Source organism: Tetrao urogallus (assembly GCF_951394365.1).
Source record: "Tetrao urogallus genome assembly, chromosome: 2".
Taxonomy (NCBI): domain Eukaryota; kingdom Metazoa; phylum Chordata; class Aves; order Galliformes; family Phasianidae; genus Tetrao; species Tetrao urogallus.
The window spans coordinates 93,837,809-93,909,897 of record NC_136814.1 but is presented as its reverse complement, the minus strand read 5'-3'; the positions used below and the strand labels follow the sequence as shown (position 1 = coordinate 93,909,897).

General features: G+C 39.4%; 1 protein-coding gene across 1 annotated transcript; it reads right to left on the bottom strand.

Moving 5' to 3' along the window:
• Positions 1 to 22,351: 22,351 nt before the first annotated feature.
• Positions 22,352 to 44,732, bottom strand: RNF144A (ring finger protein 144A; the record flags this gene model as incomplete). Its single annotated transcript, XM_079550043.1, has 7 exons — positions 44,592 to 44,732; positions 29,688 to 29,792; positions 29,433 to 29,493; positions 28,207 to 28,414; positions 26,972 to 27,119; positions 25,589 to 25,678; positions 22,352 to 22,483 (listed from the first exon to the last, which is right to left on the bottom strand). Exons 1-7 carry the CDS (start codon positions 44,724 to 44,726, stop codon positions 22,352 to 22,354), a joined length of 879 nt encoding a protein of 292 aa, XP_079406169.1. The 5' UTR covers positions 44,727 to 44,732.
• Positions 44,733 to 72,089: the final 27,357 nt, after the last annotated feature.

The window sequence follows — 72,089 nt, the reverse complement described above, 5'->3', positions numbered from 1 at the left end:
GTATTTCCTCTCAGAGATTCAGATGGAAGCCATTTGTTAGTAGCAGTTTAATTCCTAATAATTCATCATACATTTCCTTATATTTAAACACACATTTTAAGTTTCTTGAAGTAACCAAAACTTCAAACAAAGATGTAGAGAAAAAGTACAGGCTGTAAAAAGTTCATGCATGAGAGTGCATGTTGGTACAGAGTGGGTCAAAATCAGCTGATTAGCTAGCAAATCAAAGGAGGTGATTGTTCCCTTCTACTCTGCCCTTGTGAGGCCCCATCTGAAGTATTGTATCGAGACCTGAAGACTCCAGCACAATAAAGACATAGAGTTGTTGGACGGAGTCCAGAGGAGGCCACAAAGATCATCAGAGGTCTGGAACACTGCTCCTATGAGGAAAGCTTGAGGGAGCTGTGCTTGTACAGCTTGGAGAGGAGAAGGCTGTGGAAGACCTTATAGAAACCTTCCAGTACCTGAAGACTGTCTACAGAAAAGTTGGAAGACTCTTTACTGGGTGGATAAAAATATAAGAGTCTGACAGTGACAGAACAAGGGAGAATGATTAACAAAAAGAAGGAAGATTTAAATTAGATATTAGAAGAAAATTTTTTTCTCAGTGGTAAGGCTCTGGACAGGCTGCCAAGAGAAGCTGTGGATACCCATTCCTGGAGGTTTTCAAAGCCAGGTTGGATAGAATACTGGGTAGCCTAACCTGCTGGGTGGCAATCCTGCCCATAACAGAGAGTTGGGACTGGATGATTATTAATGTCCCTTCCAGTCCAAGCTACCTCATGACTCTGTTTTTATGAAGTATAGTGATAGAACAAGGGGCAGTGGTTTTAAAGTAAAAAAGGTTAGATTTAAAGTAGGTATAAGAAAGAAATTATTCACAATGAGATTAGTGAGGCACAAGCACAGGTTGCCCAGAGAAGCTGTGGATGCCCCAGTCCTGGAGGTGTTCAAGGCCTGATTAGATGGGGTCTGGGCAATGTTGTCCCTTCTGATGGCAAGGGTTTGAAGGCAGATGATCTTTAAGATTTGTTAAAATTCCTTCATATCCAAAGCATTCTAATTTTCTACTTCTTTTTCTTTTCAACTGAAGCCTCATTCATGCACTTCGCCTGACCCAAAACCTGATCACAGCCTTTCACACATCAGGGCTGCCCTACTAGGAGAGTCACCAGAGAGCACCTTGCACTCTGCACTGTGTCATGTGAGCTCAGTGGTACTTCTGCCCAATATAATGACAAATCCTGTCCTCCAGAAAAGCATTCCCATAAGAGCAATCTTGAAGTACATACAGCCTACAACATGGTTGTGGGAGCAAATTGAAGGTAACAGCTTACCAGCACAGGGTTACCCTATCAATGAGTTTCCCTTGCACAGCCAGCATGTGACAGCAGGATGCCAGCAATACTTGATGTACTACTGTTCCTGTCCAGCTGGAACAAAGGGCTGGAAGGCAGGAGAGCGAAATAAAAGAAGGCTTCTACAAATGCAAGATATGAAAAAAAAAATAGCATTCAATAGAGTTATGATGTTTACTTATTTATTGTAAATTGAAAGAAATTTTAAAAATCTACAAAGCCATTGCAGAGGGTTGAATGCTAAACTACTGATGTAAGCCCTTAGGACAATTTTTGCAATCACAGCTATGGTGACATGCAGTTACTGAATCCATCCAGGCCATCTGTGGTGGCAGCTGAAGAAGGGAGTTGAGATACTCTGTTGTAATTTATGGAGAAAGCTTCAGAGCTCCCTGAGAGACTGCACTGTTCTAAAGGCACCCTTAACCACTGCAACCACAAGCTTTTCTAACTTGAGCACTCGGTAGCATCCTCTCAGTGAAAGGATAGTGGATTCAGTCCATAATGCTAACTGTCCATTGAAGCCTCCTGCAACTAAGCAAGGAGCTCATAAGGATTGGAACATTTTGGGCTTTGTCCTTTAGGAACAAAGTTGTTAAACTATGACCTCATGGTGCCTCTGTCATTACCATGGCTTAGATCCAAAAGCAATTGAAGTCGACTCCTATTGACTTCAGTGAGTTTTGGAACAAGCCTTTTTCCACTTCAGCACAAGGCTATTTTTAATGAATGAAGACAGCCTCATCAGAATCCGTTTTGGCCTTTAAAAATGGAGTGTACTGTTGCACTGGAACTAAAGCCTCATCATGATGCTTGGCTATGATATCAGGATGGAAGGAGAGATAAAATCCCTTTTCTTGCATCAAGCTGCTCCTGCTGGAGCTGCCTTTTTCTCATTTCTTTTTTGTTGAAATAGCAGTACTATTGTTTGCTTTTACTGGTCTCTTGGGATTTGAAAATCTCTTCCAAGGGAGGGGAACACAACCTGCACACACACACACACCCCACACCTGTCTTGTGTTCTCATTGCCATCTATATTTCTGCAGAAATATTTTATCTTCATCGTCTACAAGTCAGTGGTTTCCTATTCAAAATAAAATTTCTATTCATTTATAACCCAAGACAGATCTCCCAGAAGAATCCACTATCATACTGCTCTGCACAGTTTTTCCATTCTTAAAATATGCAGCAGAACAACTTCCAAACTACTTCTTGTGCTCAAGGGAGATTTAAAAAATTTTTTTCCTTCTGTTTTTCATAGTGTGCAGTCCTGTCTTAAAGGATCAAACACTTTCATTGTTACATAAACAAGATATACTAATTAAAAAAAAAAAAAAAAAGAGAGAGAGAGAGAGGGAAAGAGATTTCAGGAATTAGAATTAGATAACTGTATTTTTCGAGCATTATTTTGTGATATTATGTGTCTGAGGCAGTAATAGAAATAGCATTTCAGACCATAATTACTGATAGAAGATGACTGTGATAAATATAGCAAAAAGAAAATTCATAAGCAAAATATAAAATTGAAGAATGATCTCTCTAACTTCATATTTCAAAACCTGAATAACTTCTTAGGTTGTTTGATTTTATAATATTCATTTCATAAGAAGTATGTTGCTCTGAGGCAGGAAGAGTGCATATTTAAACATATTAAAATTTCTTATTCAAAATTAATGACTAATTTCAGCTAACTCTGAACTGTGAGAGAAGAAGGTAAGAAGATCTGTATGTCAAGGAGAAGTGTTCTTTAACTTGCTTGGTGTTAATAGAACTCATCAAAGAAAGTATTCTGAATTTCAGGATGTTCTTTGGATGGAAGTCACTCTAGAAGTGGAAAGTGTTGTTATTGAAAAGAACAGTTTCAAGGGCCTGAGCCAAAAGGAGCTAGGATATGGAAAGAGCCCAATCCAAAGCCCAGTGGAGTAAATCGAAGACTTTCTATTCCTCACTGTGGAACTTTATTGAGATTGTGAATTTAGCAATTTAGCATAGTGACATCTGTGCGTTCTTCACTGATGGATGTGGTGAAACAGTGCTGGAGATGGTCACAGATAGTTACCATTGCTGCAAAATAGCAATTTCCTGGCTTTGTGTAGCATTTCTTCAGTTTTTCATGCCATTTTCTGAATGTCATCTTTCATCTGTTTCCCATGGCTCCTTTCTGGTTTTCTGTTTCCTATTCTCTTTCTCTCTCTCCTTTTTTTTTTTTTTCTTTTCTTTTCTTTTCTTTTCTTTTCTTTTCTTTTCTTTTCTTTTCTTTTCTTTTCTTTTCTTTTCTTTTCTTTTCTTTTCTTTTCTTTTCTTTTCTTTTCTTTTCTTTTCTTTTCTTTTCTTTTCTTTTCTTTTCTTTTCTTTTCTTTTCTTTTCTTTTCTTTTCTTTCACAAGATTAAGCAATAATGTATACAATCAGATGTGAAACATTATTTTGGAATGTGCCCAGTCAGACTTTCTATCCTGTTTTACTCATTAGTGTTTTGTCTCTTTGCAACAATTGAGATTTCTTTTTTTTTTTTTTTTTTTCATTCTGCTCAATAAAATGTATGTAAGAAGGTTGGAAACTGGATTACTGCATTTGTGGCAACCTGAAGAATAACACCTTACCTCCTCTTCCAGGAGAGATTAAATTATGAGTCACCTCTTTCTCTGCCATTCCTCCACGAGTAAATTCTGCTGCTATCTTACATTAGAAACAGGCAGGAAAAAATGAAAGTGCAGCTGCCTCCTTGCTTTTCACCTCATAGGAAAATACATTAATGTTCCACTTCTTTGGGATTAGGCAAGAGTCCAGCTGGGGCCCACCACACAAGTGCAATAGATTGTGAGGTCAGTCTGTGTAAAGTTTTCATGAGTACTATTGAGCCTGACTACTGGTCCTCAGTGCAAATATTGTACACCTGATGTAGGGAACCTGCTTTGGCAGGTGGGTTGGACTCGATGATCTCTGGAGGTCCCTTCCAATCCCTACAATTCTGTGATTCTGTGATTCTGTGATTCTGCACTATAATTGCCCAGCTCATGTCTAGCCCAAAGGGACTAAGGAATAATACAGTACACTTGCCAATATGTCTTGAAGAATGTTATCTGCCCTTTGATCTACATAAAGTGAGAGCAGGAAGAATTTATTTTGGGGCAGTGTAAATACGTAGGCTTAGGGAGGGTCCAGTGAATCTGGAAATATCATGGTATGGTAGGCTTTTGAGAGACTATTTTGTTCCACTAAAATGATAAGAAAACAAAGAGAATAGAGACGTAGGCTATTGACTTCCCAAATAAGTCAGTCTTGGCAAATAGCATTGCCTGCTTTTCTTTCCCTTCATAAAAATCATTCCTTCAGCAACCAGTAAGTGCAAAGACAGCAAGTCTTGTCTCCAGCCAGAAACATATTTCATTCTGCCTCAAGTCTAGTCAACATGGTACAGCTGGAATGCTTTGGTTATCAGAAAGGCAAAAAGGTTATTGAATGTGTCAGAATCAGATCTTACTTTTTGAACAAATAAACTTTCCTTTACTGCAGATTTGACATGAGCTTTTGAAATAAAGTCTTCCCTTGTCACCTTCTTACCTCAACACCCTTTTCTCAGTATATTTTTTGTTTCCTGAGCACTCTTCCCTCCCAAGATTTTGCTGAGACTACTTGAAGCCAGATGCCTTGTTCTCTCACTATCTTTTCTCAGAGCCTCCATAAAGCAGAGCCCCTGGCAAAGGTTATAAAACAGGCACTGACAGCCTTTCTGAGAGAGTCTCTGCCATCCACCTTACTCTGCTTTTCCTTAGGGCATCCATCTAGCCCAGGTAGATGCAGAGGAGAGGGGTGCAGAAGGGCTTTGTATCCTTTAATTCTCACTGCTTTTCCACTGGGACTTTAGAGGTGCAAAAAAGCCTATTCCATTTGTTAAGCAAGGCTATTTCTGTTCACAAATAGCAACTTCATGATGTGAATAGATACATCTCCAATAGTAAATGACTGCAGAGTCCTGCTGAACAAATTTTGAGAGAATCTTTAGTTTATCCATAAAATGTAGATGAGTTAGAAGTGATGAAAGAATAGAGTCATAGAATGGCCTGGGTTGAAAAGGACCACAGTGATCATCTCGTTTCAACTCCTCTGCTATGTGCAGGGTTGCTAGCCACCAGACCAGGCTGCCCAGAGCCACATCCAGCCTGGCTTTGAATGCCTCCAGGGATGGGGCATCCACAACCTCCTTGGGCAACCTGTTCCAACGTATCAGCACCCTCTGAGAGAAAAACTTCCTCCTAATATCCAACCCAAACCTTCCCTGTCTAAGTTTAAGACATTCCCTCTTGTCCTATCACTATCCACCCTCGTGAACAGCCGTTCCCCCTCCTATTTATACGCTCCCTTCAAGTATTGGAAGGCCTGAGGTTTCCCCAGAGCCTTCTCTTCTCCAACCTAAACAATCCCAATTCCCTCAACCTTTCTCCATAGGAGAGGTGCTCCAGTCCTCTGATCATCTTAGCGGTCCTCCTCTGGACTCATTCCAAGAGCTCCTTCTTGTACTGGGAGCTCCAGGCCTGAATACAGTACTGCAGATACACTACTTGTGAATAGTCAAAGTGAAGGAATACGGCTTCTGACATGTATGTTCTGTGGTTAAGCTGGAAGAGACGCAGGAACTAGGAGAGAATGGAAAGGACTATTACCTAAAGTGATCAGGATTTAAGCTGTAAATATCCTGAAATTGACATTTATGTGTGACCTCCCTCTGAACAAAGGAAATGGTGGACTGGAAAGAAGCATGCCTGTATATCTGATGTTATAGGCAACAATAAATAGAATAGTTGGAAAAATGGCTCCTTGTGTTTTAGGTGAGTTAACACAAGAAAGCTCAGCCAACTGTTTCTAATCAGTGTTCAGAATATAAGACACAAAACACTTGCCATTTTTACTCTTAATCAAATTCACTTTGTAATTTCATGCATGTCTGTATCAACTTTGTTTCTATTTTCTCCAGTATTGGGTGCTCTTCTCAGGAATTCAATTGCTGAAATAGTGTATGCAAGTTCTTTTCATTTCCCTAGAAGCATTCTAGACTTTTTATAATTATAATCATTATCCCAAAGAAGTAATACTTGCAAACAGCAAGTACATCCTGCCAGTTCAGAAGCCAGAATGGGAGCCAATCTACATAGTAAATAGCTCTATCAATTCATGTTTGCAATCAGTCTGGTTTAGTCTACTAGAAAACCAGCCCCAGGTTTCTTCAGCAACAGTGGACTGAGTGAGCAAAGAGCATTTCAACCCATCTCATCTTTTTCAGACACCTAACTTAGAGACAAGTCTAAACCTCACTGCACTCTGAAATAATATAATATGGAATACCTATGGAAAAACCATGACAATCCACTGCAGAGGTACTATTTCTTTCCACTTACTGTAATGTAACTTAGTTGTCTATTCATCTGATCTGTAGCCATCCAGTTTAGGTGAGATTAAAAAAAAGTGAGCAAATCAGGGAGAGAAGCTCAGCTTTGAACTCTGCCACCCAGTACTGTGAAATGAATAAATGAATGACTCTATAGTAGAGGGCAGAAAAAATCCGGATGAGGTTTAACAGAAGCAAGTGTAGAGTCTTGCATTTGGGGAGGAATAATTGCATGCACCAGTACAGGCTGGGGGGATGACCTGCTGGAGAGGAGCTCTGCGGAAAGGGACCTGGGTGTCCTGGTGGACAACAGGCTGGCCATGAGCTAGCAGTGTGCCCTTGTGGCCAAGAGGGCCAATGGCATCCTGAGGTGCATTAAAAAGAGCGTGGCCAGCAGGTCGAGGGAGGTGATCCTCCCCCTCTACTCTGCTCTGGTGAGGCCTCATCTGGAGTACTGCGTCCAGTTCTGGGCTCCGCAGTACAAAAAAGACAAGGATCTCTTGGAAAGAGTCCAGCAGAGGGCCACGAAGATGGTGAAGGGCCTGGAGCATCTCTCCTATGAGGAAAGGCTGAGTGAACTGGGTCTGTTCAGCCTTGAGAAAAGAAGGCTGAGAGGGGACCTGATCCAGGTCTATAAATATCTAAGGTGTGGGGGGCAGAATGGTGAGGCCGGACTCTTTTCAGTGGTGAGTGGAGACAGGACAAGGGGAAACGGCTGGAAACTGCAGCATAGGAAGTTCCGCACAAATGTGTGCAAGAACTTCTTTTCAGTGAGGTGACGGAGCACTGGAACAGGCTGCCCAGGGAGGTGGTGGAGTCTCCTTCTCTGGAGATGTTCAAGACCTGCCTGGATGCCTACCTGTGCGACCTGGTGTAGGGAACCTGCTTTGGCAGGGGGGTTGGACTCGATGATCCCTGGAGGTCCCTTCCAACCCCTACAATTCTGTGATTCTGTGAAATGAAACACACCAAACATAAATACTGCAAATCTATCATTGAATGAGCATAAGAGGGAGATAAAAATATATTTTTAAGAAATAAGGCTCCCTTGCAAATCTCTGTTAGTTTTAGACACCTTTTTAATGTCGCAGTGTGTATCCCAGACTGATGTGGGTTGGGAAATTGCTGTGTTACTGCAAGGTAACTAAGGTAACCAAGATGTTGGTCTTAGTATTTGCTCCTAACGCTTGATATAATAAAATGCCCATAGAAAGAAAGTATTAGAAAATCAGTCAGAGATTTCAGAAAAGCAGTATGCAGACTTTATTAGGAAGACATATTAAGACAATACTTTATTAGGAAGACATCAAGTCCCTACCAGCAGGGCCAGCATCAGCTGGAGCAATGCATCCTCCTACAGAGTCTGCAGTACCCAGACCTGTCTGTCTCCTCAGGGCTTGAAACCTTTCACCAGCTGTGTGTGGTCTGGCTGAGAAGTGCCTCTGGCTCCCATTAGCTTCCTATCAGCATGCTTAACCTCTGATTTTGGGAAACAAAAATACTGACTGGCACAACACCTCTGAAAGGGTGCCAGTCCCTGATTTCAGTCCATCTTCTGCCAAGGTTAAATTCTTTTCTAGTTTCAGTTTCATTTTTTTTACTTCCAGTAGTCAAGAGGAGTTTCCCATGGACACTTCATCTGCTTCATCAACCTTTACAACCACATGACTCTTAATAAATGTTAAGTGATGAGATACTGTGGCTACAAGCTCACAGGTTTTGGTTTGTGAACTTGTCCTGTATTCAGAAGAAACATGCCCTCCTTTCCGTGACACTGGCACTGAGGGAAAACAAATCCATTTGGGTTCAGCCAATGGGAACTCGGCTGTCACTAAGGAAAGTGTCCTGTTGGCTGCCTAGGCTTGAACAGATCTGCATTGTGGGTGCAAATAACCTTGATATGCACTTTTCTACACAGATGGCTTATCAAAAACAGTAAAAATAGTATTTTATATAGGTGTTCTACTAAACACTGTATGCATGGCTTTTCACACCACCGTTTTACACTTGCTTAATTTGCACTTCGTGCTTTTTCTCCTTTCACTTGTATTTGCATGTGTGTTTATATTTTAATTCACAGATGTTTGCTTCCTTTTTTTTTTAAATAAATGCAGTGTCCTCATCTACTTTATCCAATGCCTCTCCCCTATGTATTTGTCTCATTTTTTTGTCCCTTGTCATGCTATAAATTCACCCTGCCAGATTTTCAGCTGACACTGCTCATATCGAAAATGTTTCTAGGTTCTTAGTTCTCTTTCACTTTTAGTTGACTACTGGTTAAAACATATTCTCTTTGGCTACCTGTGTAGTCTTGCTGTTTCACTAACTGAGTGTGCAGAAGTGGCAATTTAGGAGTGTGGTCATGGGACAGAAGGCTTATTGGTGCAAGTCAATGCTCTTGATTACTGCACTGACTACGGCATTACTATTTGGGTCTCATTAACTTCATTCATTGAAAATAATGTTATTAGAAACAATATCTAAACTAAATTACAATAGCAACCATCTGAAAGCATTCTAGAGCAATTCAGGTGCTATGAACCTTCCAGTATAATCTGTGGTCAAAAATAAATGACAAAGATACAGAACACAATTTCTCGCTTGTCTCTTGCTCGCTCTCCTTTTGCCTTCCAGGTTTCTTCAGAAAGCAGATCCTAACAATACATGTATCCAGTCCGTGAAAGTAATGACAAACAAAAAATTATTTATTTATTTATTTATTTGTTTGTTTGTTTGTTTGTTTGTTTAAACTTCATTCTTCCCATCCAGCATCCTTAGAATGTCCACAGAAAATACTCCAGCTATTCCCCATTCTCCATCTGGGGGAAATGCTCGTACCCACTGAATATTTCTGTTGAAGAACTGAGCAATTATATTTCCTTCTCCAAAACTTCATTTAACAGAATCTCTGTGTCTTTTGGTGCTCCATGTGTGGAGGAATCAGGAAATGTGCTTGGACCTCTCTCATCCATCTGGTAAATGGATAGATTCTCCAGCACTCTGCCTGAAGGGTATCTGCCAATGCGTTGTTCAGTGCTTATTGCTACTTTTCTCATATGTTCTTAGTCAATTGTTGCAATCTGTAGCTATTGTTCTGAGTTAGGAATTAGTAACAATATCCAGAAAATAGTTGTGCAATACCACTAATTCTTGATGCCAACTTTGTATATCATATCTTGCATGTAATCATCTCCTGGAACTTCCACTGTCATCAACACATCTTACGCAATATCTCCTAGAACTTCTGTTGAGACATGATAGGCAAATAAGGATGGAAGACTTCCAGTTAAAGTGCCCTCCAAGTAACACTGACTGCTTGCTGAGGCTTGAATGATGGTGATATTCGCAAGTCTTCAGAACTGCCTAGTGCCTGTCTTCTGAGGGATTACCACCTTAGATCAAAGACTTCTCTCACAGCCTTCATTTAATCAAAATTTAAATGTGAAGTAATACCAGAATACAGCATTTTTTTTCTCAGATGAATATTCATCCTGCCATTAAATAATGGTAGGCTGCTAATTTTACTTATTTAATAACCCTTAGCTCACAAATTATTAGAATACTGCATTTTTACCATGCTGATATACTGGTATCTTAGTGTAGCCAAATCTATAGAAGGCCTGAATCCATCATACAAGTCAGGTCCTAAATAGCAAATAATAAAGTAGGACTAGGAGATCAGAGCAGATACAGATATCTGAATTTAGACAATGTGAACAATGTGAATCCCATCCAAATCTGTCTGTATGACATTTGTCTGTATGTCTTTACTTTATCAGAATGAGAACACACTCATGGCATTCCAGGCCCAGTTCAAAACCAAAGCTAAAAGTGATATTTGAGATATAACATAAACCTAAATTCAAAAAATCAAAGTATGTGTAGAATTTAGAATGTGTGCTAATTTAATTGAAAAACAGACAAACAAAATCAACACAGAAAGTCATACAGATACTGTTCTGCCCTTTCAAAAGCAAACTTGTGTAAACTTTCAATAGTAAGACCATTTACTTTCCACAGAGGGTTAAACATGTTTGGAAATCATTTAGAACATTCATTCCTCTGCAAATGAAATGAAATTAAATGAAACAAAATGAGACAAAAGAAAATAAAGCAAAACAAATAAATATAAAATAAAATAAAATAAAATAAAATAAAATAAAATAAAATAAAATAAAATAAAATAAAATGACTTCTAACAGGGAGCAGCATGCAATTTATAAATTGCAGTGTGCATATTGAAATAATTTTCATTTTCTACTTTACAAATCAAACAACAGATTGTCTGGCTACAAAATAATACTGACACTTTTCAGAAGAAGTTGCTGGTAAGCCTTATCGTATATTTAACAAAATCTTCTTGCTTGTCTGCAAGAGAAGTTGGTTGCCACTTTGCTCTCAAACTTTGTTACTCCGTTTTAGGTAGAGGTGAGAGCAACCCTGCCTGTATCTGCTTTGCGATTCTTTGGTGAGCCTTTTGTGTATTTTAAAGTTGACAGCTTAAGAGACAGTCTGAGAGGAACTGCAGAGCAAGGAACTGAATCAAAACAATCTGAAGTTTTGGAACTTAAACCTAGTCCTCCATATCAGAAAATGAATGCAGTATATGACTTTAGCAATGCAGAGCATAAGACAAAAATGAAGAAGTTGGAACTTTGTATATGAACGAGCAAGTGAGAAGCCTGCTAGGCCTCATCAGTTTTTCATTGAGTTCCTTCTGTGTACCATCAAAATACCTTTCAGGCTAAAGCATCACCATATCAAGGCAGGCACTGAACATTTCTCAAATGAAATACATTCCCATATCTAAGCCTGTAAATCAAATAATTTTAGATAAATTGTTAACAGCAACACTCATTGAACTGTTCTTATTAAAAAAGATCAGGTTTTGTTTTACCCACAGGTAAAACTTACTAAAGACTGATAAGATCTATTTCTCTTGATCGTTTACTGTTTTGTGTTTTTTTTTGTTTGTTTCTCTGAATCTTGTTTCGTATCACATCTTAATATTAATTCAATCATAATGACCATTGGCAGCTTGCTACATGTTTAATTCAAATTAGTGGCCACAGAATTTATTCACCAGAGAAAGAGAAGTCTTCCATAGCAATGAGTGTCACTGATCTTATTTGGGAAAAAATAAATCACAAGGCCAGGCTAAAATCAACATCATATAAACATAGAGGCCATCTTGCCTGGATTATACTTAATTTTGAATTCTTTCTGTTGCCATGATACCAGGCATGAAAAAGAACAAGCCAGGCATTGAAAAGAACTCAAGAGCTGGTTGGAGATTTGTTTTTTCTTATGTTAAACATTATAAGAAAATCCCATATTAGCGAAATAAAAGTAAGCAGTAACAGCAGAAGGGATTTTCCTCTTTGTGAAGTGGAAGGTTGTAGGACAGATATCTTTTGAAATCTTGCTTATTTAAGAGAGCAATCATAATGATTCAGAAATGTTTTGTTAGTGCACCTGATTCTCCTCCTGGCAAATCAAGTGATTAGCACCTTCTCTAATTCATGCAAGCTACCTTCACTTACTACTCCTTTGCACCCACCCACTCCCTGCCACCAGGAGCAGCGCTCAGCCAGAGTGCAGCATGCAGCCCATACAAACAGCATACAAACCTCACACGGCCTGCATGTTAGCTCCTCAGAGATGATAGGAGAGGTTGAGTTCCTCAGGGTGCAAATGTGTATTTTCAATGAAGGACATAAAAGACACTCCAGAGAGCCGTGGAAATTTTTTGGAATTTCATGTTCTGACCATTTTAATGGACTTTTAAGAGACTATGAGATTTTCTTTTAAATAGAAAAGGTTTTCTTTCCCCTACCAAGAAGCTGAACACCCCTTGTATCCAGAAGCTTTTATAGTTCCCATATATCATGCATGTGGTTGATGAACTCTCAACACAATAAAGCTCTGTAAAATCCTTCTGTTGAAGCATCATTAGTGTTTTTTTATTGTAACACTCCACGTAACACAAACTCCCAACTGAGACCGATAACTGCTGCTTAAAGTAAGACATCAAGAACACCAAAGTCATCTCTAGGGGCCTGTCACATACCTGGAGACTATCACCTCTAGAAGAGATGACCACATTTCTACTGACTGCTCTCAGATGATAAGGGAATGGACGTATACTGTGCACTAAGCAGAATGGCACTAAGCACCATATTTCATTTCTCTGTCACCTTATTATATATTCAATCTCATGTTATAGAAGTAACAGATAGAGAGGTGCCCTTTTCCAATGCATCTCTGCTTTTCTGCTCGGGATCTCCTTGTTTTCTGTTCCTTACCTTGGGAAGCAGTGAAGTGGGTCCTGCAGACACGTCTCCCAGTGGTTGTCCTTGACATACAAGTACAATGCTGCTCTGCACCTAGAAACCATTTACCACTGCCAAGAAGCAGTGACAGTCACAAGCAGCACCAAAAGGCCAGAAGTGACCTGCATTTGAGAAGTTTCTCATTCTGTACCCAACTGATCATTGCTGAAAGCTGTGGAAAACTGTTGAACACGTGGTGATACCAAGAACAGTGTGTCTGGTAAGACACACTAAACTACACCAATTGTACTTTTACGAGGGTGGACAGTGATAGGACAAGGGGGAATGGTTTTAAACTAAGACAGGGAACGTTTAGGTTAGATGTTAGGAGGAAGTTTTTCAGACAGAGGGTGTTGATGCGCTGGAACAGGTTGCCCAAGGAGGTTGTGGATGCCCCATCCCTGGAGGCATTCAAGGCCAGGCTGGTTGTGGCTCTGAGCAGCCTGGTCTGCTGGTTGGTGACCCTGCACATAGAAGGGGGTTGAAACTGGATGAGCATTGTGGTCCTTTTCAACTCAGGCCATTCTATGATTCTGTGATTAGATATTTGTGGGGTCTTGCAAAGGACAGCTGGAGCCAGCTGAAAACCATGCTCCAAACACATCCCAAACAGGCTGGAACTGGCATGACCCAGAAGGTTCATAGGAGTCCCTGGAAATTTGGCAGGAAGATGGCAGCAGCCAGGACACCACATTTATATAATCATCAGCAGTCATGGTTTGTGTTAGTGCCAGCAGGATCCTGAAACACATCTCCATGCTACAACAAATACTATAAACTAACTTTTCACTGTGAATTACACAGATGTGGGGTGGGGGGAGGAGACACAAACATTTGGCTGCATATAAATAGAGCAATAGAGAACCAGAAGGGCTTACAGCAAACACTCATTGTAGAGTGCCTCCTCAGCCAAACATGTTGACTGCTAAACGGATGGTTGGAGTTATTGTTTGGACAGTTGCATTGTTTCTGCTGAACATCTGTATTGACGAACATAGATACGACAGCAGGCGTGGGTAGGAAGGGAGAAGAGAATAATTTGGCTCAGCAACAACATCCGTCAATTATAAAATATAGGGAAGGTGCAATATTATTAGCCAATGCATTATCTGTTTGGAACTAACTGATTTTTAGTGTTCCCCCTCCTTTTCTTAGTGTGACTAATCAGTGCTCTCTGACTAACTGGCATTTTGAAACAGACCTTTATCTCATTTTAGATTTATGGACTGAAACATCTCTGTGCTTAAATCAGTTTCCTGAAAGTTCAAACACAGAGGCTTTTTGACTTTCAGAAAAGGTTTATATACTGAGAGAAGAGGAGCAATAACATATGTTAATATCCAGAGCATCAGCATAGTGTGCAGGCTCATCACAGTATTGTTATTTTTAGACAAGACATCATTACAATTAATTCTGTGCAAGTTTTGAAACATATACTATAAAAACTTGAGATAGAGATGTCGTTCATATGGATTTCTGTTCAGTACTCTCAAAGACAGCTATTTCTTTTTGCTTGTAATGGTGTTCAGAGACTGCACCCTGGTGGCTCATGGCAGCAAAAGGGCTTAAAATACGCTTTTGAGTGCTTTTTAAAATACACTAAAGAAACACCTATCCATATTCCAGCTCAAGTGTCATTCATTTGAGCTGTACACATCGTAGAAGCCTCACATACACGATCAAAATGAGTGCGTCTAAAAATAAAGAAATAAATGCTGCATCATTCTCTTTTGACAAGGCAATTTTTAGATTAAATTTTGCACAATCTGTATGCGTTTCTTCTGCAGGTAATCCCACAAAATGTCAGTGTTGTCGTCAAAACATGAGACCTCAGGCTTTTGAGGCAGCATTTCTGCCACCCATTAAAACACCATTTCAAGTGACAAAAGAGGAAAAACAATGTGTGTGCTTGTTTTTAATCATTCTCAAAGAACACAACAGTGCAGATCTCAGGAACGCCCAAAACTGCAAACAAATTGTGACAATTGAAACAAGTCATTGGCAGAGAAAATCTGTTTCACAAGCACAGCTCCCTTCTGTACATGCTCACTCTCACAGCAAAGTGAGCAGGACTACTAAGAGGAGCCTGTTGCAGACCTTGAAATTGAAACACAAACTCACTAAAAGTAACATGAATATTAACCTGTTTTAATGGGCTCTGAGCACCCAATTTGTAGCATACATGAAGTACTACTTACACCTACAGGCTTCTATTTTTAGTTTTCCAGGTGCTTGGGGGGGAGGAAGGCAGTGTTCTGAAAGAAGAAATAATTAAATTTTATTCCCAACACACTTTTTTCAAGCTGCCAAAAATATCCCAGAGTCTTTACCAGTCTATTCAGTATGGACAACTTACTTTGCTCCAGGATCAGATTTCTTGTTCTACAAATTTATGCAGTAGAATTTCTACTTCCTGAAGACATAGATATGCTACACTAACTAGAAGACATATTTGACATTTAGGAACATGCTGTGCATAAAAATAAAATACCACACATAGGCTAGACACACACATTTACAACTGGCTTTTAGAAAACAATATTGAGTTAGGATACCTACAACTTACTCTCAGGGCCTCTCTTCTTTGGGACTGAGGTTTAAATTTAGCATTTTGTACTATTATTTATTACAGCATTCAATTCATTTTCAGGTAGGAAAAATTAAAAAAAAAAAAAAGCTGAATTTCTGTTGTTTGTATGTGTGAGTTGGTTTGCATCATCTACATCACTGAAACATTTGTCTATGTGAATCACAGTCATTATCACAGACATTCATCTGGAAATTCCATATGGGAGCAGAGTGACCTGGTTCTAATTTGCACCTGGTATCTGAAAGTAGCATTTGTGCTAAGGACTATAAGAGTAAAAAGATGCTTTGCTCAGTTTTAGCTATAGAATTATAATATGCCTGGACAAAGCCTGTGGCCTAGACTTCTGTGGTCAAAGTGGGTGGGAAAAAAATAAGTATCTTTTAAGTGGCTGAAAAAAAGCTGATTAGGCTGTCCAGACAGCTACCTTAACAAGCAGCATAGGAGGGCAAGAGAATATCACCTTCCAGGAAATGGCTGAGCTTTTGCACTGACTGACAGCAGTTCAGGGAAAGCTGAAAGTTAAGACAAACCTCATACTTAGGTGGTGTCAGATTCAAGGCTCAGTCTTCATTCCCAAAAAGGTGAGCGTGGGTAGAAAAGGCTTCCTATACTGCACAAAATCAGACTTTAAGTCTAGATGTGCTGCAGTCGGGTAAGCACAAAATCTCCTGTAAGAAACATCCTCCATGGTCTCAGAATAAAACTAAAACTGAAAGCCAAAATAACGTATTGTGGAAACACTTTCTTCTGTGTTGGCAGTGGCAACATTTAGCATTACCTCATAGTGTAAGTAATTCAACCCCAGCAGTTATATGTCTATTTAACAATGCTACATTTTTGTGCTGTATTTGACTGTCTAAATCATTCAGATCCTGGAGGACAGTTACAGGACTAATTCTGAGTCATTCTCCCACCCAATGCCCAGGTACAAATTGGAGTTACTGTGGCATTAGGACTATTCCTAGTTTGCTTAAATGCTCTAATTTTAGACAGGTGAGACCCTGAAATCTGTGACTTCACATCCTCTTTCTACAGTTCCTTGGTTCTCTTATTATAGACCTTTTGTACAGAAACCCAGTCACATAGTTGAAGGCATTAGTAAGAAAGCCCTTGTGTGGCAAGGTAAGCTGAACCTCGAATAAAGACTAAGGAAATGCCCAAGAGGTTGAATGTTACCAAACTGCAGGAAAATTAATTGCAAGTGACTGAAAACTAACTCTCCTCTCTGAAAGAAAACTGCAAGGCAAAACAAAGCCTAATTGGAAGCTAAAGACCTTGGTAGCAGAGGAAAAAAGTAGAAAGATTGCTTTGTTAATGATACCTGCTCCTAGAATTGTTCGAATCCCCCTGACATTCATGCACTGCTTTCTGACAAAGTAATTGAAGAAAATACCTCAACTGCTCTTCTCCTTGAGGAGAAAAATCATTATGTTCAATTAAAGGTGTGAATGAGTAGCAATGAATAACTGCCTTTTCTTAAATTATAAAGGGTGGAGCACACACTTTTATATGAGCTATGCACACCTTATTCTTTTTGAATAGATTGGGCCTTTTTTTTTTTTTTTTCTTTTTAAATAGGACAAAATATTTCATAACAAATAAGAAAGAAACTGTGGGGACCAAAGAAAAGATTGCATCCAAAACTGCAGTTCAGGCAGAATGTAAACTGCTTGTTAATGGAATCAAGAACATGAGAGCAAATTCCCACTGTTACACAGCTAAGGATGTTCTGTTGTTCGAGAGGTTGGGCTTTGCCTTAAAAATCTCAACCTCAGCACCAGCAGCTGAGGTGAATACAAACTACTCACTCCGGAGAGATCTGCTTCAATCCTCTCCATCAGAACCAAACTGTGGTGCATGTACATACTCATGGCTCAGAGTGATGCACAGCGGAGCAAAATTCACCCAGGAATCGCCTACAAGAAGTGCCTGCAAAAGAGGCTGTACCAGAGACTTGGTTGTGTGTTGGGTCCATCTCCAGAGATGCCCAGATTCACTCTATTGGCTCAGGTGGGAGACCAGGAGGCAGAAACCTCAGCTATGCCCATAAATGAGGTAGGAAGCCGTCAAAGTTGTGTGTGCTCTGAAGTAAGGAGAGGCAGGTAAGCAGAAGCAGTCCTACCATAACAGAAGTACTTTTCTTTAGTGGACACATAGCCTTGAAAAATGATTTGGAAGAATCACAAGAGACATATTCGTTTAAAATATCTATTGAAATTACAAATTAAACTCTTCAATATGATTCAAAGTACAAAACACAACATTAAAAGGCATTCAACAGCTCTTTTATACATCACAGTGTTAGTGGCACAAAATGTACTTACATTTCAAATACATCAACAGAACTGTTTTTACACTTGGTCAAATACATTATTTATACATATGCATGACTTCTTCATGCTTATCCCTATGCAAGTTTAAAATACATCCATGGTAAAATGATCAAGAAAGGTTCTGTTATGTACCACGTACCTGTACCTAATGTTTCTGGAATTCTGATGAGAGATACACAAATCAAAGCAACAAAGACCGTAGGGCTCTAAACACAAACAGCATGCCTTACTTAGTATAAGTGCACTAGCAATTAAGCACTGATGCAGGCTTTTTTGACGTCCTTAATATCACTGTCATCAACAACCACCATTCTGCCTGTTTTCCTCTGGATTGTAGATAATATGTGTGAAACGTGTAAGCTTTGGTTTTAAAGAGCTAACCTGCACAAAGCTTTATGCATGCTGCACCATATTGGGATGAAAACTGTCTATATTAAGCATATTTATTCCTATGCAGTAAAAGAACTACAGATGAAATGCATGAAACTTCATTTTTATTTTCCTGCCCATTCCAATTTTAAATGAAAAGCACTTCATCTTTTTCTGATTTATGAATCTTTCATTGGCAGCTCTATAAGCAAGAGAGCTTTTCTCTAATTTTGATTGTGTTTCCTGCATGCCAGGGTATCAACTGTAAGCTCAGAGTTTCACCATTCAGCTCTTATTTGGGATTTTGCCTGGATATTTGAGGGAAGATCATGCTGCTTGGTACATGGGAGAAAGTATCCCAAATTGACATGCTAAAGTCAATAGTAGGAGGTTTTAGGTTGAAAGACAATATGAATTAAATTGAAGTATTAATGTAAATCTACTGCAAGCATTTATATATAACCTTTCATCATAGAATCTTGAAAGACCTTAAAGCCAAAGAACTTGTCCTCACAACTCTCCTGTGAGGTAGGTGAACATTGGTCCATCCGTGTAAAAGATGGTTAAATTGAGAGAAAAGGAGATAAGTGACTTGTCCAATGTCACGTAGGGAAGACCCAGTGCTACTGCCACTGTGCTGCTGATCTCTCTCAGGGCTGACTTGAGCCCAATGGTAAGTCTAGGGAGATTCAAAGTCTCTGGAGCCTGGACTCCACGCTCAGTCCGATGCTCACAGGACAAGACACTATTTCACCCCAACAGAACATGCAAATAATGTGCTGTTACAAACAACATTAAAAACAGCATATAAGATAATGCTAACAAACTAAATAATAGCATAGCTATAAAAATGCAACAGAAATCATGCAGCAAATCTTATTTTTCTGATGAAAATCTAAAAAGCTGTTGTAACAGACTTTCAGCAGAAAAGCAGCAGACATTCACCTCTCCATGTCACGGGGCTTAAATGTCAGAGTTTATAATAATTTATTTACAATTCCATGTAAGGGTATCAAAACTCACACTATCAACAGAAACTACAACATAAGACTGTCCCATATTCAATGTACCATTGAATATGGATGAATATAGACAGACATACGCTACGTTGGGAAAAGACCCAACATTTAAAAAAATTCAAAGAAACAACAACAACAACAAGAAACAGAACAAAACCAAATCCCCGAGAACATACATGGAATGATACTTAGCATACCTGAAAGGATTAGGTATTTGGGAAATATGTGCAGGCATATAGTCGACCCTAACATGATATGAATCAAGAGATATGTAATGAAAATCTCCCGTAGCAATTCAAGTACGTTGAGATCAGATATGCTGGCAGAAGTACAAAGTCTTCTGATTACACGTAATGTTATCTGCAAGTATCATTTATATACATTTTTTAATGTCCATATTTTTGAAGGAATTCTTTATCTTTCCCTTTTAAAATTTGGAAATGCATTAATTTTGACATTGATTATTAACTGGCCACAATACTGTGGGAATCTTCAGCCTTACTATATTGCCACAGAAAGGCTGTCTCTAAGTAAGGCACAGTAGAAATCAAATCTCAGACAAGGACACTCCAGGTGCTGTTAGGAGGTGATCACACCTCTGCTATTTCCTATCATCAGTCACTGCCACATACAGGGAAAACCCTTAGCGCTTCTAATTAGAGGAAATTAATGACCCAGGAAATCTTTATGTCCTTTCATCCATTTCTTTTTCTGCAGTTAAACAGAACTACAGGGCCAAGGATGAAAGACCGTAGTTGAGCTTTACCACCCTGCCTTATGAGCTTACCTGCAGGAAGCTGTCCTTTGCAGAAGGGTTGCCATTGCTTCTGCACCTGGAAGCTGTGACTTGGGGCACACGGGCTTAGACAGTGCTCTTCCACCAGGGATGGGATATACACTATTCAGGCTTCCCTACAGATATTTTGGAACAGCTAAATAATTTTTAATAAAAAAGACATATGAAAGAACTATGATAACAAAAATCAGATATTGCAGTTAAAGATCTGAGCTGTACCTTGCCATAAGCAAGCTGAACACATCAAAAAGAGTTCAGACTGTTGGAAACCTGCTGTCCTTTTCCTTCATATAATCATGGCTGTAGTCCTTAAAACCAAGTAGAATAAGTGAATTGCAGATGACTTCCATTTCCCAGAACTAACACCTGTGTTTAGACACATTTTGAATTTGGATACCATTAAACTGGGAAAGAGAGGGAGGGGAAGAAATCCAAGAGATGTTTTACCAAAAAACAGCACCCTGTATCAAAACTGTACCCTGCAGTCTTTATGTCTAGCAGGTGAATATAACAAAATAAAAGGTAATGAAAAGTAGGAGCTCAAGCTATGCTTGAGCTATGAAATCAAATTCCCAGCCTGTGAGAACAGCCAGAAGCTGCTGCATTTAAGAGGCTTAATACATTTTCAGTGCAAAGTTATCCTGGCTTCAATGTATTCATCAATCTCAGCACACTGACAAAGCACAGAAATAAATGATGAAAAAAATGTAGTCAAACTTCAGTCTACACATCATTCAGAAGATTTTCCTCTGGTATTACACGCAGACACGCACATCAATTCAGGTGCTTCATATTTCATGGAGACAAGTTATTAATCAAATTTCTGCTGGCTTTCAAATCAAAGCAAAATGGTTTCCAAATAAAATATTACTAAAGAGAAACTACAGTGATTAACAGTAGGTTGACTAGCACACTTTATTACCCTGGAAACACACAGCACTGAATTCTGCAAAATTATTACATCGAGTTAGTGATTATTTGTCAAATGAAAGCTTGTTTCATCACAGTATTGTTATTAAATAGCACACCCCATAGATATTAACTCTGATAATGGGCTAAGTAGTTTAAATGTTAACTTCCACAAATATCCCAGGCATTTTTTTATTATTGACTTGATGATCTTGATGTATTTTTATACGTAGAAGGAAAGATTCACTGATAATCCAAGAGTCTGCTAAATAGTAAAACTAGTCCTGTATTTTTAATACCTGCCCTAAAGACAGAAGCAAACTGTTCTGAACTCCCAAAATATTTCAATAGCACAGCTATTTACACATTTGGTTTAAATAAGATTATCTATCTATATAAAAAAGATTGAGATACCTGGATTAGAAGTTACATAGCCCTGTAAGTGTAGCAGAACTCCAAACAGCAAAAAATAACAATTCAGAAAAACACTAGTGGTCCAGCGGCAACAATACCATCATTTTTAAAAGAACCTTGATTAGATTTGATTAGAGCAGGTTTGTGTCACCACTCAATCACACAGCTTCATCAATTTGTTTTTAAAATGTAACTTTCAGTCAAACAAATTTCTAATAAGACTTCAAAATATTCCAGGAAGGCAACAGGACTAACTTTGTCCCTTAGTCCCTCCCCATACTTCTAGAAAGGCATTGGATGGCCTATATGCACCTTACTGACTTTGTTATACTTGCAAAAATATGCATTAAAAAGGATGGTGTGATAGCATTAACAAAAACATATAACAAACATGGTAAAGTCACAAAAAAGTTGACTATCCAATTAAAATGATAGACAACTTACATACACACAGGAATAAGACATCAAATTTTGAAGCAAACAAATATGCAGAGAGTTTTGATTTATATGCATTGTTAGCTTGTGCTGTTGAAGTCATTCAGCACAGTTCCCAGTCCTCCAGCAGGGCCAGAGAAACCTTTTGCATTATGTTTTAGCAATATCACCTCTTCCTTTCAGATAGCTACCTGGGTCCATGGTCTCCCTTAAGCACCAAACTTGCCTTTCATTACTGTCTTTGTCTATTACCACTTGATCTATGCAACAGTTCCTGGAACCAAGACTGTGAGTCAATGATAAGCAGAACAGGGCAAGTAAGGCTACAGCAATGTAAGTGCAAGAGAGAAACATCAACAGCAATAATAAAATCAAAATACATGTTGTGATGAGTCCAATCTTCCCTTGGTCTAGGTAGGTAGAGGGTCATCATCTCCTTTATTACATTTGCACTTGCAGCACAGAACAAATGGTGTAGCAAGTAAAAGGAAAGGGGAGGCCACCAAAAGTAGAAGACCAAATCCTGCAAAGATTCCAACCACCTGCAAGACAAAGGAATAGCACTGTTAGGGATGATACCTGTCTAGATTCTGATGACATCAGTACAAAATCAGTGTCCTTTGGAAGGATCTCAGCTACTGCCACTGGCCTCACCAGAGCTGCAGCTTTTTCCTGTGTGTATACTATAGTCAACTCCCCAAGTCAGCAAGCACAAGAGAGTAAATGTTCACGCGTTGTTGCTACAGTCAGAACCATGCTGCAGAATTCAGCTCCATCACACAATGTGAGACAAACAGCTATTTGCCTATTTTATTTTTGTTGCATTTGGAATAGCTAATGAAGCAACTAACTAGGCATTTTTTTCTTGAATCAAGCCTATTAAATGTCATGATCGAGACTACAAGACAGGCTCCTACTTGAGATGCTCCTCTCTTTTCCTGGAGAAAGTTCTGAAAATAAGCAGTTAAGGTTCTGGTGTCGTTCTGGAGAATCTTCTCACCAGCAGAAACACAAGCTTGGAAATCCCAGTCACAGACTACAAACACTATGGGCTGAAGGCCAGCTATGCATATGCCTAATGCTTTTTGTTTGTTTGTTTGTTTGTTTTTGCAGTGAAACCAGAGCTAATCCTGCTGTTTCAGGGGACGTGATCTAACTCTACATAAAAGCACTTGTTTTTTACATTTACATTATTGATCATCCCCTTCACAGAAGGGGCAGAAGACATCAAATCATCCATCTTCTCAGTATGTCAAACTATTAGTCTCTACAGAGTTTAATTTGGATTTTTAATTTTGTATTTTTTATTATTTTTTTTTAATTTAAGCAGAGGGTCACTGCTTGAGGAAGTTTCTCATTTGTCATAGACAGCTGCAACTGTATGCCTGCAAATTATTGAAGAAAATCACTTAGATTTATTCACACAAGAGTGTCTGTGAATAAGTTTGAACAATGGAGGCAGGAGGGGAATGCTAATCTGCCAGCAACTCCTTGAAACAGAAGGCAAAATGAAATTACAGCGCAGTCCTCATTAAGAATTCTCCTAGCCAGGGCTATAAAAGCCACTTCAACTAGCTGGCAAATATTTAATTTGCCTTGGAAGAGAAGGGATGATTTACGAGTGCTTTTGCCCGCCATGCACCATTTCTCTTGCTGATTGCTAGGTACTTCTCTCTTGCAGTTCTATGAGTGAGGCATTTTGGAGCGGCAGTGGCAGGAGATGGCGCTGTGGGATAAACAGCGCAGTGATAAGCAGCTCCAAGTCAGTCTCCTCACCTTGCACCAGGCTCTTCCTTCGGCCTTTGGCTGTCTAGGCATAAGGGGATCAAGCCTCCTTATTCTAATAGTACAATCTCTTGCCAAGAGAAATTTCTTTTGCAGCTCTAGTGCTGTGCACATTTCATTACTTTTTTGGAATTGCTGACAATCTGATGCAACTTCCATTTACTACTCTCTGCATTCATTTGCTACTGACATAAAATAAAGCTAAAGCTTCTCATCTTCACAAACCATGAGCTGTATGGCTTTGCCTATCTGTTTGTGGCTCATGCAATAAAGTGCACTAGAGGTGAGATAGAGCCACGCTGGTAGATGCCAAGTCACTGGACTGGACCGACACCTGCCAATATTTATGAGATGCCTATTTACAGCTTCCTTTCAGCCTCATCATGTCATTATTAAATACATGGCTAGGTTTCACTTGAATTTTCTGTTTGTTTTGTGGTGGTTTGTTGTTGTTGTTGTTGTTTATTTGTTTGCTTTTTATTTCTTTTTAACAGTAGGTTGCTGACTGAGGGTTACTCATTTTCCACTTGGTTCCGTTGCTTCTGAAGAAGTCACTGCCCTATGCAGCACCAAACCATTCCTTCTGGCCTAAAGAAATATATCATTTTTTTAAAATCCACAAACAATAAAACAAAGTCGCACTTCAATTTTCCTTGGATAAATACTCAAAGAAACTTAACATAAGGAAATGAATTCAACACTGAATTGCCATTAGTAGGTTCAGCAGAACTATATTCTCATTGGAAGAAAATTCTCTCTTTTTTCTCAACAATGACTGGAACATCAAACATATTGTCAATCAATCACACTTGTATTAACTACTGTTGCAAAGAACAGATTCCAAATATAGAGTGAATCCCCTCTATTACAGATATATAAAGAAAGCTTACGTACATTAACTTCAGTGCTGCGGAGGGAGAAGGCTGTGATCCTTCTCATATCATTTGTTTGTCCAGAATTCAGTTTATTCTCAAACAGAAAGAAACCTGTACTTCAAGAAACTTACTTCCTCCCAAGCTAAGGTAAATATTTACTGGCAGACAGTTAATTTAGGAAGAGATGAATTAGATACCTAGATGTTCTGTTATCTCTGAAATGACTGCCTAATTTACAGCAGTAGATTAGACAAAGTCACATTGGCATTTATATTACATGAATGAAAGTAGTGCAGACAGTGCTTTTATTACAAGTATTCACACTGGGTCCTGTCAAACTGATTCTAGACTACAAGAGGTATCCTCAGACTCTTTGTACTTGTCAGTTTGAATCCACATTTGGAACTACTAATAAGATCACTGGGTTACACGCTAGACTACCAAGCTCTATCTAACCTCCATGAGTGAGTCAACTTGAAGCCATAGCAAGATACTGAGCATAGAACAGCCTGGTTGAAAAGGACCACAGTGATCATCTAGTTTCAAGCCCCCTGCTATCTGCAGGGTCGCCAACCACCAGACCAGACTGCCCAGAGCCACATCCAGCATACACAGGCTTATTCCTTTCCAGTTCTGTACTGGAAGCAAAAAACCTCTTGGAGGATAAGTTTCCCATCTGACTGTAGGGTGTTGGCAAAACAGGTTTCCACCGCATTTACTGAGAACAGATTCGGACTGGGACTTTACTTATTTCAGCAAACGTAATCCTTTATAGTTTTCCATGGCTTTCTGCCACAGGGTGTCCTTTGTGGGAGAGCAAACTGTTTTTCTCCAAGCTGCTGTCCTCTTTAAGCTTGCTGTGGACATTAGCTACCATTCAGAACAATTTTACTGTGAGATGTTAAAATGAATAAGGCAAAGGAAGGCACTGTTTCAGTATTGTTTCTCTGTAGATCCATACAGTGCTTTTAAAGATCTGAGTTTTACCTGTGTTCTGTGCCAAATAACAGATGCCCTGGAGTGTCCCAGCTTATTTCGACAAGGTCCTTTGTCATAATGTATGAGGAGAAAGTCATCCTACAAAATATTAAATAGAAAAGTAGGCAATATACAGAAGTACAAACTGTTCTTCAAATTATAGAATACCACTTCCTGAGAACTTGAAACCAGGAATTGTACAAGAAGGTAAAAGTTTGATAAAGTGAACATGACCAGGTTCAACCTTTCCAAAGTGCCTTTGTTTACAGTTAAGTCTCTTCACAAATGGGTTTGTATAGGAAGTCTTAAATGTATATAAGGAATCTATTCTCTCAAAGGCTCTTAACTCAAATATTTAATGCTGATATCAATTTTAGAAAGAGGATCCAAGAAGAAAAGCTGTCCAAGATACATATTATATACGCACACATAAGGAACAAAGGAGAATAAATACTTGTACCACAGGCTTCCCAAGCTTGGTTTATTTTATTAATTGAAAAATAAAAGTAAGGCCAATACCGATTTTTGAGAAATGATTCTGCCATCTGTCCTACCATCCTTTTACAAACAAGCCAAATACCAGGGTAATACTCCTTTTTAACTGCACATTTAACAAGCTTGCAATTGTAGGTCTGTTGGTAAAACATTAAAACGGGACAACCATAGGATTTGAACACTTTGAGTAGCTTTTGGGAGTCTAAAACTTTTCCTTTGCTATTGTTAACAATGCTATAAAATAGAACGGATGACATGGAAACAGATGTTCTATATTGTATGTATTCTGATCTTCAGGCACAATAACAGGCTGATTTAAAAAATGTAAACACAGCAGCAGCTTACATATTGACAAATTCCTGGTATCAGAGTAACATTGCATTCTTTTTGATATATGAGATCTATTTCTTGTCCCATGGAAACAATAAGCAGTAAACAAATCCAAGTTCTAGCCCCCTGCATGGTGACACACCAAATCTAGTGTTTCTCTGTTAAACTTCCACAGAACTGAGAACACTGCAATACTTATCCTGTAACTTCTTCACGAAAGGGAACATTGAAAAGTCAGTGCTAAATAAAGCAGTATTAAAAAAAGAGGCCAAAAACTCCCACGATAAATGCCTCATAAAGATTGAAAACAGAATATTTTCACAAAATTTTACTTCATAATGATTATTTACTAACTCACATGGACAAAATACTAAGATCACACAGGTCAGACAAGTAAAATGGAATATACAAATTCTACTAAATTACCAGCATCAGCTCTGGTGGGTCCCAGTGCAATAAGTTATGCAGAAGATAATGATCTAGTATTAACTGATAAATGAGACAGCTGGATAGCAAAACAACGAACTTCTAACATCCTGAGAATGAGAGTGTAGTGCATCTACTCACATCGAGAGATTCCAGACAGTACCAGCAAAAGGCGTGTTTGCAGTTCTTACACATCATTTGGGCACAACCCTCGTCTCGTTCAATGTAAACTTTACACTTTGGACAGCGCTTGATTGGAGCATCATCTTCTTCCATCTTAAAAACGGAACTGTCGGAGACAGTAAGGAACTTATAAGATATGGGGCCATGAGAACTTAGAGAAGCATTTTTAAGAATTGTGCTGAGAAGTTATGCCTACTTTTTCAAAAAAATCTTGAGATTGCATGTTTCTGCTTTCCTTGAGAATCTTCTCTAGAAATTTCCCTCCAGAACAAAACCCATTTTTGAGGAATGCTGTTATTTCACAGTTGATCTCTTCATCTCTAACAGTGTCCTAATGAAGCATAGTTCATAAGTTACAATCAGCACCTCTTCTTCTTGTCTTGTACCACTATGTAAAACTGTAGGACACTCCATCGTGCAGTGGGCACAACAAAGAGGAAACAGTGGAAGAACACTTAATTCCACAAAGTAGCTTTATACCCTGCAGAGCTTTTATGCATGCCAAACACTGAAATATGCCTTGAGAAATGTAACTTCCTGTAGCCACTGCCAGTGGGAGATACAAGATTAACTGAAGGGGAATCAACTGATTGCCTTTTAATCAGTGGCTGGATAAAAGGACATAAAATCTTTAGTCATACTATAGGCAACCATGTCACAGAAAAATGCTTTCAATACATGAAGTGTGTATGAAACTCCAAATGCAGGTAGCACAAACTGCTACTGGCACATTAAGCTCCAAAATACTAAGGAAAACTCACTTTAATTTTTACCTAAGGTAAAGAATGAAGTAAAAAGTAAAAGCAATGAAAAAAATAAGGAAAATAGATCAAGCATTCTAGCTTTCCATGAAGTTAACAGAGATTCTATTCTAATCAAGCGTACACAAGAGCACATGAATAGGAACTCATCAGGACAACATCCTAGTCAAATTTTTCCCACTGGGGCAAAAGAGCTGTTGATAGAGGTTGAAGGAGCTCCTTTGTGCTTTGCTGGGAATGGTGACAAGGGGTGAGGCAGCTGAGAGGTCTATTCTATGTTTGAATACACATTTATAAAAATCCAAATGACTAGATGAAGGAAAACATCTTTAAACTAAATGTCTGGAAATTGCTTCTTTACTATTCATACTTATATTTGTTAAAAGATTCAGTGTTTTGTTTCCAAACACTTGAATCTTTGCAATATTTTACCTTGTTTCTCCTGGAAGAAAAGAGATTGGCATGTTCTCCTGACAGCCTTGACCTGGATGCCAATTAGATTTGCAAACAGAGCAGAACTCAATGTCACAGGCTTTGCACTGGACCAGCTGGGGACTCTGTGGGCTTGATTCCTGGAGCTGGCAAACTGCTTGGCAAGTGGAGGATGGACACCAAGTCCGACATGGATCCAAAAGCACTTCTGGACGGGGACATAAAAGAAAAAATTTCAAAGGACCCACCTTCCACAACAATATATTCCAGCTGAGGTTGACTGGCAGGGCATTCAAAACCACACATTTTCAAAGGAAGCTTTTTAATTTATTCTACTCACTTAGACATAAACCTTGCCTGCTTATCAAATAGGCACCAAAGTAAAGTGGGTTTCCAGCATCAGAATTAATTATTCATTTTCATTCACTGAACTAAACTTGTTCTGAGAATGAGATGTGGTATTTTTCTTCAGTTGTACTTAACAAACAGTTATATATAGTTATATACCTGTATAACTATACAGCTATACAGGTATAATGTATCAGAAAGTGCTTTTACAGTGCCTTGCTCAGTAGGATTATACTTTCAGTTGGTTTCTGCACTAACAACCACAAGAATAACAAGTGTTATCCACTTTCATCCCTCTCTCGGAGGCTGTTTACTGGTAAGTTATTTCATATTTCAAAGCCCACTAGAGTCAATAAAAACTCACCACTGACTTTAGTGGTCTCTAGGCTGGGTTCTTCCCTCAGCAAAAGCCTTACTCTAAGTTCTCTGTGGTCACATACTATTTACAAGATTTCACCCAGTTCCACATCACTGAAGGGAGCCAGTCAGCTTATATCTCATAAAAATTAACAAGAGTCATATTATGGTTACATACATAACTGCCTAATATTTATGTACCAGATTTTAGCATAAGGGATATTGGTGGCTTCTTAAAAAGAAACAGGCTACCTCTCAAGCAACACTCAAAATAGAAGTCACTCCCTCCCTCAGTTACACAGCAACACAATACATAGTAATTTTCTTTCCTTGGTTTATTCCTAGAACATTGCAATGGGCATCACGCCAACAAAAGCAGAAACTATGTATACATTTTTTCTTTCTGACAATCATGCAATTAACGCACATGATCTTGTGCAGAACCAGATTCTGATTTTTGGGGTTGCTGAGGAGTGATACCATTCCCAAAACTTTGCACTGAATAGCGTTACATACATTACCTCTTTCAAACTGTAGTTTCTTATACCTCTGCATGATTTCTGATGCAACCATGCACTCAATCTGTTGAAGGAAGAAAAAGATAAATTTCCAATTAAGAACAGAAGGGACATTTTCAACAAATGGAGAGAAAATGTTTGACCTTTTGAGAATTGTTAAAAATGTATGCTGGCAACAATGACAGCTGTAACATAAGAGCAAGATACATATAGACATTATGGAAAGAAAAAAGCCAACAATCTGCAATAAAAACATACCTCATTTTCTTGCAAATGACCTCGCTTTGGGCAGGCAGCATCAGGGCAGCTGATTGCTGTTTCTAGACCTTCTTTGATCAAAAGTTCCACATACTGTTTTAGGCACTGTAAGAGAGCCAAAGACTGAGTTAAGTATTCCACCAAGAATAAGCCACTCAGTATTTTAACACTCTTCCTCTGGAACTCTGAAGAACATAAACTTCTTTGACAAAAATATTGATGTGTCCATTTTACTACCACGGCCTGTACTCACAGCATGTATTGTGGTTATACTCTCAGGTAAAAAATAGCAAGTTCACTTCCTCATCAAATAATTTTTCCTCAAATTAAAATATGCAGCAAATAAAAAAAAAATAAAATAAAAATAAAAATAAAATAAAATAAAATAAAATAAAATAAAATAAAATAAAATAAAATAAAATAAAATAAAATGCAACAGTAGCGGGGAAGAGACAAATCTAACAGGGAGCTAAGGAGAAAAAAAGTAAAAACCTGGCTCCAAAAATCTTTGTGTGATGGGAAATCACAACACAGCTTAGTAGGCAGCAACTACCCAGAGATAGATGTCTGTCAAGCACACCAGAGAGCAAGGAATGTATCCTGCCTTCTGTTTCTAGAGAATAATTATGTAAACTTCATGGTATGTCTCCATGCTCCATAAGAAGCAAGAATGTGAGAATTAGGACTCCCAGAAGAAGTACAGTTTCCATGGGTACCGAATAATAAATATTAGTGGTACTAATACTTTTTCTCTCCTAGCAACCGTAGCACCTTACCTAAGTCATAACTGAAAACATTGCATCTGACATACTGGCACATAGCATGACTGTCATCAAGAGAGAGGGCAGGGGATTACTTTAGAAAAAGGGCAAGTCAAGCCCAACCCTCATTAAATTTTGAAGAAAATCTATCCCTCTACCTCCATACTTCTCCCATCAAGGTAAGCACACGGATGCCTGCTAGGGAGGTGAGGGCAAGGCTAAGGGAGAGAAACCTTTTTCTCTGCAGGTTCCTCAGCTTTAGCCAGCCTGGTGCTACACAGCAAGAACAAATGAGGGTCTGTTTGCCACTGGGCAGGTCACACCATGGTGGACACCTCATGAGTTCAACTAGTACCAGTATACGGCACAAGCCCAGCAGTGGAAAGCCTGGAAAGGCCAAGGGCTGAGTCAGCGCTGCTGAACCCAGCTTTCCCCACTGGAATTCACCACACAAAGCACTCTCTGCCCTGCAGCCAGGTCACAAGGCATGTGTTTGGCCCATCCCTGCGCATGTGGCTTGTGGCTGCTGTGGTCCAGGCCTTGAGTCTACTCACTCAGCCAATCCATCTTCAGTTCTCTCTCATAATATGTCTTTGCTGCTTCTTTCAGTGAACCTATCATGTAGCTTAGTGGTTTGTTTTGGATTTTACCTCTCACATCCTGATTACAGCAAAAACTTCACTTTCTACCCACATAATTTCAGCTGCTATGGTACATGGCTCTGCTGGTGACAACCTGCCATTGCCTTGATAGCTTGCAAATCATTTCTAATTCCCCTTTCCTGTCTCTCTTACTCAACAGAGAAAGCAGGTCTATTTTTGGGAGAAAAGAAAAACAGACTAGATAATTGATATCTTTAGAAGTTTTATATGCATTAGAAAAACCCTTTGTGATGAATCAGAGCCTACATCTTTATAAGCAAGGATTTACTGGAGATAACAGTTCATTTAGCAGATGTTTGACTTGCAAAAGGTTTCCAACATATCACTTTTATCTCTGCAGAGAGGTGTAGTGGTTTGAGAGGACTGCTAGCAGCAATGACAGCAGAATGAGCTCTGCAAGAACCAGGCCCTAGGTTGCGTGCCTTGGCAGGCTGTGATTTCAGCTGGAATGAGGTATTAGCATGCCATAATGACACTATTGGCTCTTCCCTTTCCCCTCCATTTGCAGATGCCAAGTGTGGATTAAAGCAAAAACGCATACAATTTTAATGCCAGCACTTAGCACTTACAGAAAGTACTTTTCGAGCTGAATGAGTTTTGCTATCATTAATCATTAATGTGGTTAATTCCCTCAGCCTGTTTGGGAGCATCGCCAAAACACATTTGATTTGTTTCTCTTTCTTCACATCTTCCAAGGAAGGATATAGCTCATCCCTGCCACAGGCAGTGTCCAAGGCTTTCCCTTTCCACTGATGTGGCACTGGCACTATATACTCAAAACGAACCCAACTAAGGTGCACTAATGATGCTGTGCTTTCTGGGAATAGAGATGCTGTCTTGAGGCCATGGAGTAATATTAGTCAATTATGCAGAGGATTAAACATTTTGTTTGCTCAAGACTTCTCCAGTCTAGATATTTTTCAGGTAGAAAAGGTGTAATCCAGAGAGGTTGCCAGGCAGTTTGAAGCAAAGGCTACCTGTGGCATGAAAGCAGATACAAAACGTGCCACTTGTAGCAAGAAAAAATTAACTGGTGCAGTACTGGAAATATATGATGATTAAAAAAATGTATAAATCACCCAAAATAACATTCAAAATGGACTGTATTACATAAAATTCCTCAGAGAAGTGGGAGCTGAAATTAGGAACATAATGACATAATGACAGAATAGGGAAAAATGAACAAGATATCCTTCCTTTTGTAGACTGGCTCTTACAAAACTAATATGTGTCTTTATTTTTCTTTTAATTGACACACGTCAAGGGAGAGTTACTCATACTTGGAGCAATACTTTTACTGAATTTAATTGTTTCATTCTTTAAAATACTTTGTATTTCAGTAATTAAGTATCTAAATATTTAATTGAGTCGTACTCAGGGATACTCTAAACCTGCTAAAAAATGGCACTATTTACATATACAGCTTGATATAAGAAAGCCGAAATAAGACTAGTCATTTTAGAAAAATTAAATCTTTACTCTGAATTAATAGGTAATAAAAATAAATGTTTCCTTTGCATTCAGTTTTGTACTCAATTTCTGTACTCTGACAGTCTTCATGCTTAGACAGCATGAAGAAGGATCAAGTGTGTTGTAGTTTGTTCCTGTAGCTTCAGTAATCACTAAAACCATATGTACTCCTACTCCTTTTTGAATACTGAAGTAAAACATGTCCTTTTATGATATTCTTTAGTCAAACTACTGTATTTTACAAGACAGCTGCAAAAACAGGTGTTTGTGGCATACGTTTCTGTCCAGTGTACGTATTGTAAGCATACTGAATGATTCAGGGGAGAAAAGAAGTCATTATGCTATGACAGCAATCCAGGAGATTACTAAATTGAAGTATACAGATCTATACCATTTTACAAATCTTTGCATTTTCCATGGAATCATAGAATTGCCTAGGTTGAAAAGGACCTCAAAGACCATCTAGTTTCAACCCCTCTGCTATGTGCAGGGTCACCAACCAGCAGACCACGCTGCCCAGAGCCACATCCAGCCTGGCCTTGAATGCCTCCAGGGATGGGGCATCCACAATCTCCTTGGACAACCTGTACCAGTGCATCACCACCCTCTGAGAAAAAAAATTCCTCCTAATATGTAACATAAATCTCCCCTATCTCAGTTTAAAACCATTCCCCCTTACCCTATCCTATCCATCCTCATAAACAGCCGTTCCCCCTCCTGTTTATGAACTCCCTTCAATTACTGAAAGACCACAGGGAGGTCTCCCCAGAGCCTTGTCTTCTCCAAGCTAAACAAGCCCAGTTCCCTTAACCTTTCTCCATAGGAGAGGTGCTCCAGCCCTCCGGTCATCTTAGTGGCCCTCCTCTGGAGCTGTTCCAAGAGCTCTGCATCTCATTGCACAGCATGTTTCAGACTGCAAGTCAAGACTCATTGCATGCCTCAGTTGCTGTCAAACAGCATAAGATCAGTAAGAGCAGACCGCTTAGTTCCCCTGAGCAATACACTTGTGCTTTTCCCTGTGATTGCATACTCTTTGTGTGTTCCTACTTTGTCCTTTTTCTGTACATCACTGTTGTCCTTTCTTACCAGTTGGTGTCTCAGTGACTGTCTTCCACCTGGTAATCTAAGAATCCTCTTGTCATTGCTGTTCCCCTGACAAAGGGCTGGATAGCATCCATGGGAGGAGTTTAGGTCTAAACCCATTCTCCCACAAAGACCAACTGAGAGCCCAACTCAGGTTTACTATGAGTTTCCAAAATAAGCAAGGTATACTTCTTCATTTTATTTTATTTTTGTCTTTGCTTCAGCGATAGAGGGCTAAATAAAGGAACAATTTCCCATCTGAAGCTGCCAAGCACAGCCAGATATTTAAGACTCTGCCCAACGAATTGCACTTCTAACCTTTGTACATCAAGGACCGCGATGCTCAGAAAGGTAGAATCACAATGACCTCTGAGGTGCTGTTGCTTTAGAGCTGAACATCTTTGTCCAACGCTGTAAAGATCAAAGCGCCCTATAAGGATCTAAACTTTCCCTAACTTTCAGACTTTAACATATAATCTCACTCTGCTACATTTCACTCAAACTAAACTGCACAGGACACAGCAAAATCTCAATGTAAAGAATTAAAATTTCTGGATTTTTTTTTTTCTTTTTTTTTTTTCTTTTAGAATTCCTGCATCAATTATGCCTATTTCTAATGAAGATGCTTTGACTTGTTTCTTCTGACATTCAAAACCAAGATAAAACTATCAAAACACATACGAACAAAACTTCTGTTTTTCCCATATGGAACAAAATCTACCACCTACTTTGAGGGGAAAAAAAGTGTTCACTTGGTCTTTAAGGTAAGTTTGCAATACAGATGCACTGAATTAAAAACATTTGGAAATACTTATGGTGAACAACTTCATTGTTTGAAACAGAGGACCACAGCTTTTCAAAAAATTATAGCAAGATTACCATTAAGAACACTCTATTGCTAGTATCACAGGAAATAAGAAATGACTTTTTAAGATTACATTTTTCATTTGAGAGTTGGGCAGGCAAGAAGATTATCCTGTATTAATTCCTTAACTGTTGCTACATGGATTTTCTCATAATGCAGACTTCTAACTATACTAATGCTGCACATATAAGTATCAAGTCATCCGGGAAATTTCATAAATAAGTCAGTGGATTTAGAAAGGCCGAAAAGAGTGACAGGATTGCAGAGCCAAGTATATCATCACCATAACATTTGATTTATTTCTTAAAGCTTTAAATTTATTTTAGTGCTGGCATTAAGCCACAGTCCATCCCAAAACAAAATATGCACTCACAAAAATCATCGCATGATGGCATTGGTGAAACAGCCAGGAGAACAATCCTTCACTTTGAGCAGACAATCTCTATGTTCTGCATTCTACTTCAGGGACACAAGGTTTGATGTGCTTTCTTGAATGTGGGAGATTGCTGCTTTATTTTTTTAACAGAAATTCTGATTCTAAAATTAGTACTCCTGACTTCCAATGCAAAGAGGGAAATGGAAAAAAACATTGAAAATAAAGTTCATACTGAACAGTAAGACATTTCCAAGACAATTATTAGTTAGACCAAATTAATAAGAGTCCAGCAATATCTCTATCATCTGTAAAATAGGATTAGATTAACCTCCATAAATATGCATACATAAAATAAATATATGCACTCACCCATATATTTATTGAAACTTATATTTAACAACAGGAAGAGATAGGAAGTGCTGGTTGGTATTTTAAGCTTTACATTACAAATGACACCAGTCTAGGTGAATATAATCATTTCTTTTGGCCTAATAATCAGTGAAGAAAATAAATATGAAAGGACAAGAAGTGAGGAGTATTCATCACCGTTTTGTAGCTACATATCTTTTTGTGCTAAAAATATACTGAACCAAAATTTAAAATCCATGTGATAAAGGTACACTGATAAGTAGGAAATATTAAAAATACACTTCAACAATTACTTAAAACAGTTTTGTAACATTTTTATACTCTGCGTCCCAGGATTTTTTCTTTATGTTGCTCAGAATTGAATATCGGGAAGGTGGTACCTTTTCTTCTCAGAAGAGAACATGATACCAAGGTTATTCCACTGCTCTGTGCTAATTCCATAATTCCACAATCTGTCTGGTACATAGGTATTTATGCTGGTAGACACTATGTAAGTCTTCAGGGTAAGGTGATGTAATGCTAGTTTTTAGCTTTGGATTAGAATAGCAAATAGGAAGCAGAGTGCAATAATCTCAGAAGGGAACTGGGAGAGATAGCTAGGGTATGAGAGAATGAGTGATTGTTTGCTACAAGTAAAAAGCAGAAAGATGAATTTGGGTGCCCATGTCTCAGATAGTGGCTATTATCTTTGGAATAATGCTTTCCTTCCCTTTAGTCAATACAGAAGATTCACTCTGAACTGGAGAAATTTTCCTTGAAGAAATTATTGTCTAAAGGAAAGCAAAGCTGAACAGTTCCAAAAGGAAAAACTCCTCTAAAATAAACAACAGCCTACAGCTGGATATTGTCTGAAGAGGACTGAATCATGACTGCACTAGGTTTGAGCCTGAGGCTTCCTTAATTTTTGAGGAGTAGGAATTCCAGTAGCCATATATTACAGCTATATGTTACATTTCTCAATGTTTCTGTAGATCTCCTAAAAGCAACAAGACTGGCAATCTGGTGCTGAAAAAAAAAAAAAGTGCTTTTAATGTTAGCATTTTGTGGAAAGAAAAAAATACTTTGTCAGATTGCAGCGGTATATTTAGAAACATAAACATGTGAGAAGAAAAACATTGTAGTTTTCTTGGAGAGCTTTTAAGCTTCTTCCAAACTTACTGTTTTTTTGTGGGTATTTTTTTCTTTTGTGTGTGTGTGTGTTAAGCAGTAGTTATAATCCTGCCCAAACTTATTCTTACTTAATCACAGGCTCAGCTTTAAAATGCTCTTGCACTGCTGCTCCCTTGTGCACAATTCTCTATTGCAGATCTACAATCTGTCTTTTTAGTATCACCTTAATCCTATTCAAATGACAAGTGATTTAGAGGAAATATTTATGTATGCTGAATCATAAATATCCCTAAGGCATACACACAAGCACAGAGGTGATTTTTTTCTCTTTATTAGATATACTGTCACCTGTTACAGACCAAATCCAAGAACACAATCTATATGCAACATTACAAACCTCTTAGATCTGAGACAGATGTACATTAGACAGATGTTTAAAGTTTAAAGTAGAATCAGAAACATTAACAAATCATTTCCACTTACCTAGATATTGTGTCAGAGATAAGAATTTACTTTCAAAAAAAAAAAAAATCCAGACTACCAAAATTGCATTTGTTATTAAAGTTTTATCTGAATCATCATCCTTAATAAATCACATGAGAAAACAGTCACTTGATACGTAGTACTTCAAATCGAATATCTGAAAGCAATAATGGAACATTCTTGCCCAGTTACCCTTTTTTATATCCTTACTTTGGCTGAGGCAAAAATCATGCTGCACAAGCACACAAAAATTCACTCTAATACAAGAATCTACATGGTTCTGCAGTGGAGAAATATCTAGTGCCAAATTTGGTTGCTTTTTCAGTCAAAAGACATGCGCTGAGAAATGAACCTTGGCCAGCACAAGAGGTGGAAAACATGACAGGTGATAACTACTTAGTACCAAAGTATATCATCCTGCTATAGCCCATATTTTCAGCTTAAATTCAGTCACATCTTCTTGCCCATAGATAATGACCAAATGATAGCTTGTCTGGAGAAGATACCTGCAACCTGTTCTACCATGCCTCAGGACAAACTCCCTGGGCATCCTTCCCTCAGATATGAAATTTGTTGTCCAAAGGTCTTCATGCTCTCATGAGCTGAGAGGACCTCAGGCTAGGAAACAAGCCAGCTGCCAGCCCAGAAAGAGATTCAACTGGTGCAAGTGTGACTGTGCTTAGTGCAAAGGAACAGCTCTTGATTCATCCTGCAGACATCAGGGAAGACTTGGCTGCATTAGCTCTGCCTCTTTCCAAATACTTTCTGACTGTACACCCAAATAGCAAAACACTCACTGGCATACACTGCTTAGTTGATGCAAGCAACTTGCAAAGATTATGTATGTTAGTCAAGGGGTGCAGCATTTGTCTGCACCAGCGTTCAGCTGTGTCAATTTGAAGACAGGGAAGTTTCACTTATACTGCCATCAGTCAACAAATGACTAAGTGAAGCAATAAGGAACATAGAATCATCAAGATGCAGCTATTTTCAAGGAGAAATATCTCTTAAAGAGAAATCCTGTTGACTTCTTCAGCAGGACAAATGTCATTAGAATAAGGCTAATATTGAGGCACAGCAAGTGATGTCTAGGGAAGATCATTAGCAGGACCAAGTAGCAGAAACTACATAAAACTGAAAAACAGCTGTGTGTTTCCAGCTGAATATCTCAGTTGAAAAAGGGAAGGCAAGGAAGACTTACAGCTGCCTACATTCTTAACTATTTTTTTGTATGGCCATGCATATGTATCAGAAAACAGTCTTCCCTTATACAGTTGCATGAGAGAAGTTACGTTTTATTTTTCCTTTTTAAAATTTCAGAACAGAATGAGTACTTTTGAGTTGGAGGCCAATACCCCTGCAGCAAAGAAACTTTCCCTTTCACGTGCAAAACAGTAACCAAACAATAAGAAACTAGTTTTCACAACATCTTGATAAAGACAACTAATGTTTATCTTGCCCAGTAAAATCACCCTAGAGAGGGGAGAGATGAAGGTTCTTAATCAAGCCCAGCTTTCACTTAGGGCTCTGCAGTTCCCAACTGCACCTTACTGTGCAAACAGGCCAGTTCATTATTAAAGCAGGGAGCTTTGTCCTCATAGCACCTGTGAGCCAGAACCTGAACTGCAATGTGAACTGCTATGTAAACACAATGACCTGTGATCACAAAGCCTCTACTGAGGCACCACGTGTTAAGATTGGTATCAGTTTTCTGTTAAGGTTTCAGGGAAGTGAGAACAAGCAGCAAGCTCTAAGCATTGCCAGAAGCTGGTGCGAAACGGGAAAACGTTACTGCTGCTAAAAAGTACCCAGAGCTCTATAAAAATGGCACAAACCATTTGGTTTTCCCCTTCCTCCTGTTTCAAAGCAAGTAGGGCAGCTCCCTTAGCTGTATTGGGAAGGCAGCCAGGCTCTCATGCACTCTTCTCCTGGTATCCTCACTGCCTGGGGAAAGCAGAAACTGCTTCATTTGGAGTGAGGGAGAATACCGAGTAACCTTTGCATTTTACTGCAATTCAGTAATGCTCTTTGTGCTTTCAGTCCAATGGAATTAAAAAAATAATGCTTGCTGCCACTTACAGGCAGCTTAATAATGTTTGTCTTGTTGCTCATAGGTCTTCCATTCAGGTCTTCATCCTACCAAGGAGCTCAGTTTGGGAAATGTCTAGAATTAAACTGGTGTGTACAGACAGCCATGATTAGGCAGATAGAGTAATCCTGGTTAAAGAGGGGTACTGATAGCAGGATAGTCTATCACTATACCTACTGTCATGCTACCTGAGACAGAATATGCTTAAATAAACATTCAAATCATTTAAGCCAAACTCAGAGGGACACCTAAAGCACCAGAAAAGATGAACCAGCTGTCTCCGTGGCTTAAGGTGAGACTGTGGATAAGAATCAGGGTATGAGTATCTACTAACAGAGAAATTAATACTGCTATACCTGTTTTATAATACAGTCACAGGCAGTTATGGAAGCAGAAGGTAAGGCTTAAATAGATGTTGTTTTATTTTCTAATTGCAGAGGTTGTATCTTGCATCTGAGTAGCCCTCCTCCTTTCCACTGGTAGTAAATTAGCAGATGAGTGATTAAAACAGATTTCTCCATCAACAAAGACAAACTCTCTTTCAGGCTTTGCATTTCTTCAAGATACTTGCTTCCATGAACTCCCCACTTGAATTTTTTCTTCTTAAATTGAGAAAGAAAAGCAATGAATCCATTATTACCAGTATGATCAGTACTACATAAAAACTTGAATAGAATTGAACTGTCTCGTATCAAGTCAAGAGGATCTTAGCTTGGCTTGAGAAAAAGTGCTGGCATCACTGTACTTGAAACACTATTTAAAATTATCTGTATGCTTTATACAGTATTTAAAAAATGCAACCTGGAAACAGATCTCAGCAGCTAACTTATTAACTGGAACAAAACCAGCTGTAACTTAAGTACATATACAATTGATAAGGTATCAAGGGAACATCCTGTCCCATAAAACACACAAGAATTTCAACATAGATCATAAAGTGGTGAGAACTGAAAGCAGCAAATGGACTAAACATGCTCCCCTTCTACCTCCTCTAAGAAAGTAGACAAAGGCTAAATAATAACTAAAGGATTTTGGAGCAGTATCTACATACTTTGGACATACTCTACATATAATAGATTCAGTAGACTGTACTAAGACAAGTAGAAATACACCTGGTGAAGTATTTGGCCTGCAGGGTTTTGATCTTGATAGACCAAGTTTTATCTCTATATAGATATATATGTACAGAGAGATTATATATGTGTGTACATACTACATACATACATTTGTGTGTGTGTGTATATATATATATATACATATATATATATACACACATACAATTTTGTAATTTTGTTCTGGCTTCTTGCTTTTATGTCAAAGACTGGAGGTAAACGGTGACCTCTGCAGTGATATGAAGGAGGAGAGAAAGAACAAGAAGTATCAAATAGAAGTATGAAAACTGTTTTTGCCACAACTCTTGCTCCTGACTCTGAGCCTTCAGTCTAAACCTCAGCAAGCTGAGACAGAATGTTACACAGAGACCTTTTAAGTGCAGCATTACTGGCCTGTAGGCAGAATTCAGATCACCATGCAAATTCCTCAATCCTGTAATATTTCTGTCTGCAAGCCTTCACTCCCTTATAAGAAGCTCTGTGGTAAAGATTGTGTCTTGCCAACACTTATACAGTATAACACAAAATTGCTATTCAGAAAGATAGAATGGGGGTCTCCCTCTCTGGTGGAGCTGGGTCGAATAGAGCAGATTGCCACTCCTGAGCTGATGATTCAGAGAAGCTACAATTTCCCACTGTATTATTTTGCTAGTTGTGGCTACTAGTACAATAAGTCATCATGGTTTTTTATTGTTATGATTGTTAATGCACACACAATGCTATTGAGCTCTCAGGTTTTTGTACATTTGCATCCATTAGGAATATACCTGTTGTTTGACTGTTTGATATATCAGAGAGACAAAAGTCTAGAGAGCAAAAAGGAAAATAAGCTGCCTGCTGTTAGCTTTTTGTTTCTTCATTTTCTGAGTACTGTCAACATCTTTGTCCTCTTGCAATCAGGTCAACAGGGGAAATCTTGTGTGCTTTTTAAACTGAATCAAAAAAGTAAGACATTAAAGCATTTTAAAGTCACTTTTTCATACTATAAATTAGCACACAGGAGGTAGCCTTAAATTTCAAGATCGCATGTCTCATAGCTGTTGCTTTTCCCAGGAGAAGTAATTAATTTTGCATGTTTTGCTCAGAAAGCTTTCATGATAACATTCATCTCCTTATAGATGGAAATTGAGAATAAAGCAAACACAATCACTTCATTTTTGTTAGATTTATTTTGTATTATGTGGGTTGCTCTGAAAGTAATGCCTCCTACTTATTTCCATGGTAAGTACAACAGCTACAAAGAGCACAATAACATCATCTGATAAACCAAACTCTGCACCAGCAAGGGTGACTCACTGTTTCACAACAGCTACGACAGTGTCACTGCTAAAATACACCACCTACTGCCTCGCTGTGCTCATATCTACTATTCGTTCTCCAGAACTGTTCAGCAAGCACCAATTAATGTTAGTGAGAGTAATTTCTTTTTCTTGCATGGAGGAATTTAATTGCACACTTTTATTTCATACACACTTCCATGTTGGATGCCACTCTGTTAGAATCTTCCTCTGCTACCATTTGTCACATGGCAACAAAATGTGAAAGAATGTGAAAGAATAATCTGGCTGTTTTCACCATTTATATTGAGGACTACCCTGATTTCCAGAAATATCAGGTTTCCAGAAACATGAAAGAACACCACAGCTGTCAATTTCTTCCTTCACCATGAGTTATACAGACTTTGGCCTGACTAATTACGGAAATATTTTCATAGGAAACTTATTAACCTTTAGGTTGTCCAGAAGGTAGAGATGAAGGCCTTGTGTTCCCATCATTCTGAATTCCTGTTCTGCCCAAATCAGTGGTCTGCCCCTTCAAATGGCTGAAATTGATTTCCTATCCTCAGCCAATGAAAGTAAGGGTAACTTTATTTTACTTTTACTTTGCAAGACAACTTGGGGCAAATAAATTTTTCAGGGCACTCAAACATCAGCTCGTACAAATCCTGAGGTAGACAAGATAGGTTTGTTCTCCTGAAAAGGTCAAAACAGAATTAACTATTCAAAACAATCAAATAAGGATGTTAAAAATGATCATTCCAGCTGAGTAGAGGTGAATACAGGAATCTAATTTTAACATGGTAAGTTTACTTAGCCTGCTCTTAGAACCTGGTCTATTAGTGAAGGTTACTTCACTATATGGTGTATACTTCACTATATGGTTTAGTAGCTTGTGGCACTGATAGGAATGGGAGGGTGGTTGGACTAGATGATCTTGCAGGTCGTTTCCAACCTTGTGATTCTGTGATTCTTTATCATCATAGTATCTGTAACAGGTTATACCTTCCAAAATGACACTAAGAGCAAGTAAGCAGACGAAATAGAAGATAAGGGATGGCAGCAAACCTCAGAAGGAACAAGATGGTGCGGAAGAGGCATTTGACAATGAAGCCTTTCAGCTACCTCGTAAGAGTTACTGAAAAATTATTGAAAATAAAATATTCTCTACACAGGAAACAGAGACACAGAAAACTCAGCTGTAAATACCAGAACTACCCATTGTACAATAAAGAACAGTTTTCATGAAGTCCAACAGTCTGTTTTTTTGTGAAGCCTGTTATTTTATATGCTTTTGCATGCTTGAGTAAACACTTCTTTCAGAAGTGCATAATGAAGCAATGCTCATTTTTTAATTGTACAGAAATATTGTTTACAACAGACTTCATCTGTTTACCTGCCTGTGTATTCATCTCTTTTCCCATGGAACATCAAAGGGAAAGCTCTTTGTGACAACTTGGATTTTTTGGAGTATGACATGTATTAGAATCTGAGCTGTTCACATTGCTTCTTTTTTGAACAGTAACAAAAAGGAGCTGTCTCTTTTGTTGGCAATTCTTGATAATCATCATCAGAAAAAAAAGAAAAATTATGAAAAAATAAGTAATACTTCTAGATAAGAAAAGAAGCAGTAAAGACCACTTAAAAATTCTGATGCCAATACCAGAAAAATTCCACTGAAAAGAGCTTTCAAGTTAAAAATCAGGTGATCCCATATCTGTACCTATAGTTTCTCAAGAGTTTATGATGCTCAACATCTTTGAATAAGACATATCCTAGAAATTACGTTCTTATTGGTGTTACTGCAATTTTTCCACTGCTGAACAATTAGAAGATTTTCGGTGTACTTGCAGTCATCACAAAATTAAAGGATCTAATATTTTTATTCCAAATCACCATTAGGGGTGGGAAGCTACTCTTACTATTATTTCTCTGTTTATAAATTAGCAATATTCACGTATTGTGAGGATGATCCTTGCTAAACATTACATTTGTGTTCATCAGTGTTTTCCACTTTAAAGCCATTCCAGGAATGTATTTGTGCAATACAGCAATTAAAAGAAGCCAACAAACTTTAAATGATTCTAGTGTTATAGAATAAAAATTAAGATCAATAATATATGAGACACTTCTCTACTTCTTCTGGCAAATTCACAGCAAAATGAAACAAACAACAACAGCAAAAAAATCCAAGTCACACATAGAAGAGAGAGCAAAGTGAATAATCTGGCTAAGGATGTAGCTGTGTACAACAATACACTAAAGCACTAAGTTAATTTTATTTACTGTTTTAATAGGAAAACTGAGATATTTATTTGCTAGTCTCTGTGTCAAGTGTGCAGCTTGATCCCATTAATGGGATGAAGTCCAACAAGACCAAGTGCGAGGCCCTGCACTTTGGCCACAAGAACCCCAGAGAACGCTACAGGTGTGGGGCAAAGTGCCTGGAAGACTGTGTGGAAGAAATGAACCTGGGGGTGTTGGTTGACAGCCAGCTGAACACGAGCCAGTAGTGTGTCCAGGCAGCCAAGGCCAACAGCATTCTGTCTTTTATCAGAAACAGCGTTCCTAGCAGGGCAGGGAAGCGATCATCTCGCTGCACTCAGCACGGGTGAGGCTGCACCTTGAGTACTGTGTTCAGTATTGGGACCCTCACTACAAGAAAGACATCGAGGCCTCTGGACATACTTCAAGAAGGGCAACAAAGCTGTGAGGGGTCTGGAGCACAAGTCTTATGAGGAACAGCAGAGAGAACTGGGATTCTTTAGTCTGGGGAAGAAGAGGCTCAGGCAAGACCTTATCGCTCTCTGCAGCTATCTGAAAGGATGCTGTGGTGAGGTGGAAGTTGGCCTCTTCTGCTGCCTATCTACTCATAGAACTAGAGCAAATGGCCTCACGCTGTGCCAGGGTAGATACATGTTGGATATTAGGAAAAATTTCTTCACTGAAAGAGTGGTCAGGTGCTGGAATGGACTGTCCAGGGACGTAGTAGAGTCACCATCCCTGGAGGTGTTGAAGAAATGTTTAGATGCTGTACTAAGGGACATGGTTTAGTGGAGAAATACTGGTGGTAGGTGGACCGCATGACCTTGGAAGTCTTTTTCCAACCTTGGTGGTTCTTTGATTCTACTTCTAGTGTAACATCAACACTTCAACGTGAAGCACACTCAGTAAAAATGCATATAATTTCTTCAGTTAAGAATTGCGGATTGTTTTTTATGCCTAATTAAAAACAAGGCAAACTCACCAGAGTACAGAAGATGCATTGGCATTGTGCTATTGTTGTCATCTGCTCCACAGGATATTCACCAAGGCAGAGCTTGCAGGACACTAATGGGTCAAGTACCAAGTCCCAGGTAGGCCTATATCTTGCTGTAGTCATTGCAGAGCAGTCTGAAAAACAGAGTAAAAGTCCAGATATTCCATCACTTCCTTATATTGATACTCTGCACTCTTTTGCTATTGCAAACCCCATTGTCAGCCTCTGCCTGCTACATATTTGGAAGCAATATAAATAGCAATGGTTAGTTGGGCAGTGTCAGCACTTGGAGTAAATATACACCCCCTGACTGACAAGGCACTCAAGCAAAAGGAAAAAGCCATGGGATGCACTGACAAAATGTCATGTGAGCAAGCAGGATACATCCTTAGGACATGGATTTACATCTGACATAATCTCATGCCTAGTTCTTGTCATTTTCAGCAGGAGTTATTAGCTCACTTTGACCTACATTGATTATCCATTATTAAAAATACATTCCCTAACGTCTCCCTGCTCCAGCTACCCAAGCGATATATGCAGCATTTCTTCCAAGAGCCAAACATCCATTATGTCCCTTTTCCAACCTGATGGTATTACAGCTCACAGCGCCAGATATTTTTGTTCCTAAGAGCATGACAGATTGATCAGTTTGCTAAGCTAATTTTAGAAAAAATGATATTCTGAGCATCCTCAGCATTTCTAAGCTTGCTTTTTTCTCTCAACCCTTGCACTATGCTGAAAGCACAGCTTTGCTGCAGCGGTAAACAACTGGGACAAATAAGACGACAAAAAATGTGCTATAAAAAGATTCTATGATACTTATATATCATCCTCAAGACAGCAAAAGGATAGGACTATGCAGAGCATCTTTATCCTAGGTTTCAGGGCCCAGATGGAGAGTTGTCAAATGACTAAGGAGAAAGAAACAATCTCACACATAACAAATGCATTATCACAAAGAGGAAAGATAATTTAAAAGTTGCACATATGGGGAAGAAAAAGCAAACAAAAACCACGCTCCTTCAAATCAGTTAGGGAAATTTATGTAGTATATCTAATCTTAATGTCATATTTACTACTATTATTTTGTCGTGGTAATACTGACCTTCCCGAAGCGGCAAATTCACATCTCAGGATTGCTGAGAAGTTGCTTTATCTCACCACCCCATTTCCCCAGATTAGCTGTTTCCTTACTTTTGCCCACATAGGACAATACAATACTCCAACTATACTCACAGCTTTTTTTCTTTTTCCCCTATTTGCACATACATGAATTTCAGTATCTAAAACCTAACATCTACAAACTTCCTAAAACCAACAGAACCATGATAACTATGACCTTTCTGTCTTTTGCTGAGATTTAGGCAAATGTTCAAGCAAAATATGGTATTTTGCCCCCCCCCCCCCCCCCCCCCCCCCCCGACAATCACATGGAGAATTCAAAGCAGTGCTTGTTAAGTCTGAGCCTTTGATACTCAATTCATTGTGGACATGACTCCACCAAGGGCTCTAAAATCTTTGAAACAAAGTGATGATTTTACATTAGTTTTCCATTCTAACGCATTGGAAGAAGCTTTTTAAAAGGTACATCAAGGACAATAACAACAAAAAAAAGTAGATCCTTGTCATAATTCGTTCTAATACAGCTATTAGGAAGGAAATATAAAACAATCTCATTTTCAGAATGGGATCATTTGCTCAGAAAACCCCTACACAAACCCCACAATTTCAAAGGAAACAGGTAAAAGAGCCCTGCAGAACAGCACAGGAATAATGGCTCCTAGACACAAAATAAGAATAGCTGGGCTGTCTTTTCTGAGACTAACATGAAAGTGCAACACTGTCATACAAATCAGAGCCTAAGATTTTGGAGGCTATTAGACTACTGTCAGTTCTCAATACTTTTCCATTTAACACAAGGTACCATTAAAAATTTTCTTCCCAACTCTGGTGTATCTGACATTTACAGCTAGAATTATGAAATATTTGAGAAGCAATGATCAAATACCATCCAATCTGCTTTGTATCAGCTTAGTGTCCTGTGCTCATCCTGCCCAGTTTATTGCACATCTGCTGCTTATGGCAACAAGGAGACGAAACCAGCAGATGAACAGTGAAGAGAGAAATAAGTTATTGGGCGCACTTGCATATGTCAGGCAGACAAAAGTTCTAGCAAACTTTCTTTAGAGCAAAAATGTAAAATTGGACCCAATTCAGACTAAAAGATCACCAAATATACCAATATGATGAAATCCAGACAAAAAGAAGTTTTAATTCGGCACACAGACGAGGCTCCTCACGGAGCACGTCAGCCCCTGCCACCTTACAAACACCTGGTAAAGGGGAACCAGCCAGCTGACAGCGTTTCAGCGAGCCCCCTGTCCTCTCTTCCCCCTAACAGCAATTTGAGAAGGGAGGAGGAGTGGAAACGGGTACCTGCTCGGCGGAGGGGGCATCCCCCAACCCGTCCATCCCCGACTCCCCAGGTGCCTCTGCGTAACAGGTTTGAGGCCCTGGAATTTGAGGGGGGGACGAGTGAGAGGGCGGAGACAGGTTCACCCGTGAGGTTGCCTCAGGCGAAGCGGTCGCCCACAAGCCTCAAGACTGCTTCTACCCGTAAGGACAGAAGGGTGATTGTCATAGGTGACTCCCTTCTGCAAGGAACAGAAGGCCCTATATGCCGGCCTGACCCTACCCGCAGAGAGGTGTGCTGCCTTCCTGGGGCTCGGGTCAGAGACATTTCAAAGAAAATTCCCGAGTTGATTCGGCCTTCAGATTATTACCCACTTTTAATAATTCAGGCTGGCGGCTAGGAAGTTGATAAGGAAAGCCTGAGGTCTATCAAGAAAGACTTCAGGGGAATGGGGCGAATGCTTGAAGGTGCTGGGGTGCAGGTGGTCTTTTCTTCTATGCCCGTGGTGTCAGGGAAAGGTACAGGGAGGATCCAAAACACCCAACTCTTAAATAGATGGCTAAAAAGCTGGTGCAGACACAAGAATTTCGGCTTTTTTGACCATGGGGCAATTTACACTGCACCTGGCATGATGGCTGCTGATGCATGCAGCCTGTCCCTGAGGGGTAAGAGGATATTAGCTGAAGAATTAGCGGGACTCATTGACAGGTCTTTAAACTAGGAACGAAGGGGGAAGGGGACAAAATAGGGGCTACTGGGGGTGAACGGGTCATTCGAGGGCTTGTACCAAACTCCATGAGCAATGACGGCAGAGTGCACAGGGAAGGAGTAGGGCAGGGGGATGCTGGGGATGCTGCTGTTCTAGGGGATCCTAGATCCCTTATAAAGGTGGTGAGACGGATAGCCCGGCTGAAGTGCCTTTATACCAATGCACGCAGCCTGAGTAACAAGCAGGAGGAACTGGAAACTGTGATGCACTCGGAAAGTTATGACCTTGTTGCTATCACAGAAACATGGTGGGATGACTCCCACAATTGGGATACTGCGATCGATGGCTATAGACTCTTTAGGAGAGATAGGCGAGGTAGGAGGGGTGGGGGAGTTGCTCTCTATGTCAGAGATTGGATAAACTGTGAGGAGCTCCCTACGAGAAACAGTCAGGAACAGGTTGAGAGCCTGTGGGTTAGGATTAGAGATGGGACTAATACAGGTCAGCTGGTGTTAGGGGTATACTACAGGCCACCTGATCAGGGGGAGGCTGTTGACGAGGCTTTCTTGCTCCAGATGCGTGAGATGTCTGGCTCACGGGCTCTTGTCCTGGTGGGGGACTTCAACCATCCGGACATCTGCTGGGAAAACCACACGGCGAGCTGCAAGAGCTCCAGAAAGCTCTTGGAATCCATTGACGATAGCTTTCTGGTTCAGGTATTGGACAGACCGACCAGAGGTGAAGCGTTGCTGGACCTGCTGCTCACAAACGCTGAGGAGATCATCAAAGGTGTCAAAGTTGGAGGCTGCCTGGGCTCCAGCGACCACGCCTTGGTTGAGTTTGTGATCTCAAGCGATGTGGGCCTGGCAAAGAGCAGGATCAGGACGCTGAACTTTAGAAGAGCAGACTTCAAGCTACTCAATGGATTGCTGGCCAAGATCCCCTGGCGCGCCGCCCTCAAAGACAAAGATGTTGAGGAGAGCTGGCTGCTCTTCAAGGATGCCCTCCTGGAAGCACAAGAGGTCTCCATTCCTCTGAATAAGAAAGTGGGCAGGCGAGGTAGGAAACCGGCATGGCTCAGCAAGGACCTGCTGAGAGAACTGAGGGCGAAGAAAGGGGTGTACAAGCTCTGGAAACAAGGCTGTGTCACCTGGGAAGAGTACAGGGATGCTGTCCGGACTTGCAGACGTGGGATCAGGGAAGCCAAGGCGCAGGCAGAACTGAACTTGGCAAGGGATGTGAAAAACAATAAGAAAACCTTCTACAGGTACATTGGCCAGAAGAGACAGGCCAAAACGGGTGTACCTACTTTGGTAAATTTAAAAGGAGAACTGGCTTCAACAGATGAAGAAAAAGCTGAGGTGCTGAATGAATTCTTCACCTCGGTCTTCACTGGTGGCCAGGATTCTAGTCTTTTTCACGTCCCTGAGCCCTGCATCCCCAAACCTCTATGTGGGGACCAAGGAGGTAAATCCCTCCCCACTGTAAGGGCAGAGCAAGTCCGACAGTGCCTCCTTAGACTGAATGAATATAAGTCTATGGGGCCGGATGGCGTGCATCCCAGGGTCCTGAAGGAGCTGGCTGAGGTGGTTGCCGAGCCGCTCTCCATCATATTTGAGAAGTCGTGGCTGTCAGGTGAGGTCCCGGACGACTGGAGGAAGGGTCACGTCACTCCCATATACAAGAAGGGGAGCAGGGAGGACCCGGGGAACTACAGGCCGGTGAGTCTCACCTCCGTGCCTGGGAAAATCATGGAACAGATCCTCCTGGACAACATGCTCGATCACATAAAGAATGAGCATGTGATCCGAGACAGCCAGCACGGCTTCACCAAAGGAAGGTCATGCCTAACTAATCTTGTGGCCTTCTATGATGGAGTGACGGCATTGGTGGACGAAGGGAAGGCGACCGATGTCATTTTCCTGGACCTGAGCAAGGCCTTTGACATGGTCCCCCACCACATCCTCATCTCCAAATTGGAGGGAAGTGGATTTGATGGGTGGACGACCCGATGGATAAGCAATTGGTTGAAAGGCCGCAGACAGAGGGTGATGGTCAATGGCTCTATGTCCAGGTGGAGGCCGGTAACAAGTGGTGTCCCCCAAGGGTCTGTCTTGGGACCGGTGCTCTTTAACATCTTTATCAATGACATCGATGAGGGAATTGAGTGCACCCTCAGCAAGTTTGCTGACGACACCAAGCTGAGTGGTGCGGTTGATACGGTGGAAGGAAGGGATGCCATTCAGAGGGACCTCGACAGGCTGGAAAGCTGGGCTCGGGTGAACCTAATGAGGTTCAACACGGCAAAGTGCAAGGTTTTGCATTTGGGCCGGAAGAACCCCAGGCACCCGTACAAGCTGGGAGGAGTGGTCCTTGAGAGCAGCTCGGCAGAGAAGGACCTGGGGGTCCTGATGGACGAGAGACTCAACATGAGCCAGCAGTGCGCTCTGGCAGCTCGAAAGGCAAATGGGATCCTGGGCTCCATCAGGAGAGGGGTGGTCAGCAGGGACAGGGAAGTGATTGTCCCTCTCTACTCGGCTCTTGTGAGGCCCCATCTGGAGTACTGTGTCCAGGTGTGGAGCCCTCAGTACAAGAAAGACATGGAGATTTTGGAAAGGGTCCAGAGGAGGGCGACTAAGATGATCAGGGGGCTAGAGCACCTCCCCTATGAGGACAGGCTGAGGGAGTTGGGCTTGTTCAGCCTGGAGAAGAGAAGGCTGCGGGGCGACCTCATTGCAGCCTATCAATACCTGAAGGGAACCTACACCCAGGATGGGAGTAAACTCTTCATAAGGGCTGACAATAGCAGGACTGGGGGAAATGGATCCAAGTTGAAGGAGGGAAGATTTAGGTTGGATGTTAGGGGGAAGTTCTTTACGAGGAGAGTGGTTAGGCCCTGGAACGGGCTGCCCAGGGAGGTTGTGGATTTGGACGTGTTCAAGGCCAGGTTGGACGGGGTCCTGGGCAACCTGATCTAAATGTGTATGTTTGGTGGCCCTGCCAGGCAGGGGGGTTGGAACTACATGATCCTTGAGGTCCCTTCCAACCCGGGTGATTCTGTGATTCTGTGATTCTGTAATTATATTCAGTGCCTATCAATAAGTATAGGGGAAAATGTTAACCATTCAGCTCCAAGTCTTACCCATGTTCCCTAGGACTTTTAATAGAGGTTTACTGGTATCACTGTGATAATCCATTTTTTGCAAAACAACTGCAATAACTCAATGAGAAATATTTCTCTTATTTGTCCTCTTTGGCAAAGAGTGAAGCAAAGCAAAACTTCCTCCAAGCTAGCATCCTGCAGGCCAAGAGAAATGGGTTGTCTGATAAGACTTGACATCTAATCCGTGACTTGAACTCAACCACAATGATAACAGAAAGCCAAATCTGACCATAGTGTCAAATAGCAGAAGACTAGCCTGCTTCTTGCTTACCCTTCTTGCCAAGCAGCTGCTGCTGAGACAGGAATACATGCAGCAGAGACCAATTATCTCCCTTTGATCATAGGGAGATCAAAAAAAAAAAAGAAAAAAAAAGTGCTTATTTGATTCTCAAGCCACTTACAAGAACAACAGCTCCATGCTATCATTAAAAAAAAAGCCAACAGCTTCAAGCTACCAAATTAGTCTCGTTAGTTTTTTTGTATGTCACTTTCATAGCAGCATGCAAAAGGCAAAAGATAGCATCATAATAATTTTCACCTTTGACTGAAGCCTACTGCAGTCTAATACACGTGTACATTCATTACAACCTCAATTATTTGCTAAATCCATGTTAAAGTAGTCTTTTAATTATGATGTCTTACAATCATTTGCAACAGGAAAAAAATACAAACAAGAATTATTGCCACTGGTGGCACCAAAGCAAGGAACATGGCCTCTGCCACTTGGCATTGGAAACCATGCATGGAAAGCTACTATGTTCAAGTGGAGTACTTCTGCTGGTTATCCTGTAAAGAAACACACAAGAAATGAAGTTTTCCAAAGCAAGAGTCCGAGATTTGCTTCACAATCATCTGGCACGCAGTTGTAACAAAATAATATGTTTTTGTGTTTACACACATTGTGTTCTCCCAACAACCCTACAAATTCACAGAAGACAAATAACTTTCAGTCAAAATGTGATAATGTTCCATAGCCAAGACTTTTATAGCTTCAGATTGTGCTCTCACATGCTTTTTGTGATGTGCAGTGCTTCAGGAAGAACGTAAAGCAACAGCAAGAAGAAAGAAAAAGCAACTACAAGAAAATGTAGAGGACCAAACCAGCGATAAATAAATACTGGAGTATTTCTGTAGTGAAGAACATCAGTTATAACTCCAGACAGTATAAATTTTTTGAGTATCTGTTAGTAAGCCATTGGAAGTATAGATAGTAAAGGTACAGCTACAGTTCAATCCAACTCCTAAGCAAATTTTACCCCAATTAATGCTCAGGTCACTACAAATTGAGACTGGGTTACCAAATTCAACACATGCAGTTCACAGACCCTGGTAACAGATGAATCGAGTCAGACTTATTAGACTTAGAAAAACAGAACAGAAGATAACTTTCAGCTCAGACTTCAAATCCAGCATGATCATAGTCGCTCTCATCTGCATATTCCTGCATAATAAATACATCCATATACAGTAAAACTGAATCTGTAACAATATGGTAATGTAGCACATTTTCTAGGACAGAATCCTAAAAAGCCGGAAATAGAAATCACAAGAAACAGCTGATGTAATTTTTTGTTTAGAGCTTTCTTTTCCTAAAGAATCAGCAACCTGATTAATCGACTATTTAATTCTGCAGCCATGTGCATGTCCACAGAAAAGACAAACCACTGCAGAAGGACAGGGAAATGACAGAAATCTTGCTGCTGTAACAACATTGTTATTACATTTCAAATGTGATTGCCATGCATTCTGTGAGATAAGCGTGGAGGGGAAAGGAGCAGTTCATTATTTCTGCACAACAACTAATGACTTAAGTGAAGATAAATGGGATTCCCGACTTTAGATTTTGGCCTACCTAACAGACTACTTTGTTAAGTAAGAACAAATGGAACATTTGATCTCTGATAAGCCTAGAGCAGAACAATGCCTTATTTCCAAGCTTTTGAACAGTAAGATCAAAATGTAAAAACTTCTGTGAAAGCAAAGATCATATAACTTTTTCTTCAATGCAAGTCATTTGAGAACTTATAAAGCTATACAAATTTTTATTGCACTTTTAAGTCAGTTTTTCATGGCACTGTAGAGTTAAGCTGCAATTGCATCAAGTTAATGCCTCATGAGCACATAACCAGCTAGGTGTGAAAAAAGTGCAAAGAAAATAGAGCTGAATAAGTGGTCATATGCTGTGTGCTTTAATTAGTGGTTCTTTTGCACCAGGTAAGACTCAAAATAGATCTTCCAACAGAATCTTAATTTCAGCTCTAGACTAGGGATATGTTTAATTTCTAAACTAAAACAGTTAGTCATGTACTCTTAAAGTCACATGCCTTAAAGTTTCATCTTAATGTCTAACTATATTTACTGGTAGGATGAAAAGCAGCTCTTTTAGAAGTCAAAGGAAAGGATTTAAAATTGGTTCTCATTTCTGTTGCCCTTCTTTGTCAAAGTAATTTCAGTTAATATAATCCAGGCTATATTTTCTCCTAGAAGGAATCAAACACACCTGCTATAGTACAGTTTCTCCAAATATTTTACTTCTTTGGAGAAAAAAAATAATGCATATTTCTGAAGTGAAGTCATGTGCAGAAAGGCTATTACATGGCACATTGGAACCAGAGCTGGTTGCTATACTTTTTAGGTGAATATTTTGGCTGTGAGAACTAAACTACTCTGGGACTCTCTAAGCAGCCAGAGTTGTAGCTCACTGCACATGAACGTCTTCACGTTCTCTCCAAGGGGACAGTGACTTTTTGACATGAATGAGGTTGGTGGCTGAGGGTATTCTGTAGAGCCTCACAACTTGCATTGTTTTTCCTTTGACAGAGTTTGAACTGGATATCATTTTCTCTGTTCCTAGGCTCTTTATGGATCATCAGGAAGATTATACAGCTTGAGAAATATGGAGAAAGCATACATGACAAAATTCACTAATTAGTAAATATTTTTGTTAATGCTATCAGTTTTGGTTATGTAAATGCACCATGGCTTTCTGATTAGGTCATTTAAAAGCCCCTACGTGAAACAAACTAATGAATAAATTTACCCACTAAGATTTTTTGACTGTAAGAACTGTCAAACAGACTTAATGGCTCTTGCTTATCAATCCCAGTTAGTTACAGGCACCTACAACTGCATTAACTAATTGCTTCTTGACCTTCATCTTCATGAACTACTTGGGAGGTACAGAAGAGTCATTCTGTCAGTTAGCTGTCAGGCAAACTAACACACAAAAGGCTGAACTTACACAGGTGTTTGGAGATGACTGCCTTCCACAGGTTTGTAGCCTACCTTCCCTAAGCTCTTAAATCCTGCCCAATATTTACTTAATTCTTAATGTACACTCTTAAATCTGATCCATAGTCAACTAAGCAAGTCCAGTGAATACCAGCTGTCCTTCAAATGATATACCATGACATAACTTTTCATCACATAAGGGTACAGGAAATCTTGTCAATGCACAATGTAGTGTGAAATCTTGAGCTGACCTCTACTCTTCTATTGCATTGGTTGACCTTCAACACCAAGCTTACTATCTCTGTTCTGATCTTCAAGTGATGTTATGGCCTGGGCCTAAGATAGATAGACCACGTAAAAGTTTGGAGCTTTGTCAGCAGCTTCAACCTTCTGGCTAATAAAGCATATGACAAATGGGCTCCCTCCTGATTGGACATGGAATTGAACTTTTTAATGATCCAGGTCTACCCCACGAATAGCCAGTGTTTGTTTGCTTAATCTTCTTGGCAAACAGACAAATAGGTATGTACGTAACTATATTTTACGTATAAGTGTACTATAATGTATACATGAAATATAAAATAAAAGTCAATGACCAAGAAAAACTGAATAGTACCACTGAACAATAGCATCAAGAGTGCAAAAATGTACTGGACTGCTTCGAAGACACATGATTGAGTTAGGGGAAGTTCAAAAAAGTCTGCTGAACAGGTCGGCTGATAGGATTTCTTCCTTCACACAGCCTTTTCTTACTAATTAGATATCACGTTAGAAGGCATAAAATGAAAATTTTAACAGCTTGGCTTGGTTACCACACAAACCATGAAAAGTTTTAAAGTATTAGAAAGGACAATTTTTAGATCTATTCACGCATATAAAGTGTTGCCTATCAAATGAATGGATAGGTGTAGAGGAAGAGATGTTACAGGAATAAAGAAAACAAATTTTAAAAAGCTTTAACTGATAAAGATGACACATCAGAAACTCCTCTTTTGTCCAAAAGATAATCTGTAAGCTGAGACGCAGAAGTGCCTCAGAGTGCAAGATCCTATCAACTGTACTGAAAAATGCAGACTGTGTGCAATGTGACAGAGCCAAAGAGTTTTCTGACCTTGCATCTTCCTGTGTTTGTCACCAGCTACAGTGCCACTGTGGCTTCTGGAAACACTGCCAACAGCAGCAACCTGAAATAAACTGGGAGTGGCTGTTATTCAGGCCCTTTAGGCCTGAATAAAACAATTTGAAGGGAAAATAAAACTTGTGGTGAAAGAAAAGAAGGAGCAGAAAGATAAGAAGGTATGGGGAAAGATACGTAGCTCCATCCTGAGCAGGAAAATCGGTCTCTCCTACTATAGGAAAAGCCTGTAAAGCACAGGTACCTCACCTGGACCTGAGGTGGGCAGAAATGCAGCACAAACATTCTGCTCTGGAGAAGATAGGCCTGCGCATCTCATCTGTTTGCCTTAAGAGTCTTCATTAAGAAAGCCCATGAATTCCCAGCTGTCACCTATCGTTTCTCTACTGCATTGAGCCATTGCCTTTGAATAACAGAGCCAAGAACAAGTTAAAAATCTATGATTGTTACGGCAACAACTAGGTTCATGTCAAAGTGTGGAAGACCTGGGGTTAAATCATTAACAGTTGAAACGTTTAAGCTCTTTGAGTATTTGAGAGACAGGAAAATCAGCTGCCCACAGAATCTTGGAAATAAAGGTTCTCTCCATATGAAGAATGATACTTCACGTTGCTGTTCTTCCCAAATTCAAACAAACCAGAACGAAGATTACATAATTGTGACAGTAGTCTGTCTGAGATCAAACAGACTGAAACAATTCATCAGCATCCTGACCAAAAGAACAATAGTTCAGAGGAAAAAAAGCAAACAAGCCAACAACAACAACAAAAACCAGCTTGCTTCTCCACTGACAATTGACTAAAACAAAAGCACTATAATTGTTCTTAAAAGGAATTGTGATATGAATAAGCATTTCAGCAGATGCTGGCAAGAGCCCGGAGACATTCAGAGTGAAAGAGTTACATCCTGTTGACTTGGCTCTGTTTATCAGAAGATGAAATCAGAAACAATTAGACTAGTTTCCTGACTGAACATCTTCAGATTTTGCTTCTACTGGAAGAAAGTAGATAGTTACTTAGTGTTTAGATTTCCAGAGTATGCATCTTGTAGCTACCACCTTTGTTAAAATAATTCAAGCTCAAAACCATAAATACACCAAGGGCTACACAGCTAGCACTCATCAGCCAAGGAAGGCGGCAAAGTATGCAGTTAAGAGCTCTTTAGTGTTAACATAGTAAAGTGAAGATATTTGATGCTTTCTGGCTATCTAAGCTCCCATTACAGTTACAGGATGAAGGTGCCTACTTCTGGCCATGTTGTCTGAGTTTGGCAGTGCTGCTGGCTATGCTGACTACAGCTCCACTACTAGCTGTCAGTAGCCTATAGATGCCTGCATTTCAAATACCTTAAATCTTATATCAGTTATCACTAACTGGCAGGGAGAAGTCACTCATGCCTGAATTATTTCCTAGCTTGTGAAGTTATAACAAGTTTCAGACAATTCCACTGCTCTCTAGGGTAACATATCATTTTATTATTTTCCAGAAACTCATAAACCACCCAGTCAAAAACAACTGCTTCTCTTTGTCTTCCCTCCCACCCCTAGTATTTTCCCATTTCGATCTTTCCCTCAACTCTTTTCCTCTCCACCCTTTTCCTCACTTCCTCCTATTCTTTCCCCTTCTCTGCTTACAAGGAACTGATGAATTAGTGCTCCCTTTGAGCTGTCTCCACAATAACAATAAATCAGCAAGGAGCAGTTTGAAACTTTAACATACCACAAGGATTTTCTTTTCCACAGTTGATTCCCCTAGAAAAGTAACAGCTATGTTTACACAAAGCCCAAATAATACCAAGCTTGAGCTCTGTGGCTTTATCATCCGTTGGCAGCAGATAGAAGAAAAAGGAGGGGAAAAGTCTTGGAAGCTTAAAGCTAGAAACCACATTTAAAGCTGTGTGAAATTACTGAGAATATATGAATATGAGCAAGGGGAGTGGAGCGCTAGTTCTGACTGAGACACTCAGAGACTGGTTGAGCAATTCCCTTGTTTCCACCAAAAGGAAATCAAAATTTGTCTTTTTTTTTTTTTCTTGCAATTAGGAAAAAAAAAAAAAATGCTTGCTTTGTGCATTGCCCAGCACTGCACTTCCATTGTGCTTTACATGTCTCAGATGAAGGAACAAATTACTCAGGAATGAAGATACCCACTGCAAAAGCTCTTATTGTCTGTTACTTCTATTTTAAAAGTGAAACTTAGGTTTTATCAACAGCTCATACCCCAGCTGTAAGAGATATCCCCATATATGCTGCAAGTGTCCCATAAAGCAGGTAAGCCTGTAGCTGAAAATTGCCTTCAGAGAGGGATGAGGTTGGGTTAGCTTACTACGACTATCTTTGTTCTTCTGACTTCATAATCAAATTTCAAACATATATTTATGAGACAGCATTTTCACAGCTTCCAGTGCTGACAGTAAGTTCCCAGTCTTGTCATTCAGCTCTGACCCTCAGAGACTAGCATGAAGTCTTCCTGTGTTCTGAAGAATTCAGAAGACCCAATGGAGCATGTAGAGTCAATGGGACTATTAGGAAAATTCAGTCTAAGACACTCACTCAATTGTTGGCACTGGAGGAAGTAGGACTTCTAGAATAGATTGTCTACATAATTTGCCTTTCACTGACTAAATAGGAAATTTTAGAGATCTTTAAAGAAAGATTATGTTTGTTTAATATCAGGCACCTCAATAATAAGGCACCTCAGCCAATAATAAACAACAAGGGAAAAAACACCAAATTTTCTGGAGGAATTCCACCTCCTGACACTTAGTGGTATGAGCTGTGCAATTAAGCTGAATTATAGATCATTAAGATGGGTTGTTTCTTTCCTTAATTTTTCCCCTCAAATTCTGAGGAAACGCTGAGAAATTCTCAGCACATTGTGTAAAATAAACGGGATCTATCCTGATCAACAGTATTACCTACTCACCTTTTCTCTTCATAGCACCAAACTGAAAAATGGATAACAGTGAAACACAATGGAGAACTCCTGTATCTCTCACCAAACAATTCATCGTTAAATAGTATCAGATGCCTCATGTGATAAGAATAATCCATCTTGTAAAAATATTTCTTCTTACGCCTACACTGAGTGTGGTGGTTTTATAGCTAAGCTTTAGCAAGCCACTCTCTCACATCACCCTTATCCCCTAAAGGAACAGTGGGAGAAAATATGATAAAAAAAAAGGGCTCAAAGGTTGAGATAAGGACAGGGAGATCAGTCTCCAATTACCATCATGGGCAAAACAAACTCATTATAGGAAGATTAACGTAGTTTATTGCTTATTACTTATAGATTAGATCAGTCAAAACTAAAAATAAACTAAAAATTCCTGAGATCATTAAAGATTTTCTCTTTTCTCTAGGAGAAAAATGGTCTGCCTTTGAGTAGAGTGCTACAAAATTTAATAGTATTATTGTCTAAGGTAGAATCTCAGCCACTCCAGATTGGCAAACAAATTATTGTGTGAATAAACTGTGTGTCCCCAACTTTCATTTTGCATATTACAGAATGACATCTTTCACCTACTTTTCTCCAAATCAGATCCCAACATGACATTCAATCACAACATGGCTGGACACAGATCTCTCACCCACATTGAACAGCACAGCTAGGGAACTTACAACACAATAAGGATCTGTCTCTAACTCAGGGCAGATCTCTAAATTGGTCTATGCTCCTACCTTCTAAATGATGGTCAAGTTGCATAGCACAGGTTGTGAAAGACCTTCAAGGAATGCAATCAAGGTAAAGCTCCCATAATCGCTTGAGTCACTGTGACTACATACACAAGAGGACAGTCTAGTGATTAGAACATTACTTGAGTTTACTGAGAGCAAGAAACTACTGCTAACCTCTTCTGCCACAAGCTTACAGTGTAACTCAGCAGTTCAGTTTACTCATGCCTCCAGCAGACATGAGATCTGGTGGTACCTACCATGTCACATAAGCCAGTGGGTTGAAAGAAAAACTATGCATAACACAACTGCAACAGCACTGGCAGAAAGATAGAGACCTGTTGGCTGACGTAGCAGCATACTGGGACAATTAAAAAGATAAGGGATGAGAAAAAAAAAAAAAAAAAGAAAAAACGCAGGTTTACCACAGCAGAAATGCTGCATTTGAGGCTCCCCAAGCTAAAGTTTTCTAAATAAGAAGCACTGACAAGTTAAAAATCTTTGATTTAGAGAATGCGAGCAGAGGAATACTAGTAGACTTTTCTCCACACAGCTCTGTAAATCTGAGCACAGCTCTTAAAAATCAATAGGTGTTGGTCTTTTGATTTAATCATTTCTAGTTCCCACGTTGCTTTCTCTTCTTACTCAGCGGTTAATCATAGTAAGTTAAGATGCTTTTGGAGCTTGAAGTATAGCTTTTGCTTCCTCATTTATAATAAAACTTTAACAAAAGCTACAGGGGTCTCTGCATTTGTGAATGGCTCTCACTGCCAGCTAATTAATTTAGTAAGGATGATAAGAAAGTGATAGGACTTTGCTTTCTTAACCTTTAATGTTGTGCAAGACACATGAATATATTAGACCTCTTCCCCAAATAATTGTAGAAGGTACTTCCAACCTAAATGGACTGCCCAGGGAGGTGGTGGAGTTACCAACCCTGAGGGTGTTCAAGGAAAGGCTGGATGTTGTGTTGAGGGACATGGTTTAGTGGGAGCTATTGGGAATAGGTGAACGGTTGGACTGGATGATCTTTTAGGTCTTTTCCAACCTTGGTGATTCTATGATTCTATGACCCAGGGCTGTTCAGCCTGGAAATGAAAAGACTGAGGTGGAAATCTTATCAATGCTTATTAATATCTAATGGGCAGGAGTCAAGTGGATGGCCAGGCTACTTTTTGTGGTGCCCATCAGGACAAGGGGCAATGGGCACAGACTGGATCTCAGGAAGTTCCATCAGAAAGTAAGAAAGAACTTCTTTGAGTGTGACAGAGCATTGGCACAGGCTGCTCAGGAGGTTGTAGACTCTCCTCACCTGAACGCTTTCCTGTGTGACCCACCTGCTGTAGGAAACCTGCTTTAGCAGGGAGCTGGGCTCCATCTCCAGAGATGCCTTGCAATCCCTATGAGTCTGTGACCATGCAGAAAGAGTACCAAAATGCTACCGCACTAACACTTTCTCATAGGCTACAGTGCTTGTTTGCTTAGTTGTTGAGTGCATGCAGGGCACAGAGACAGAAAATTTATTTATTCTCAGCAGAGAGATCTGGCGTGCAGCATAGAACGGGGGAAATTTGACAAGATTTATTCTGGCAAGGAGGAAAAAACATTTCTAGGGCAGCTTACATTTGTGCTCGTCATTCTAAGGGCTTATAAAGAAAAGCTTTAAGAACAACCAGTTCAATGAATAGCTTTCTTATATGAGTTTTGATGATTTTTAAAGAAACTTAATATTAACAGCATTTTCATTTTACTTCCTAAAGAAAGAAACAAAATGAAGAAACAACATTTATATTTCAAGCATTGATGTCCATAAAAATATACTCCCTAAGCTATTTTATGAAATGAGCTCCTCTTATACATCCAAGCAATCAACTAATGAACAGAAAGGTCACGTGAGTTTGTCACATGGAAACTATATCCATGAAAGAGCTCCTTACAGGCATTCCTCTCCCTTCATGAAACACTCACCTCAAGTCTCATACCTTGAACATACATTCTGTCTGAAAAAATCTGATTTAGAAACTCTGCAGATAGTCAGTTGCTCTGTATGGGGAGTGCTGTAGTGAATCACAGGTTTCAGAAGCTAAAATCATAGTAATAAAGTTATAAAACTAGACTAATAAATATCTTCAATTTACTGCTTCAAAAAACAAATGGATGAATATCAGGATTTTCCATCAGAAAATGGAAAGTATATCCTATCAGGACATCCATCAGAATATCTGAATTTTGTGTTCAACCATTTGGGTGTCAGAAAACATGTCTGAAGCATCTTTCCTTTTGCATGCAGCACTAAAAAAATGATCATCTCAACCATTTAATACTTAAATGCTAAAAATAGAGAAAAAAATCTTAGTAAAATAAAATTTCAGTGGAAAGAAAAATTATTATGAAGAAGGCCAAATTAAAAAACGGTAGTTAAAGATATTCTACACTTTCCAGATGCCACGTGTTGAAATTGGAAATAATCCTACTATCTAAAATGCTCAACTCACGCTTTCCCAAACTAAACAAGAAAAAACCCACAGAAGCCTGCTTTTTCTTTTTTTTTTTTTTCAGCTTCTGGGAAGATCACAGATGAGGTCGTTTACCACAGTCCAAGCCAAGTTACATGGTACTTGCACAGACATACACCACCCACCCAGCTCAAGACATAATATCTATTTAAAGAAAAACCACTGTACTAAAAAACAAATCTTTTCTGTAAGTTCTGTAATAGTTGCTTTTTCCTATTTTACTTTAATGGTGTTTTATGTTAAGGAGATGGCAAAACAGCAACTACATTGGTCTGACATACCAATTTTAAAATAGAAACGGAGAGGAATTGCTCCAGAGGTTCTAAACCAAACAACATGAGTGGCAACCCACTGTTTAAAATTAGCTTTTGTGGTTTGTTTTTAGGTATTCCTAGTAGCAAATTCAATCTGATTGCTCTCTCTTGGTTGACTTTATTGTACCTAGCAATCTAGGAGACCAGTAATAGAAATTTCATTTAAATATGGCTATTAATGTTTCTAAAGATAGCCTGTTGTATGAGTAAGCTTCATCACAGGCTCTAGATTTCCCCTCCCCCACACACATCACTGTCGCCCCTGTAGAGGACAATAAGTTCTTGGCTAGGAGTTAAAAGCTCTACGTGCTTTTAGGATTAAATAGTTGGTCAATATTAAAACTAGACAGGAAGGAAAAAAACCTGCTACAGGGAGGGAACGGAACACTGAAATGTCTTTGAATTTCTATTTTAAGACTAATGAAAAGAACCCCCACTAATGAATAACCATCACACCAGATCTGTACCATCTTTATTTTCTGAAATCCCTGGTTAACCTTGACTGACAACTAATACAGAAGTTTGCCTCAATCAATTGGAGGCAATGCCCTTCTGTTTCTTTCTAGCAGGAAACCAATTAAACAGATTCAATAGCAGAGTAGTGCTACTTTAAAAGTACACAGGAGAGAGAAACAGACCAGAGGGCTGCTGCTTCTCCAAAAGAAGCAGAACAAGCCTTTCTCTAAGTAGAGGGGGAATGTAAGGACAGCACATCTTACAGCAGTGAGCACAAACGAGAGCAAGAGAATCACAACTCAAAGAAAGGTGCTTGGAAGTCTTCGCAATTCTTTTAGGTAGGGGCAGACTGTTGTAGGAAGACACCACAATGCAAGAAAAGTTGGGATATCCAATGATTCTTTCATCCGTACCAAACACTACTATGAAAGAAGAATAAGTAGCTGTTACTACAACAGGCATAAGCCAAGGCAATGCTACATAAGCTTTAATCATCTGAAGTCTGATAAGAGAAGTCATGTACTCACATTAACAGTGTGTTTGAGAACATGACAAAGCAATTAGGTCAGTAACTGATTAATCCCAGGCATATTTGTAGTCTAATCTGTGCTTTAAAATAACAACCCAAGCACTGCTAGCAAAGGCCCACAGAAGACAGTATTGATTAGAGGACACACAGACCAGGAAGAGCCATCCAAATACAAGATATTAAGACATTTAAATCATAAGCTGACCACATGTGGCTTCTGAATGGCAGTTACCAAATGAATGAAAATAACTAGCCGTTTATAAAGTATATGATAAAAACAGGAGAGTAAGTCTTTAAAAAAAATAATAATCACAATACATAAAAAAAGATTATGGACACAAAGCAATGGCATTAGAGTTAGAACGCAAGCTATAGGGAAGAGAGTTCTTCCCCCACACACTGGTCACAGCACTTTGACACTGAGTGGCCAACTGGACATGACTCAAATTTATCAATAGAAGTTACTTGAGCTTGGTTGATGAAGACTGCTCTAATACCTGCTTGTAACCTGAAGTAACCAGGAGGCCTGGGATACTGGGACACCAGCAGTGGTTGGCAGATGGAAAAAGCAGGCAAAGTGGTATGTAGCGCATAAAGGAATATAATTATCCTGCGTCACAGACAGTTTGTACTCTCTCCTGTATCCTCCACTAACTCTCAAAATTAAATGTTTTTATTCTGGAGAGACTGACTTTGTGTTTTGGTTCAAGAAAGCGTGGTTGAAAAGTGGGTGTTGTGCTTGGAACAGCAAGTGGTGGGGTTTGAGAGGGCTCCAAGTTCCTGGAGAAGTTCATTCCACAACCCATGAGACAGCTCCTGCTCTTGCACCCTCAGCTTGCTTCTGCAACAGACTCAGCCATCAACCTGCCTCTTCCTCAGCTCTGAGCTCGCCTTTATGTTAGCAGCACTTCAAAATTATGACAGACATGAGAAGAGCTGCTGAATAACAGGAAAGTTATTAGACAAGCTATAAATCAGCCTTCTACCTTAGTAGCAAAGGAAAAGACAGTATGAAACTTACATCCTTTCTTTGAGATGCAGAGCTCTTCAGCAGCTTTGTTCCCACTGGCAGTTCTTATCCTGTACAACTATTTCAACTCAACTTAATAATTTTAGAGGGAAGTAAAACTGGATGGAGACATGCAGAAAGCAAACTAGAGCTGAAGACAGAAGAAGGAAGAGCTCAAAATCTTGCTATTCAGGATGGGATGAAGATTCAGTAACACCAATATAAGAATCGACACGGAGAGAGCTTTTGTACTGATTTCACTTGGAGGGACATTGGAAAAATACAGGAGAATGAAAAACAGGTAACATAGAACTAGAGATCCAGAACAATCCCTGAGCCTAGGAAGGTACAAGAAAGTTTCTCAAGCGCACCTGCAGTGAATCTCATTCAAGAGGAGAAAAAAAAAGTGGAAAGCTCAGCAACTGAATTTCACATGCAGCAAACAAGACCCTTCTGCATGAAACAGTCAACTTCTACAAGGACTGGTCTGCAGTGATTGCTTAATACTTCTCTTTGAAGGTCAAAATACACAACAGCAGACAAATGCCTTAACTTATGTCTATTTGTTCACTTTGCACACTGCCAGTACATTCCAGCACATTTAAATATTGGAATCCTCCTGCATTCCCTATTTTGTGTCTGCAGTGGTCTGCAACCTCTACTCCCTTCTCACTCACTGCACAGGGGAAAAAACTGGGCTATGCCCAAGTCCACCAACTCTTCAAATCCACTCTTGACAGAAAAGCAGCCAGTTTCACATAGCCTGGAATAATCTATTCAGAGAGCTCATTTCGCATATACACAACATCTGTTCAAAAAGCAAACGTTTGCAGCCAGATTTCAGTTCTACAATACACAAAAGGGGAGAAAAAAACCTTCCCATTTAGTTCTCAGCATATGGTACTACCTCCAAAACAGCTTATTTAATTGCACCTTCTATAAATCAAGACTAAGGTCTCCAAAGAGCACAACAGCAACAGAAAGGGGAAAAGACTTCCAGTGTTTGAAACAAAAGCCCAGAGATGTAGCCTACCAATGATGATTTCAATCAAATGCTAAGCTTGTCTGGAATAATTGCAATATACTAAGAACTAAGAATTAATTTTATTTTTTAATTTGAGACTGAGAATTCCTGGCCTAGTTAGGACCATTCTTTGTCACTTTGCACAAACCATAGCAGTGCTATATAAACTACAGAGCAAACAAGGAACACATGAGCTAATATAAGATACTTTCTAAAATTTTACTTTCCAAAAAGAAGAAAAAAAAAAAAAAATCATTGTCCGCTTTCACCACTTCCAAACCTTTCTTCGCTATCAGAGAGGAGATTTCCTGTAAGGTCAATAGGTTTACTTTCACTTCTTATTTCAGGAACTATAATTAAACAAAACCTACCTAATGGCTGTTCAAAGTGTGTTTGTCACACTCTGCAGCACAGTTGTTTCTTCCTTTCACAGGCTGAAAAAAAACAAACCCAACTCTTGTAAGCAGTTTATATTCACATCTTCACTGACTTTCATTTAACCTCTCAACATTTCCAAGCTGAGCTCTACAGCAGCCAAAGGCACAGTTTGGCTACAAAACGTAACAGAATAATAACAACAATGCACATGATGTAAGTGTCATTGGAGCTGGATCATCCACACTGCACACTCATCCCTGAACCATGGCACACCAACTCAGTTACAGGGATCTCAGCTGCCACCGGGCTTACAGACAGCAAATTAGAATACATTAACTTTGCTATGACATCTGATGCAAAGCCAAAACACTGTGATTGCTTCCCTTCACAACAAAATGGAACATTAGTACTATTTAAAGATTATTAACAAGATGACTAACAACTCCAAGAGAAATCTCCACAATCTCAAACCAGTGCTAGATTATTAGAGAAGTTTGCCTTTTTTTGGCAAACTCTTCACCATTAGTTCCTTCTCTCTCAGTTAATGAGCAGGAGTCAGCTACAGAGCTACATCTATGAAAGCTTCTCTAAAGAAGAAGAGATGCACAAGCTTTTCTCAAGATACTTAGAGAAGAAAAATCAATCCTTACTGCATCTCAGCAAGTTCTGTCATTATATTCACTGTTATACTAAGGAAACAGCAGGCTTTTGCCTGCTAGACAAGGGTAATCACAGTGCAGCACTCTTCTGCTTTGTACTAACAGCCTGAATTATGTATGGTATGTTCTTGTTCGTCACACAAATACCTCATGATCATCTGTATGCCACAAATATTTTCCAGTACAGACTTCTGCCAAAATATGCACCATTCCAGTAATCCTTTAGAGCCATTCCAGGGTGTGCAGGAAGCAGAAATATTCGAAACCAACTCAAATTTCAGCTATGGAAGAGCACAGTGAGACTGAGCTGTTCAGACTTGCCACAGAAGAGACTGAGAGAGTCCAGAGTTGCTTCACATTTGGTGACCACCATGCATGAACAGATAGGACTCTCCTGGGAGAAGGATGGAGAGTTGATTTCGGTGAAGAAACCTGGGGAAACCTGGCTTATTTGTTTGACACATGGATCAGGAGGAGATATAATCACTCCCTTCATACAGATTACACAGGATAACACGCATCACAAAGTACAAAATGAGTTATCTAAGCAAGAGAGATGTCTGATGTCGTTGACTGCCAGGACAAACAGGCATGAACTTGTCATTATGTATTTATTATAGAAACTTGAAGAAATATTCTAGAGTAATATACATGCACCAAAAGTTTCTACTACATCTTCCCAAAATAAGTAGGGGGAGCAGAAATAATGATTACTTGTGAGATGAAAGTTTATGAAAGGAGAAGTTACACAATCTACAGTCCAAACTGTAAGGAGAAAGAAGAAATCATTTCCAGTTCTTCACGTTAAAGTTTTAAATCAATTGCTTAAAATAATAATAATAAGCAATGAAGACTTGTTCAATTTTATTTTTTTAAGGAAGGGATACTGAAGATGCTGAGACATTCTGGTTCAAAATAAATTCTGTCTATTTCTTTGCCTTTCTGTTTTTCTGCTGGTAAAAAAAAGAGTATGACAAAATATTTTTTTTCAGTTGGTACAAAAAGAGTGAGCGGGAAAGAAAATGCTATGTGAAAAGTATTTCAGTAAACTTTACAGTTAAGCAGTACTTCTTCACACTAAGACATGTTACTCAAGTTAAACATGCAGCTTTTTCTATAAAAAGTCAATACATAAACTCAAGCCAATGAGGAAATGGTTATGCTTTGTTCACACTAGGTTCTTTTCGTGCTCAGAAAAAGTCATGCAAGAACACTGTTACAGTTTGAGTGCTAAGACAAGGCCATCAGTTTGAAAGAAAAGGAGAAAAAAAAAATCTGCTAGTCTGCACATGTATGAGTTTATAATACTATTTCCAAAAGATGCATGCAAGTAAAAGTGGCACTTCTCAGGAAAATGGAAAACCTTGAATATCTAATTACAAGCTCAGGCAAATGAAAAATCTGAAATTTACATTAATTTCCACATATGGCAACATATGAGGGTAAACATAATGCAGCAGTTCCAATGATAGTGATATTTACATGATCTTTTCTAAACCTCAAGCAGAATAAAAATGGAGACACTTTCATTATTTAAAGAGAATCTTTACTGCCTTCTAGAAGGCAAGGAGATTAGCACGTGTGCTACATTTTTTTTTCTTTGTTGGAAATGCATCTATCAAATACATGAACAGTTTGCTATGGCATGAGTACAGATAGATCTACAGCCAACTCAAGAAAGAAATCACTTCTTTTCTTACCATATTTCCTTATTTGGATTATTACTGCTGGTTAAAATTGAAAGCATAGTATTGTGGAACACCAAGCTACTAAATCAAGGAATGTATATGAAAGCAAAGCAGGCTGTCATGTAGAGTTTGATGAAAACAATAACCTAATCAGCCTATTTAAGGCAGGACAATAAGACTGTGCTTTGAAGACAGTTATAGAACTGCACAAAAACAAGTCTCTGTGCCCTGCGCTTTTCTAGGAAGTTAACTGGAATGCAGATTTTTGCTTTTTTCCTACATTTAATTGGTAAATAAGCCAGCTTTTTTCATCATAGAGCTCCATAATTAAAAACAAACTTTAACAAATTCCCTCCTCTGTAGCAGTTCAAGCTATGTGGTTTTGATTTTTATGGGAGAACACAGCAACAATTCCAGAGCTTCCATAAAGCCCTTCTCTCATGGGCTTTCTTTCCAGCTCCTGTTGGCATAAGAGTCCTAAGAAAGAGTGGCTGCATTGCAAACTCCATCTGCGTGTGCCCAGGATAAATGCTGCCAAGACAATCAATGCAAGCGCCTACCACAACAAGCTCTCCTTTGTCAGTCACAGGGATCCCATGAGACAGCACCAACCAGTCTAAGAATTTGGCTCGATGCAGAGGTAGACAATCCTAAAAAACAAAAATAAGGGTCAGACTTTATTTAGATTGACTGTATAAAACCGGAACTCACCCCTCTATTCCATCAATGAGCTTTGAAAAGTGGCACAGGAGGTCTTAACAAAGACAAAAATTCACCTCTCAACTCTTTTTGGCTCAAGAAGCACGTGGGATGGGAAGAGTCTTCCTAAAGTGACATGATGGTGATTTTTTAATGCAATGTATTTTTGCACCTGAAGAGGAAAAATATATCTTATAACATCTCACACAGATGCAAGTCCTCATGGTCAGAGCTTCACAAAAGTATACTCTGAAGGATCACAGACTGCATACAGCAATAGATTCAGGGACTTCTTGTGTGCAAGAACTACACTGCATTAAGGCAGTCCACACTCTTAACAAAGCATTCCCTTAAGCTGTACCAGGACAACATACATACAAAATCACATGCAAAACCCACCACTTTGAGCAAAGCTTGTCTGTGGGCAGAGCATTTTAATAAATATGATGAAATGCCAGGGAAGAAGAGGAATTCAGAATACAGCAGTTGGCAGGAGTGCTGCTTTCATTCCAAGCCATTTCCCTTTTTCTGATTTATCCAAGTGTTACTTCTGAGAAAGAAACCATTACCCTCAGCTCCTTTTCAGTGAATACTCAGAAAACCTACATCCTCAAATGGAGTAAGTAGATTTTAAACATGAAAGCAATCTTTTATTACTTCGTTCATTTTTCTTTAAAGCAGTTTTGGAATTAGCTTACTGCCACACACACAAGATTCTGGTTTTCCTTAATTTCTTAATCATGAGCTTTATTAAAGTAATATTTTAAAACAACTGTATGTTTCAAGACATAGTTTAACCTTTAGAAGTTTTGAAAATGAGCATTTAATTCCTGCAATGTTCTCAGCTTTCACATTGATTTCCACTTAGAGAGATGCAATATAGAAAAAAAAAATTAAAAAAGCTCTTTCACACTTAAAAACAAACAAACAAACAAACAAAAAAAAAAAACAACAACAACGAATAAAAGAAAGAACAAGAAAAGAAGCATCAGTAGCTAAAAGATTGACCAACAGCTCAGGAAACCTTTGTTTGCACAAGCTTTTATCCACAGGCATATATGCACATGCACTATAACATTTTAGAGCTATCCAACATGCTGTTCATCCAACTGTTGTTACCAAAAGGAGGTTCCCTCCTCCCTTCTTGCACACTCTCCTCACTTTTTAACCTTTTCCTCCTACTTGCTTCTTTGCCTCAAATTCTGCTTGAAAATTAGGAAATAGGACCAACTATCATTATTGCCCTCTTCCCACATTCTCTTGATGCTTTAAAGAAGAAATGACAATCAAAATCTATTTTAATTATGGTACATCTGCTAATAAAGAAAAAGTGGCTTCCTTGAGCTGAAGGTCAGAGGGAACATTACATGTACTAGCTGGTTGGTCTGAATTCTAGAGATCACCTGAGTCCCAGCTAGTCTGAAAGCTAGACAGGCTACAAACACTGCCCAAGCACATGGTCTGCCTTTATCTGGACACCTCAAGAGATTTACTGCTTTCTGGAGAAAGAAATTTCTTTTCTTTCTGGAGAAAGAAATTTACTGACTTGAAGAACTACATCCAGTAAGCTTTGCATGTGGAGGTACTTAGTTTTAGTCAGTGACTGTAGTTGCATGCCTGTCTAAATGGGAATGGAGACTAGGGTGGGGGGGGAGGGAGGGGAGGCAGATAGAGAGGAAAAAAACAAAGGAAATCACCTTCCTGCAGTTTCCTCCCTTTTCTGCCTTTCAAAGCCTGGAGAAACCTAAGGAAACAATTCCCTTTTCATCAGTGTTTGCTCTTGCACTGTCTCTTCCAGCCCCCAAAATTCAGGAGAACCTCAGGGATTTACCTCCCATTTCAGGCCTTTCCTTCCTTAGCTAAAGTGGAAATTTCATTCCTCCTCTCCAGCATTTTCTTGAACACACTCAGCTACTAGCTTAAGCTCTACAGAGAGACAAAATTCTTATATCCCCTCCCACACAAGGCTTTCCCAGAAGGCTCTCACTTCATTAGCGGGCATCCTGCCTGTCACCCAGCCTGCAGGCTGATCATTAGAGGCAAAGTGAACTTGCCCATCTAAATCATACAGAAAGAACATGCATAATCCACATAAAATGCAGTTTTTCCTCATCAGATAACCAAATTGCTTACTCAGGTACTCAAGATCTTCCACCTCTTAAAAAGTTTCAAACAAGAATTTTGATAAGCATTCTGAGAGGACCTAAGGAATTATCACCTTCTCTGCATGACACCTTGCCCTTGTGAATTAAATGACAAAAATGTGTCACATGAAAAACAACAAATCCCCTTGTAATTTCAATTATCTTCTCACTCTGTTTTCTCTTGATTATTTTTCTCCAGTGTTTCAAGAGTCAGCATCCCACTTCTGACCTGCCCATGACGTTGCTCTGCTGCTGATGGAGGACAATACATCACACAGGTGGACGTGACAGAGCCACCTATCTGACGTGTTTTAGATGTTTGTCTTTGGATGACTGTAGGCCTGCCCTAAAATTACCTGAACAAGGACACAATAAAACAAATGCTCTGGCAGGTAAAAAAATAAAAGCTGCTCATAACTCATCCTTTCTATATTAAATCACTACCAGAAATTGTTTCAACACCGATAATTCTTGTGGCTTTTTTTTTTTTTTTTTTTTTTTTAATACCTCCTACAAGTTTTCAAAAGACCTTTTAAAGATGGGATAACTAAAATCAGATGCGAATTTACATATTAAACTGTCATAATTGCTTTGCAAGGAGAATCTTTCTTTTACAAATCCCAGCCAAAGATAATTTAATCCTTGTCCTTCTTCAATCCTTCCAGCTATGCACTGGTAAGCTAAATGAAGTTCTATATGCAGTATGCTTGCAGAGCTCCTGCTTTCCAGGATGCTGTCTCCCTTGCTACAGATGCCCAGAAAATTCCTGCACACTTATATTTGGTTTCCCTCATTAAAAATAAGTTATTGTTGTTATTGTTGTAATACAAAGGTATTGTTATTGTTGTGACTGCTTAGTTATCTATAAAATCTGAGAAAGACAGAGTGGTAATCAGTGTAATTGGCTTTTCCAAAATAAAATAAAATAAAATAAAATAAAATAATTGAGATGGTGTCTGCTCTATGCCCAGTCCTTCTGGAGCATTTTCATTTCTAGTTTATTTCCCACAGACATCCACTTGTTAATATTTCTGCTGCTCCATTCACCCGGCATGTTTTTGCTGACATGCTGTAATGCCTCTCCTAACAAGTAAGCTCCATTGTACAAAGCCACAAACTGACAGGCAGAATTAGGAAACCTGCATCAGGCTCAGCACAGAACCAGTGACAGATGAGGAAAGAAAGGCTATGGGATCTGCTCTGTATTTATGTGACAGCCCACAGTTCATCTGCTTTTGTGTCAGCCAGGAGTAGCTAGGAGGCACAAATGGCCGTGAAACTCATCTCCGTCAGCTCCATCCTGTCAGAGCTGATGATGCATCTCATGGCCCAGCAGCCACAGGGTCCAAGGACAAATGCTTCAGGGCAGGGAGGAAAAAAGGATGAAATTTGACAGTTTATGTGCACAATTTCAGTTTCAGATTCTCACTTTTGCTTACTGTAGGGACAACGTGTGATTATGCAAAAATGTAAAACCCTCACTGGCATCTTTCAACACTGTCAGGAGATGGCATTTTTGCAATCCTACGCTGTCACCAATACAGAGAAAGGCAAGAATCAAAAGGGTGATGGTAAGATTCCCTCAGCTACAATCACTCCCTGGAGAAGTGGAGGAGCCAGAGACACAGTACTTTGGGCAAAGGGAAATTCTGCTGTGCATGATGTTCACATGCCACGCCAACCCCAAGTCCTGTGATCCCTGGGCTAAAGAGGTTACATCTTGAAATATTTAAACAGAATGTA